The sequence below is a fragment of the Pinus tabuliformis genome, chromosome 6 (assembly GCF_031772625.1).
Source record: "Pinus tabuliformis cultivar Carrire ecotype Pingquan chromosome 6, CPIR1, whole genome shotgun sequence".
Lineage (NCBI taxonomy): Eukaryota > Viridiplantae > Streptophyta > Pinopsida > Pinales > Pinaceae > Pinus > Pinus tabuliformis.
In genome coordinates this window covers 1,052,481,699-1,052,553,787 of record NC_142292.1, presented here as the reverse complement: position 1 = coordinate 1,052,553,787, position 72,089 = coordinate 1,052,481,699, and the positions used below count along the sequence as shown (strand labels likewise).

The window sequence follows — 72,089 nt, the reverse complement described above, 5'->3', positions numbered from 1 at the left end:
AATCTTTTTGTTCTTTTTGTAAAATGGAATTCAATACTCAATCAACAAGCACTTCGAAATTTGCCAAAGAGACAACTCAAAGGTAAGTTGCTCTCACAGGTAGACTTTATGACAGGCCTGACTCTTAGGAAGGCTGACAAAACCAGAGAGATCTAAGGCTTGACAACTTCTACCGCCAAAGTCACTACAGGACCTACTCAAAAATCAAACCCTAGGGCTTGAACTTCTATGAAATCCACTAAAACACTCAATGCTATCGAAACAAGTTCAGGTGAAGATCTTTGACAAGAGACTAATGGATTTGGGCAGTAAAAACTAAGAAAAAGCAAAATCTAAGAGGAAAAATGTAAAAAATATTTTTTTTTTTTAATTTTTAGCAGGGTACGCAGGCAACCTGTTAAGACAGGTGCGGGCCCGCTCTATGCACACAGCAACGGTGCGTACAGGTACGCACTGTGAAATACTCAGAGGGTGCATACTACTGAAAAAACCAAGAGAAACTAAATTCAATCTAACCCTAAGCTAACCCACCCAAATACAAAGTCACAGAGCCAAAAACCAGAAAATAAATGACTTTTCTTAGATCAAAGTTGCATACAAAGGAAAAGACTTTCACATCAATGGATTCCCCAGCGGAGTCGCCATTTTGTCAGGCGGAAAGAGTCGATAGTGCGGACACAACCAACCTCCCTAGGAGCCTAAGACTCTCTAGTGACAAACAAGACAAACAAGAGCAATCCTTCTCTAAACATGCATTTACTATATAAGAAATCAAGTGTTTAGATCCTACCTGTAGTCCAACGTTGTTGTAGCAGTCCAGCCTCGCTAATCCGGATGAGCTCCTCCTTCACTTCGAAACCTGCATTCACTAACAATCAAACGATTAAATAACACTTGATAATCTCATAAAATAAAACATATTTAACACATAGAACAAGGAGTACATGAAACAACTCATAAATAACAAGTTATTGAGAAGAATGGACTCATTTGCATTAATAGGAAACGAAAGGAACAATTACAACCTGAGCCTTGGTGTTGTGTAAGTCCCTCCCAGGGTCCATCAAGAGTTCTCCTTTACTTTGACAAAGCTCACCCACTTCCAAATAGAAAAAGCAAAGATGGTAATCTCTCCTCACAAGCTTCTAAATGGGAGTCCTAATTCCAGCAGCATCTACCCTTAGAAATGTTTAGCTTCCAACCTCCTCTCCTTCTGGCCCAATGCCTGTATTTATAGTGCTCAAGAGGAAGTTAATCAGGTCCACCATCAATGGGATAATCCCCTCTTTGGGTGGGATAGCTCCCTTATTGATGGGATAAGTTCCTCTTTGGTAGGGGTACATGAACCATCTGGAGGCGCTTCATACACGTCAAACATACTTCTAGAAGCCTCTAGAAATGACCACAAGTAACTTTTTTGGAGTGAAACTTGCGCCTTTTGACCTTTACAGGGGTACGCACCTGCCCCTTTACATACAGAGCGTACAAGTACGCAGTTTTTGTGAACATTAGGTGCGTATACGCAGGTAAGGCCGAGAGAATTTGCGTACCCAGAGATAAACACATTTACAAAGAATTTCTCTCTTTTTGGAGTTTGACATGGAGAGCAGAGGCATAAGACTTTCCCAGGAGGATAGCATGACTGTTGATAGAGCCATACTAACTGTAAATAGCCATGGTGACATTTTTTAGTGTAACATAGGTGCATGGTGAAAGTGCGGAATCCATAGTAGGTGGAGTAGTCCGGCCTTCTGCACACCGCGTGGCCATTTCTGCGGCTTTAGCATTGTAACTGACCCCTCCTTGCTATGTTTCATGAGGTTATCAGTTTCTAAATGCGGGAACTTCTTGCTATCGGTGAGGTCTCAGTCTTCGAATTTCATTATGGGCACGTAGCCCAGGGTCGAGCCCTCAAACAAAATTCCATCTGGGAGGAGCGGGGTTTGGAGTGCACTCTTAGCGGCATCCAAATCCTTGGGTACCTTAGCTTTCCCTTTCCATGGAGGAACGTACTCGGGCAATTTTGTTGCAGCGCGCACTGGCTGGATGTCTTCTTCCATTTCTTCATCTACCTCTATCTCATCTATGAGAGCCTGTAGGTCCTCCTCCTCATCATATGTCTCAATGGTGATAGCCTTGCCCTTTTCTTCCATGGAAATTTTACCAAACCATAGATTTCACGGGGACATGCGAATTGGTTCCATTGTCTGTTTATCCTTCTTGGGCCTCGGCATCTGAGGTTATTTTGAAATTTTTGGTGCATCCCCAACCTACATTGTAGGGTTCTGCATGGCTTCCTCGGTGGTACTCTCTGTAAAACCCACACCTCTTCTGGTAGTTGTCATCTTGTTTGAACTGTTTGTGGTTTTTTGCAAAATTGGGGGCTCAAATATAGCTTGGTGCTCAACACTCTATGCTCTTTGTAGTAGCTCAAATCTCAAATGAACAAGTGTTGATTTATGGCTAGCCCTTGGAGTTTTATAGCATCTTTTGAATTTTAATTCAACCATTCCCCCCACTTCTGAGTCATTAATGTATTCTTCGCGGCAGATCATCCCAAATTTAGCTCTTAATTCATGTCTTAATTGCCCGCCACTCACTCCCTTTTGCCTTAAATTGGAAATATCATCATGAACAGTTATGCCAATGGTTACTTCCCAGTCTACCCGCATGACAGCACAACCTCCCATGCACGGGCACTACCCTTGTGTCATGTTGTTTCTGGGCACACCTCCCTCACCACACAGCCCCAAAATAGACACTTTTAGAGTCTCGCGCTCTCTTTCAACTGTCTGGAGCACTAAGACTGTGCTCCCTACAGTTAATCATGTGGTCACACCTCCTGTGTGAGACTTCAAATTGCTTTCCAGCATAGCCCGTGAAGAATCCTCAATTTTTTGTGCATCCGCCAGTGCTGTGCATTCTACCATATGTAGTGCGCTCCCCTGGTTACTGCGTTCGGTGAGGTGCATTTGTAGCCATGGCAACAAAGTCATAAATTCACGGTGACATTCTTCTAACACAGTGGTACGATCACATGTAACTTTCCTTGTCATCCTTGGTTTATTGGTGAGACATGCATGCGTGATCTCGTTTTCCAGCTTCTTGATCTCAGTGTCCATCAAAATGCTTTTCTTCCTCAATTGTACCCAGTCTTCTTCGAGTTCGTGAAGTCTAAGGTTCCCTCATCGAATGGCTTCATGAACCCTTGTATGGTCGTCCTTGCATAGTTGTGTGATTCCTTCATCTTGGTCTTCATGTGCTGTCATAACTATGGGAGCTATTACGTTTGGATTCCTTTTGGTATTCCCTTCAAAAATTTCAGTTCCTACTCTGTTTCTCACCTTTGGAATCATCTCCGTGCTCAGGTTTTTGCACATGGTCCTATAGGCCCATCGAACTGCTAGCACGCGCGGGTCCCAATCAGTTTGTTTTTCCTGGTGAACCCTTTTTAGTACTCCACACACCCTATGGAATGCCTCATCATGGAGAATTGGTAGTGTGCGCTGCCTTTCCTGCTACTCTGGTTTGTTCTGATTCTCTAGGCTAGGGGTGGTGTGTGCTTGTGCAGACTGTACAACAAATTTCTATACCCATCAAGCAAGGTAGGCATGCAAGTTGTTCCACCCTGCTGATTGGCTTTTGTTCAAAGCTGGGGTTTTCCAGAACGTAGGTGCATCATCCTTCTGCATCTGTGCCAGTCCTCAAAAGTTCCTTGATGTGTACCCCACCATCGTGCGGTTGTTGCACATAGTGCCCACTTCAGTGCATCAAACTGCTGTTGCTCTAGTACTGCACATTCAAATTTTCTCAGAAATTCATCCACCCCTGACAATTCATCATATGTCGGCAACTCCCTTGCTTCTGTTGTTATGTAATGCAATGACTTGATCATCATGTTGCAGTTTAGTGTTGTTACTTCATGCATCCGATTCTGCCATTGCTCTATCTCTTCGTCTGAATCCGAAGTGCAGGAGCTTTCGAACTCCCACGAAATCCTTCCATCTACAATTGGATTCACGCAATCCTCTCCTTGTGTAGTTATCTTATAGATACAGTCGGGATCGTCATCACTATCGTCGTCGCGCATCGGTTCAGTGTATCGCGCTCCTTCGGCTGGATCTAGCGGTACTACTATGCGTAGTGATTTTCTCTCAAACTTCATTTTGTGCTTCTTCAGATTTATGAATCCATTCATATTGGTGGCCCAGTCTATTCCTAGTAGCGCGGTATAGGGATTGCTGTCATCGACAATCTCTATCACTTCAAAATCCGCCTGCGCGCTCACACCTTCAATATCGACTGTCACCCCTTGCAATATTCCCATGGGCAAAATCTTCTACTGGTTCACCATTTCTAAATGAATAGGGGACCATTGTAATGTAGGTCTACCCATGCATTCCCATGTTTGCATTGGTAGTACAATCTCATCTGAACCGAGATCTAGGATTACCTAATCCATTTCGTACTCTCCTGTTTGCATAGTCAACCTCATCTCCCTTCCTGTGCGCAATGCATGCTTTCCAAGTTTTCGGACCATGCGTGGTTCTCTTGACCCCGCGCACCTAGTGATAAGTTCCTGTATCCCTTTGACTACCTTGCTGTCGTGCAGAAGTTTCATGGATGTCTCCAGAAAGGTAGTGAGCATGGAAGGATCCATGAAGCTCTTCCTAGCATCCATGAATGTCTCCTTCACACGTTCTAAGTCAAACTTGGGTTCCCTTGTAAGAGCCTTGTGAACCCATGCACTTTCTTCTGGCTGCTTCCCTTTATCACCTCCCTTGGTCATACCACTCCTGAGCATCATGTTTACATTTGGGTCTTCTTTGCATGGTTCAGACCTCATCTTTTGTAAATTCTGGGTTGGAGGGGGCTGGAGTTCCCCCTTTTCACGCATCTTCACTACCAATGAAGGGAAATCTTCTGCCTCATTATCAAACTAATTACAGCACCAACATGATATCCTAGTCAGGTTCGTACAATCGCGGGCATAATGCCCTAGCCCTAGGCAATTGTAACAAATTATATGGCCGCGACCCCTTCCTGGTCCCATTCCACCTCGACCTCGACCACGCCCCTGAAACCCAACACACGCCATCCCTACATTTGGGTTGAGGGCTCACGTTTTAGCCTGCACCCTATAGGAAGGAGTCCAATCCATCATTAGTTCATAGCTTCGATAGGTGTGTTCATCATGGCCTACTGACCTACAAAAATTACAAAACAATTGATGAGACGTCTATGTATATTTCTACAACAAATGACAATTATCTGTGGTGTGCTTTCCTCCTATCTGGCAGATCACACACCATAATGTAGACACTGCACTCGGCCCTACCTATGCCTCCAATCTTAATGGCATTGCCCCCCCCCCTGCCAAGTAGTTCACGAACACTGGACAGTGGTCCTTGTCATGACCTTGGCCTTTTCATTTTATGCACCATACTTCCTCGTGCACCTCTAGCCGCGTTGTCTTGTCCTGTTTCAAAATTTGCATCTCCAGACATAGATTCTGCAGTTGTGCATGGATTTGTTGGACTCCCAACCTAGGGTCTTGTATAGGGGTCTCATGCATTCTCATTGCCATCTCCAATGCTTTGGCCTGGGTGGAAAGTTTTTTTTGTGATAGCGCCATCCTTAAGTGTGGCATAAGTGAGGCCACAAACCATGCGTGATGCTGTGCATCTGTTAATGTCATATTGGCTTCGCGGATCATACTCTTTAGCCTTTGGTCTAGATCCCAGGGGGTCTTGCTCGAGAGAATTGTGATCTCCTTAAACCTGATGATTGATTGTGTCTTTGATTTTGGCCTGCTAGATTCCTTGTTCAACACGGTTTGGATTTATGCAATTCCTACGTTTGGGTGGTCATTAGAATGCTTGATATACCACGTTAAGGCACGATCCTGCAGTGCGTTAATTAGCATAGCCTTTTTGATATTATCATCCATGATGCCCTGTGCTTCACATACTACTCTTACCACGAACTAGAATTGGTCCGGATCTTCATTTCCTACTCCTCTGAACACCGACAGTTTGATCGCACTCGCCATACTGAACTGTGGTGGTGGTGGAGGTGGAGTGGGTGGAGATGGAGGTGAGGGGGGTGAAATGGGTGGCGGTGTGGGTGGGGGTGGTGGACGTGGAATTCTCTATCTTATCAAACTGACCGCGCTTCTCGGAGAAACTTTCACGAGCTCCTCCTCACTTTCCTGCGAGGGTGAAATAAAGGGACTATTTTCCAACTGCTCACTACTTCCACTTCTGTAGATCTTCCCACTTCGTGTAGTCCCAAACATTAATTTACTCGCATAACTCGCTTTTCACACAATAGCATCTTAATCCAAGTGTTCAAAGATTTAATATACTTACCTCATGGTCCCTTGAGAAAACATTGCTCTGCCTCACTATAGCTGACAGTTGTGTCTACTACGAACTCAGTGATGAATCCTCCTATTATTCAGTCGAGCCAGTGGTCCACAGCTCACGCTATCTTATATTTTGATGCTTCTAGCTTGTGCACTAGTTCTGGAGTCCACACTAATGGTTTTTCAAGCCTACACCTTCCCTGACTATCTACTAACTGCGTGATCCACTGATACAGCTCAGATGGAAAATATGAAAAGAAAATTTCGTGGATTTTCATATACAAGTAGCACTCTAGCCACTGTTCCTTAAATACTCACAGATTTCTATTCTCCTGTGCTACGAACTCGTGAATCTTCTTGTCCAACCACTCTTCAATTTCTTTCTTCATTAGATTCCAGTGGCACGACATCAGACATCCTTTATGCAGATCCCAGTCCCAACAACATAACCATTTGTTGGCTAGTATGGGCCTAACCTAGGTTTAGAGGTGATTTAGCCAAGAAAATCCTGGTACTACTGGCCCTTTCGGCAACAGTTTGCGGAGCACAGACTAAGGTCTCACTCGAATTAGTATGGGAGGGTGTTAGAACCAGGTTTTCGCACCATGGGGATGTCTGATGGGCTTCTGGAGGTTTGTGGTCCGACCCATTTCTACACGCACTTGTTAGTCCTTTGCAACCCGTGCTGCTGGTTTCGTGCAGCCCTACTCAGCGCGTGACCAGTAGAATACCCAAGTTCCTTGCTAATTAACCGATTACTTAACTTGTGTGTGTAAGATTTATGGTTATTACAACATATTTAGCAATCATATCATTGTGTGTGTAGTTGAAGGCGCAACCTTCAACTCTACTGAAAGTCAGGGAACAATGTACCACTGAGGTTACAACATTAACGGCCGCGGTTGATAGTGCAGTGGAAGACTGCATGCAACTTTTTGAATAGTCATTCAAATCCCTAACCACACTGCAGGAGGACCCAAATGTAGAGTGCCTGGAGGCAGAGGTATGACAAGTTAAAAGGGACCATGCAGATGGTTGCCATTACATAGAGGCTTACACGGATGCAGGAGACAAAGGTGCTCATGGAATAGGTGGATGCCACTCAGCATAAAGAAGTAGTCTTAAACGCACACCTACATCCATGGATAGAAAAGGCTTATGTGATCACAACCTCCATTGAAGGAAAACTCGCGAAACTACAAGCAGCTCAGCAAAAGATTTAGAGCAGTAGTTCAACAGTAGTCACCAAACAACGAGTGGAAGAAGTCCAGCAAGTAGCCGTTCAGTGTGCTATTGACGTTGCGGTGATCCAAACAAAGCTGGTAGGTCTTCGTGCTAAGATCTTCGCACCTGCTAAGACCATCACCTCCAACTTCACCCATACCACATCCACCTCCACCGAAATTTAGTATGGAAAACACAGTAAATTTGCCTTTTTTCAAAGCTTTGGGAAATGAGGATCCAGATCGAATCTGGTTCATTGTGAGGGCTCTATGGGAAGCTCAAGGTGTTACAGATGATCATATAAATAAGGTGACGCTGGTTAGTTCTCTGCAAGATTGCGTGCTAACTTTGTACATTAAGTACTGTAACGATAACCGGAATGCTAGAGTAGCAGACATCCAAGCAGCACTAAATAGGGAATTTAGCAGGCCTAAGTCTGAGTCACAATCAATTGTCGGATTCAACAAGGTAACGATGTGACCAGGTGAGACACCATGGGAATTGGATCAAAGATTGAAGTATCAAATCCGTGAAGCCAATATGAATTTGACATATTGACATCATCGTGAGTGGTTTGTGGCTTCGCTACTACCCCACTTAAGGAGCGTGTTGTCATAGCAGAAGCTAACAACTCAGGAAGAGGCCTTAGAGATTGCCATGAGACTACATGAGACTCTGATGCAAGATCATAATCTAGGAGTTCAACAGATCCATGCATAGCTGCAAAGTCTGTGCCTTGAGATGCAAAGTCTGAAGTAGGACAGGATGGTTCGACCAGAGGTGCGTGAGGAGGTATGGTGTTTGAAATGCAGGAGTCAGGGTCATGAAAAAGACCATTGCCTAGTCTTTACAAATTACCTTGTAGGAGGAGGACCAATGCCTTTAAGGCCAGAAGCTCAAGTAGGACCTAGCGCGATGCCTTCTTTATGGTGCGCTATCTGTTAGGGAGCCAGAAAACATGCCACAGATAACTACCACTTGTTATAGAAGTATGTGCAAATGCCGCAATAGTTGTTATGCAACTTTTGTAGATCGGTATGACATGATGAGCATACTTGTAGGAGCTATGAATTGATGATGGATATAATCCCACCTATAGGGTTCAAGCCAAAACGTAGCCCCTTGACTAGAATGTAGAGATGGCGTGGACAAGATTTCAGGGGCACAGACAAGGCCAAGGCAGAGGAGGACCTAGTAGAGGTCAAGGAAAGTTGATTTGCTACAACTGTGGAGGGTCAAGACACTATGCCCACGATTGTACTAATCCAACATGCCCATCGTGCAAGTATTGCATGTTGTTTGATCATGAAACAAAAGATTGTCCTACACTGATAGCTAGGATTCCTGACAAAGGGGTGCTACCGCCTCCCCCGACTCAAAACCTATAGATGATGAGGTCTAAGCTGCACGAGGAAGAATCGAATGTAAATATAGTGCTTTGGAGTGGAATTGAAATAGGGGATGACAAGGGGAAATAGCCGAAAGATAGTACATGGGTTCGTAAAGCCCCAACAAAAGAGGCTGAGTTCAATTTGGAGTGCACTCATGAAGCATTCATGGAAGCTAAGAATAGCTTCGCTGAGGCCTCCACTTCATAAAGCAAGGATAAGCCTGAGCTAGAGATGCACCCCTCTATGCTCACAACTTTCCTAGAAACCTGTATGAAGTTACTGCGCAACAGTAAGGTTGTGAAAGGGTTACAGGAACTTATCAATAAATGTGCTAGGACTGCACCAGGTGAACTTCCCATAGTCCACAAGATCAAAAAGCATAAGACAAGGATGGGGCGTGAAATGAGACTCACCGTGTAGATCAGAGAATATGAAATGGATCAAGTCATTCTGGATTTGGGATCAAATGTGAATGTTCTACCGAAATAGATATGGGAATGAATGGGGAGACCTGTGCTGCAATGGTCTCCAATTCAATTGAGGATGGTGAACCAATAGAAAATCATACCCATGGGGTGGCTGCAGGGAGTGACCGTGGATATTGAGAGAGCAAGCGCACTAGCAAATTTCGAAGTAATAGAAATTGTTTATGATATCATTCCCTACCCTGCGCTCTTTGGAATTGACTGGGCTACTGGCATGAGTGGGGTAATCAATCTGAAGAAGCGAAATATGATCTTTCAGAAGAAACCATTGCATGTAATAATACCCTTGGATCTAGCTGAAGGATCGCGCTACATAGAACTAGTCCGCAATTATGAAAGTGATGATGATTTGGACTGCATCTATAAGATAATGTCGTGAGACCAAGACTGGGTGAATCCCAGTGCGGATGGATGGATCACATGGGATCACAAGAGTCCCTGTATTTCGAACTCCGATGAAGAAATAGAACATTGGCAGAATCAGTTACATGAGGTAACTACGTTGAATTGCAACATGATGACCTGGTCGCTGCGCTGTGTATTGTCAGAGGTAAGAAACCTGTATATTTATGATAGTATAAATGAGGTAAATATTGTAGAGCTATAAAAAGGGTCTCTTTCACCTCTAATTACCTCACATTAATATGTCAATCCGGGAGCATTGTGTTATTTCAAAGAGTGTCTCAGTCTGAGGCTATCATTTGTCAGAGTAATGCTAGTAGTACAACGTTCAAAAATACAAGAGTAAACGGATGCTTGTCTATAACTAAGTTACTTCAAAAGAATAAATCACACACTCAGAAAACTAGGCAACTTATCAGTCAAGGGTTCGGCAGCGATAACCCATCCCTTTGGAAACTGATGGAAAGGAAATTAGAGAACAGACCACGGGTCTGGGAGCTAGACAGTAAATGCCGAGGCTCACTACAGCCTTAGATCGTCTCTCACACCAAAACAACAAATGCTAGTAAATGGAATGGCAGATAGAAAAATGGAACAACAAATAAGAAATCGAACAACAAATCTGGAATGGAACAACAATTCTGAAATGGAATAGTAATTATTAAAAGGAACAATAGCTAAACAACTAAATCTCGCGAGCAGTAATCAAACTTAATCTACTAACTCAAATGCATTCATTGTAATCAAACATCAATCTTTCACTCTTAAGGCAGATCAAGCAGCACACACTAATAGAACAGCACTAATTACTGATAAGTTATAGAACAGTGCTTGGAAATCATATACGCACACAACACGCTTGAATAATAATCTGATCTAGCATCAATCTTAATTAAAAGGAATACGACTGTGTTTCAAAATAGAACAACATTCCTTCTGAATCCAACAATCGTAAAGAATCACAATTTTTAGATGGATTCTGTAACATGAATGTACAGCACAAAAGCTCTGTAACAAAATAGTAATTATATTCGGTTAATACTAATAATATTCAATCAACTCTGAAAGGAACAGTGATATAATGCAGAGTCAATACAACAGTTCTGTCTGTAAAAATCTTAATGAATTAATCTTAACAGAGCATGTGATGTAAACTTATAAAGCATATCAGATTACCAAATAACGACGATAAGCAAATCACACAGAAATCAAATCGTAGTAATACAGAAGCAAGTGTCCTCCGGGGCCAGGCCCTTAGCCTCCAAGGGTACACCGTTTTAGGTTAATCCAGATGCAAAGATAAAATAATCACCAAGTTTGTATTAATGCATGAAACAAAAGTACAATGAACCAGTTCTTATCGAGACTCAATGATCAAAGTTTTGATCTTAACAGAAATTACATAAAAGCATAATCCTCCCAAAGCTAACAGTGTTGTCCCTTTATATAAGGTTGACGGCGGAGATGTCTAAGTAACAAGATAGATAAAGCAGCGATCGATCCTGAGGGATTCGCCAAACCGTTAATTCTTAATCATCTCTTTTCTCCTGTGCTGAGCTGGTGTCTTCTCCTCCTTTTTAGGGCCGATTTGCTTTGATCTGCTTAGCCTTGTTTGCACTCAGTCTCCCGTCAAAGGGACAACAGTTACCTTGTCCTTGTCTTTTTCTTTGGAACAACAACTCCTCGTTTTCACCCCTTCCTGCACGAGACAATGACAATTATTAGCGGTTAAGTCTTGCATATTAATCTTCACATGTTTTCTTATAATTCTTTATTGTTTTCCAAGTTCATGATGCAAAAAGGTTTACAAGTTCTACTGAAAAGCCACTGAAATGATCATCAAAAACATACCTTTTTAGTACTCCACACACCCCCCTGCTTACCCTGTTTCATGCCCTCATGAAAACGTTGTAGTTGACATGCAAGGCAGTGAGAGAATAGGTTGGAGAAGGAATCTCATGCGGAGGCCTACAGCCGTGATGAGTAACTAGGTAGTCAAAGAACTGGCCTATTTGACCCTCAGGCATCTCATACAGGGCTTGGTATCCAGGTGTAGGGTGCCAAATAATTGGACTGCGGAACCTATATCCTAACCAGGATGGCCCTGCTCTCAAAATTCTTTCGCCATAGAGGTGCAAATGGTTGGCAGCTAATTTAAAATTCTCATACTTAAACGGTTCCCTGAGCTGGATATTCAGATTAGAGATTTGATACTGAAATTTGGCTACATCAATGGCAAGGTCTTTGATAGAAAGAAAATATTCTAATCCTTGTCGAATGAGTGCCTCATGCATGGGTCCTAATGTTTCAATGACACCCGGAGTCCTCATGAGGTTTCTATGTGCTTTCCACAACTACACTGGGTTCCTAGGCTCAGCCCTTACCCACAAATCTAGGCCATTTTCCTGCCTCTGGAAAGTATTATAGGCTTTGAGCCATTTAATCTGATTAACCCCGAATGAGATGAATGCTTGCAATTGGATGTCTCCAACAAAAGGGCCAGGGTTCAGCTCAATCTCCTGATCTAGTACAAGGTTATGCAAATAGAATTCGCACAGCAATCTCTGGACCTTCACCCCGTAGTGTTTACAACAGTCTATAAAGTCATTGACAGTGTTAATTTGTATGGGGGCACCTGCTTTAACAACTTTTATTTTTAATTGTAAATACCGTTCTAGTAAAAACAAGGCATAATTTTTGGTAGGGGCCCTACATACTAAAACGTCATTGTATAAATAACACAAGGTATCCATCTGCTTGATAACAGTATCTAGCCTACGAGTCACCTTTGCAACTTTCTCTTGTTCCTTCCGCCAACCTTCAAAGGCTTGGCTTTCGGATTGATTGACGTTCCTAAGTTGCTGCTGTAGTTCTTCATACTTCTCGCGAGGGACCGTTTGCTCTCTAAGCTTTTCTGCTTCTTGCTGAGCCTGTTTCAACCCCTTGTGCAAGGTTACTGTTTTTGGATCTCTTCTCCATGCAGCAGTGGAGGTCGGGAGTTTTACCTGAACTTTATTATTGTGTTGCTTTGTGTTCAGAACCCTTATCACCCCTGAGGGTGGTGCCTCCGTCTGAATTTCCTTGTCACAAGTCATCATATCATCCATTTCTATTTTAACATGAATATCAGTTTGTTGTTGCTCCTTTTCAAATGGAACAACAGTCTGTTCTTCAGCATCATTTGGAACAGCAGCTGGATTTTCAACAGGGTTTTGAACAACAGGACGAATTTTGGTCCTCCGCCTTTTTGCCTTGCGGAGTTTTACTGGAGTGGTCACCTTTTTCTTCCCTGCAATCTTTCTTACCCTCTACCTTGCTTTCAGGATCCTGATCTGCTGGTGGAGCTGGGCTATTATGCTCAATAATCTTTGTTGTTCCTTTCACAATTCTTTAATTTCCAAAGTTGCATTAGAAGGAACAGCAGGATGTTTGCTACGGTCTGGGCCATGACTAGTCCCTGGATCTTCCTCCTGGGGTGTTTCTTCATTGTTCTGCTCCAGCTGTTCTGTGGTAGGAACCTTAACTGGTTCTGTCAATTCCTGGGCAACTTCTTTTTCTGCCCCTACTTCCTCTGGAATTTCTTCTGGTGCCTTAGGAATGGATTGTTCCTGTTTAGTATCTCTTATCTCTTCTTCATCATGAACAGGCAGATTTCCTTCTTCTACCTCTTTTGCATGTGGTTTTTCAGATGCATTTTCCTCTTGGGGTTTGTCGTGGAGGTCGATGGACTGGAAGGTTGGCCATATTCACCCATATTGGCCAAACCTGTGGCCAATTCATCTTCTCCCACTGGGTCCTGTGGTGGGCTACCTTCCTGCTGTCCCATTTCCCCCTCCTGCTTGGATCGTTCATCTTCTACCTCAAAATGCTTAGCTTCTGTTTTAGAATGCTCAGCTTCTTCCTCATTTTCTTCTTCGGATTGCTCGGCCTCTTCTTTCTCTTCTCCTTCAGATTGCTCTACTTCTTCTTCTGGCCGTGAGGATTGCTCATCCTCAATTTCTACTGGCTAGCTGGTGCTTTCCTGGAGCTTTTCCAGGCTTCCTCGTATCTGAGCTAACCGAGCCGATTTCCTGCATTTCTCTGGCTGTTCGGGTGTACCAGTGGCATGCTTACGCTTTGTCGATTCCTGGCGTGTTTCTGGACGTTCGGATGTACTAGTGACATGTTTTTGTTTTACTAATTCTCTGTGTTTTTCTGGACGTTCTGGTGTGCTGGTAGTATGCTTATGTTTTGGGGATGGTGCTATCACCCCTCCCTCAATCATTGCAATTAGCTCTTCCCAGCTGCTTTGTTGCTGGGTGAGGCTATGACTAACAATTAATCGAATTAACCCGTGGTGACTGACAACTGACTCTACATGCTGTGCCTTTTTTAAGCTTCGTGCAACGTCATGAAGTAACGAATTCAAAAGTGCAGGCAGATTTACAGAGCATTTCTGCTTTAAAACAGCTAAGAGTTTAAGATGTCATGGTCTTACCACGTCTTTTCTACCCTCGCAGGTGATGTAGCTTTGCACGGTTCTTGCTAATTCTGCCCAGGGCTCTCCTAGCGTTGCTGGCAGAACTCCCTTCCCTTTAATCGTCAAGCTCTGGCCTTCGTCCTGGAAGATTTCTATAATCTTCTGTAGTCTCTCCTTTTTTAGCATCCATACAGGTCCGGTGGCTGGTAGTCCCGAGACTTCTGCGATTATATCATCGGTGACTGCTATCTGTCTCCCCCTTACTATGGAGTAATCCTCCTGCAGATTCTGCAGGAATTCAATCGCCACTGTTTCGTTAGACTCCTGCAAGCGGTTGAGATAAGTCAGCCACCCTGCTCTTTCCAGGATTTCCCGGGCAGCAGCGAAGACTGTCAACACCTGCGGTTCCCTTCGAATCGCTCTTCCTCCCATGGTTTCACTGTAGATTCTCAATGGAACAGCAACTATTTGTGCTGTTTGAAACACAGAGAGGGTAATAGTCACAAGATTTTGAAAAAAACAGAGTATGCAACAGAAATGGCTTATGAACAGCAACTTGTGTAACAAAAATAGAAATATCATGCCGTTAAGTCGTGCCATACCCTAGTACACAACTTTTCCCGAATAGTGAGTTGACACGTAATCCAGGGAATAATGAGGTTAACCTCCCCCCCGCAATGTGATAGGTTGTTCCAGCCGTCAAATAAAGGAGCAGCACTCGATCTGCAATAGAGTCATAAAGGAACAGCGTATGAAAATATGCCATGTTTAGAAAAACAACAAATTACCGAAATCGAGGCGTAAAGTTGGATCGCGTATTACGTAAGAGGCTGCTATGATATGATGCGAGGCTGGGGGGATAGGACGTCTATCATACTTGCCAAATCTCAAGTGGTCATTGTCACTTACTTTGCCATGATTGGTGGTAATAAATTTTCATGCGATATATAAGTCGGGAAATGATATATGATTAGTTCCTAGGATATAAGAAACAAAAGAGTATTAGTATCTTACCTATTGGTGTAACCAATGTGACTTCAATACCATTAACAGTGCTCTGCTGCCGACAGGTGTCCATAACCTTGGCAGAGTTGTTTATTTCACCCCTGGAACCATGATCCTTTATGTGTATATTAAGGAGTGTAATGTCAAAGTGTAGGCCATTATGCAGGCCGGCTCGTGATGAGACCTCCTGTTCCAAGGTTTGTTTATCTGATATACCTTTTGGACCATATCCCTGGTGTGGTGGCCATAGTGGGAATGCCACTTCACTTCCATCCTCATGATCATGGTAGGCTAGCTCTTGATGAGACCCCCTATCCTGCATTTGACAACTTATAATTCATGTTTACTTTTTTTCTTTTTCATAAAGTACTTTTCCTTATTTATACACAAAGGGTGGTTCAACACTCCTTAAGAGTAGGAATGGTGGAAGAAGTCTTATCATCTCAATAGGAAGATATAAACCCTTTGCTGTTATTCCTAAACAATAATCAAAGAGGATTAAAGGGATTGTCATGATAAAGATAACCAATCAAAGCAAAATTAGTAAGACAATGACAACAAAAGATGATGAATAAATGTGTCCTTCCTTTTGTCCTCTTACCAATACAGAGCCTTATAAATATAGTGATTTATGATTTGCGGATTTCAGTATGTTGTGATTTTTTATTCATTGCATAAGTGCATAGCTGTATCTTAAAGACTTGAAAGAGCAGGAGCAAGAAGCATCCTCAATTTAGAGTAGCAAAAGGAATAAGTTGTTTCACAAGGAGAGAAAAAGTATGCTAGTGGTGTTCTTTTTGGAAAGAGGAACAACAAAGGAGCATAGGTATCAAAAGTGCAAATGCCGTTCCTTTGAAAAAGGAATAGCAGAACACACCAATGTCGTTCCTTTGAAAAAGGAACAGCAAAAAAAAAAAATGCTATTCTCTTGGAAAAGGAAAACAAAACAGGTGAAATGCCATTCCTTTTGAAAAAGGAACAGCAGCCATAAAAAATGATGTTCCTTTGAAAAAGGAACAGCAAAAGACACAAAAATATCATTCCTTTGGAAAACGAACAGCAGAAATAAAAAATATGCGGTTCCTTTGGAAAAGGGACAGCAAACGCACAACAGTGTCGTTCCTTTTGAAAAAGGAACAAAAAAAATCGAAATGTTGTTCCTTTAGAAAAGGAACAACAGAACAAGCAAATGTTGTTCCTTTGAAAAAGGAACAACACAAAATCAAGAATGTTGTCCTGTTGAAAAGGAACAGCAGAAAATCAAGAATGTTGTTCCTTTAGAAAAGGAACAGCAGAAAATCAATAATGTTGTTCCTTTAGAAAAGGAACATCAGAAAATCAAGAATGCTGTTCCTTTGGAAAAGGAACAACAGAAACACAAAATGCCATCCTTTTGGAAAAGGAATGGCAAAAATCGAAATGCTGTTCTTTTGAAAAAAATGAACAACAAAAATGTCAGGAAAACATTAGTTCAAACATATGTACAAGAACGACTCAAAGAAAAGAACTTATGTACAAATTGTAAAAAGAAATGAATTCCTTAATGAATTACAGGTGAGGCTATTGGCAGAAATGAATTCCCAAAATCTCCATATCAGTGTCTCGGCGTAGCTATTGGCAGAAGGATTCCCGAGTGAGTGGTTTGCGATAGAGATGAACTCGGTGGCCATTTACTTTGAAGGCATATCCAGAACCGTCAATGGTGATTAGAGTAAGGGTTCCATTGTCATGTACCTTCTGGATTTCGTATGGTCCAAACCAACGAGTCTGGAGTTTCCCAGGGAAGTCCTGAAACCTAGAGTCGTATAACAGAGCCCAGTCTCCCTCATGGAAGACTTTGTTTTTAATGAGTGCATCATGCCATTTAACTCGCTGCTGTTGAATCAATGCTGTATTTTGAAGTGCAGAGAGCCTAATTTTGTCCAACTCATTGATCTGCTGTAGTCGATTAATCTGTGCCTCGCTCAGATCTAAGCCAACTTCCTGTGTTGTTCGTAATGTTTGGATTTCGAATTCTATGGGAAAAGTGGGTTGTTTTCCAAACACTAATTGATAAGGTGAGTAACTAGTGGTGCTTCTCCATGTTGTTTTATAGGCCCAGAGTGCTTCAGGTAGCCTGGCAGCCCAATCATGCCTATGTGATGCAATGGTTTTCGTTAGGATTGATTATATTACCTTATTGCTGCTTTCTACTTGTCCATTCGCCTATGGGTGGTATGGAGTAGTGATTTTATGCTGGACGTGATAATTGTTGAGTGTTGCAGCTAATCTATTCCTAGCAAATTGTGGTCCTCCGTATGTAATTATTTCCCTTGGAAGGCCATAACGTACAAATAGATGGAACATGAACTGTATGATAGAGTCCTCTGTGGCTCTTGGTAATGCTTCTGCTTCAACCCATTCGGTGACATATTCTGTTGCCACCAAGATATATGTTTTCTGATTTGATGATGGGTTGATAGGTCCAACAAAATCAAGAGCCCATCGCTCGAATGGTTCAATGACTAACTGTGGTTTCAGAGGCATCTCGTCAGATTGACCAGGATGTCCTGCTTGTTGGCAACTGTCACAGGCTTGGACAAATTTCTTTGCATCTCTGAAAATCGTGGGCCAATAATATCTTGTTTGCAGTACTTTATGTCCAGTTCTGCGCTCAGTGAAGTGTCCACCACATGGTCCACCATGACAGGCTTTTAGGATGTCAAAGATTTCATCTTCTCGAACACATCTCCTGATATGCATGTCTACCCCTGTGTGAAACAAATAGCCCCCAATCCACGAGAATCAAGCACTCTTCTGAACAATCTGTTTGCGCTCATTAGGGGTTAGGTGTTTTGGTAGTTTACCTACTGCAAGGTAATTGGCAGCATCAGCATACCAGGGTGTTTGAACAGCAACAGCAAACAGATGTTCGTCCAGAAATTGATCTTCAACTGCTGCTGCATCGATTGGCTTTGGCACTCTTGAGAGAAAATTGGCTACAGGGTTTTCTTTGCCAGGCTGATCCTTGATTGTGATATTGAATTCCTGCAATAAAATCCACCATCTAGTTATTCTGGCATTTGTGACGGGCTTATTTGCTAAATATTTTATGGCAGAATGATCTGTATACAAGATAACAGGATATCCTATAATATAATGTCTAAATTTATTGACAGCATGTATTACAGCTAGGAATTCTTTTTCAGTAACAGTGTAATTTAATTCAGCAGGGGATAAATTTTTGCTAATGTAATAGATAGCATATGGTTTTTTATCCTCTTCCTACCCAAGGACTGCGCCAATGGCTGTATCTGAGGCATCAAATGATATCTAGAATGGCAAATCCTAGTTTGGTCCTCGAAGGACTGGGGCTGTGGATACGAGCTTCTTTAAATCCTGGAAAGCACGCTCACATTTTCTATCCAAAGGAAATCAACGTACCAGTTAGTGCATATAAAGGTGCATCAATGTGCGAATAATGATCTATAAATCGTCTATAATAACCAAAAAATCCAAGGAAGCTGCATACCTCTGTTTGAGTAGTAGGAGTGGGAATAAGCAAAAGTATTTGGATTTTGGCCAGGTCTACCTGAATGTCGGCTGCTGAAATATAGTATCCTGGGATAAGTCCTTCAGTCATCATCATGTAACATTTTTCGTGGCTTAAGCAAAGCCTAGTAGCGATCCAGCGTTGTAGGAATTTTTCTAAGGTGTCTAGTGCTAGATCAAAATCATCTCCATATGGTGTAAAGTCATCCATGTATACTTCAATTCCATCATTTATTAAATCTGCAAAAATACTAAGGATATCCCTTTGGAATGTGGCAGGAGCATTACATAAGCCAAAAGGTAGAACTCAATAGGCAAATGTTCCCCAAGGACAAGTAAAAGTAGTTTTGTCCTGGTCTTCAGGGGCAATCTGAATCTGATTGTATCCACTAAAGCCATCCAGGAAAGAAAATAATTTCTTTCCTGCTAAAGTATCTAATACTTGGTCTATGAATGGGAGAGGAAAGTGGTCTTTTTGTGTTGCTTTATTTAGTTCCCTGTAATCCACACAGATTCTCCATTTCCCATTCTTTTTTGGTACCACCACAAGCGGAGAGACCCATTTACTATCGGAGATAGGATAGATAAAATTGACATCTAAAAGTTTCTGAAGTTCAGCTTTTACCACATCTTTTAGATGAGGGTTAAGTCTCCTTTGCAGTCGACGAACAGTCTGGCATCTTTTTCTATGTAAATGTGGTGTGTACATAATTGGGGATCAATTCCTTTCATATCAGGGTAATCCCATGCGAATGCTTCTTGATATTTTCTTAACAAATGGATGAGCTTCATTTCTTGTTTAGGTGTGAGGTTGGCATTAATATTTAAGGTTTTTCCCGGTTCAATTTCCACAATTTTACTATTTGCAACAGAAGTAACAGGTATTGTTTGATCATGTGTATCTTTCAGAGGATCTTCTTCTAATTCATTATCAAATGCTGCTTCTATCATGTGACACTGTGTGCAGGATCCGGATTCAGTTTGACTAATGAAGTTATTAATGGCATCATCTTCTGTTTGGTCTTTAAAATCAAGTGCCTCTTGTATAGTTAATGGAGATCTAATGTTATCAGTAAGGTATGATACATGGTGCTTGTTAGTTTTAATTATTGTGACACTTGGCTGCGCTGGAGGATATAGAACTAAATTCTTGATATTTGGTCCTTTGGTTATGGTCATATTTCCTTACCGACAGCCAATGTAAGCATCGGCAGTGGCAAGCCAAGGTCTACCTAGAATTAGCGGGTGTCCATCAAGTCGGGTTTTTGGATTAATTATCAGGAAATCGGTTGGATATTCCCAGGAATCTACAGAGACCATGACATCATGTAGAGTACCCTCCGGTCTAACCACAGATCGGTCAGCCAATTCTAACAAAGTAGAGGTGGGTTCTACAGATGTAATGCTGAGCTTTTGGCAAGTAGCGGTTGTTAAAATATTAATTGCAGCTCCTAGATCAACTAAGGCATTAGACAGCGTCTGACCATAAATTTGAACAGTTACAATTGGATTTGCTGGGTCTTCATATTTAATGGGTGTTTCTTTCCCTGATAGTAAATCAGATAAGGTGCCGACTACTTGGACTCTTGGATTATTTGTTATATTCCTCCTTGGCTTCTTTATGCATAATTCTTTGATAGTTTTTGCATATATAGGAATGTCTTGAATGGCTTGGAGGAATGGGATTTTTATGTACAGATTTTGTAATTCTCCCAGAATGTCGAAGTCAGGATATTGTAAAGTTCGAGGTATGACTAATTGTTCTGGGAACAGAGGAGAGGATGTGGTTTCTTGATTATGAGTCTACTGGTTATTCACATCCTCTTGTTGCAACAGATGTTCTCTTGGTAACTGATCTTCAATATGAACTGTTTTATCTCCCTTAGTTTCAATAATACGTCCAGATCGTAATTGAAGATCATTACACTCCCTCAGGTCGGGTCCTATTTTTGGTGATTCTATGATTTGGAGAGATTGGACCGGTCTGTTATTTGGATTGGGGTTGGGTTGGGCTGGGAGTTGCGGTCTCAGATTAGACTGGGGATTTTGTTGTAAGGCTGGCAGTGTAGGTTGAGGGAGCAGAATAGTTCCTACTGGTTGATGCATCGGTCTCTGCCAGTTTGTCTGCCAGGCTGAACTTTGTGAAGTAGGGGAGTCCATTGCAGAGGATATGGGCTACTTTGCCAATATGGTGGAGTGTAAGGGAAATTCGGCCAACCAGATTGGCTAGCCTGATTCAGCCACGGGTTTGAAGAAGGAAACGACTGTGGTGACCAGTTTGAAAATGGGGGTTGGGACTAACTTTGCCACATACTATATTATTGAGCATTATACTGTGGAGGCTGAAAAGAAGAAGTTGGGTCTGGAAACATACCAGATTGTCTCGGCTGCCATTGGCGGTGCTGGTTGATCAAGTACACTGATTCTGGTTCTTCTTCCGCTTCCTTATATACCGCTTTCAATCCAGGAAGTGAGGGGCAGCTCTCCGTAAGGTGATATTTTGTACAGATGGCGCATGTTTGGACTGTATCCAGTGGACATTCCTTGTGACTATGCTTTTTCCTGCATCGGGGACAGAAGATCGCCAAATTCTGTTCTGCCTCCATCTGCTTCTATTTAGCCTGCATAATATCAAGTTGTGTAGTTAGTGTCCCCAGAATATCAGTTTTAAAATTTTCCAATAAATTTCCAATTTCCATGCGTGTTACTCCTTCTGTTGATATTTTGTTATCTGTTACAAACCGATCATGTTCTGCCGGCTTTACTCTTGTGCTGCCTCTCGAACTCCTGATACATAAATCAATAATGTCAGCAAAATTCTCTTGATAAATATCCCCTTTTCCCATGATGTTTAATTTTTCAATCCATTTTTCCTTCATGCCCCTTATTAATGCAGTTTTTAACACATTATCAGGTAAAGGTAGTGATGCATAAGGATATCTTTGTAGATTGTACTGAAAACGTTCCACATACTCCTCTAATGTTTCATTCGGTTTGGCTGTCATTTGGAATATTTCGTCCTTTAATTCTCTAGACCTGCAATAATCTTGATATTTTTTTAAGAAAGATTCTTTCATTTGATCCCAATTGTTTATGACCCCACCACTTAATCCCATAAACCATCTTAAATCAACCCCTTTTAATATAGAGGGAAATAATTTCAATTTCTGGGGATCGATGGTGTAATCATATCCCCTACACAACACATCAAATTCGAATAAAAATGCATCCGGATCTTCTGATGTGAGACTGTGAAATGTAGGGATATGTTGAAGAGGGATATCTTTCATGGGTGCATTTGTTGCAGAATCCACTATAGGGTATTGTAATGTAGAGGTTTGAGTGTTTGGCTGATTCTGAGCCATACGATCGAATATATGCCAGTAACCTTCTGGGATATCTAGGAGGGTATTCCTAGGTTGAGAGGGAATGGCTTTGACAAGGATAGTTTTAATAGCACTTCCTCTATTTGGGATAATGAGGATGCCTGATGTCTGAGGAGATTGGGTTCCTTCAACAATGATTTTTGCAACACTCCCCTTATCTGGGCTATTTAATGGCTGATTTGTTCCAATAGGAGATCTTGGTTCCTCGGTTTCCCCTGTTTCTCCTTCTCCTTCACAAAGATTGCTGAAATTCCCTTCCTGCAATAGTTCTGTAGTAGAATTTTCAATTTCTTGAAAGTCCTACTTTTCAGTTTGACTATGCACCTCAGCAAAGGCTACAAATGGTGATCATGTGGCCTGAAGGGAACTAGTAGGCTGTTTAGAAATGACTTTCCTGGGTTCTACTGATGGCTGAGATTCTGTTTTCTTATAGATTTCGTCTATGAAGGTCGTTCGGCCAAGGGTCACCAACCCCTTAGCTTTTTCAGGTTTGGGTGGAGGTTTGATATTTTTTTCTAGTTTTTTATGCTTAGTCATGCACTTAAATGAACTACTAAATTCTATTCAAACAAAACAACAAAAAATTTGTTAGGAAAGGGGACAGTGGAGCAGGGCTTTTACATGCTCCGTATGCAGGTTCTTACCTTCCATTTTTAAGATCCAACTCTTCCCTAGCAGGTTCGTACACTACTCTGAAAAAAAGACAAATATGTCAATATGTCAATCCGGGAGCATTGTGTTATTTCAAAGAGTGTCTCAGTCTGAGGCTATCATTTGTCAGAGTAATGCTAGTAGTACAACATTCAAAAATACAAGAGTAAACGGATGCTTGTCTATAACTAAGTTACTTCAAAAGAATAAATCACACACTCAGAAAACTAGGCAACTTATCAGTCAAGGGTTCGGCAACGATAACCCATCCCTTTGGAAACTGATGGAAAGGAAATTAGAGAACAGACCACGGGTCTGGGAGCTAGACAGTAAATGCCGAGGCTCACTACAGCCTTAGATCGTCTCTCACACCAAAACAACAAATGCTAGTAAATGGAACGGCAGATAGAAAAATGGAACAACAAATAAGAAATCGAACAGCAAATCTGGAATGGAACAACAATTCTGAAATGGAACAGAAATTCTTAAAAGGAACAACAGCTAAACAACTAAGTCTCGCGAGCAGTAATCAAACTTAATCTACTAACTCAAATGCATTCATCGTAATCAAACAGCAATCTTTCACTCTTAAGGCAGATCAAGCAGCACACACTAATAGAACAGCACTAATTACTGATAAGTTATAGAACAATGCTTGGAAATCATATATGCACACAACACGCTTGAATAGTAATCTGATCTAGCATCAATCTTAATTAAAAGGAATACGACTGCGTTTCAAAATAGAACAACATTCCTTTTGAATCCAAAAATCGTAAAGAATCACAATTTTCAGATGAATTCTGTAACATGAATGTACAACACAAAAGCTCTGTAACAAAATAGTAATGATATTCAGTTAAGACTAATAATATTCAATCAACTCTGAAAGGAACAATAATATAATGCAGAGTCAATACAACAATTCTGTCTGTAAAAATCTTAATGAATTAATCTTAACAGAGCATGCGATGTAAAATTATAAAGCATATCAAATTACCAAATAATGACGATAAGCAAATCACGCAGAAATCAAATCGTAGTAATACAGAAGCAAGTGTCCTCCGGGGCCAGGCCCTTAGCCTCCAAGGGTACACCGCTTTAGGTTAATCCAGACACAGAGATAAAATAATCACCAAGTTTGTATTAATGCATGAAACAAAAGTACAATGAACCAGTTCTTATCGAGACTCGATGATCAAAGTTTTGATCTTAACAGAAATTACATAAAAGCATAATCCTCCCAAAGCTAACAGTGATGTCCCTTTATATAAGGGTGATGGTGGAGATGTCTAAGTAACAAGATAGATAAAGCTGCGATCCCTCAGGATCGAAGATCCTGAGGGATTCGCCAAACCGTTAATTCTTAATCATCTCTTTTCTCCTGCGCCGAGTTGGTGTCTTCTCCTCCTTTTCAGGGCCGATTTGCTTTGATCTGCTTAGCCTTTTTTGCACTCGGTCTCTCGTCAAAGGGACAGCAGTTACCTTGTCCTTGTCCTTTTCTTTGGAACAACAACTCCTCGTTTTCACCCCTTCCTGCACGAGACAATGACAATTATTAGCGGTTAAGTCTTGCATATTAATCTTCACTTGTTTTGTTATAATTCTTTATTGTTTTCCAAGTTCATGATGCAAAGAAGTTTACAAGTTCTACTGAAAAGCCACTGAAATGATCATAAAAAACATACCTTTCTAGTACTCCACAAATATCTTTTTGGATTCATTTGAAAAGGAGGTGCCAAAAAAGCAACTCTTCCAAGCCTTGGATTGGGCACTGCACACTACGCCCGCAAGATGGTGGGGTACGCACAAGGGAAGTTTCGATGATTGGCGTGAATGTGGGAAAATCATGCGAACACAATTTGGGAAGCCTAGGATGCAGCTGACAGACAAGTATGATGGGTAGAATGATCCGTGCATGCTTCTGGCCAAATGGACGCAGGCCTATGGAGAAAATCCCCAACTTGAGTAGGTGCACCTATACTCCATGCTAAAGTACCTAGTCAATAAGCCTTTGATGGGGGGCCGAATTTGCAGATGGCTCTTGTTGTTCCAAGATTACAATTTTGAAGTTGTTGTGAATCCTGGATGATTGAACATGGGACTTGACCACCTGTCGCGCATTGAGACAGGGGAGGAACCCACTAATTTGGAGGAAGGATTACCTGACACGTAGCTTCTTGTTGTGCACGTTGCGGATGGACATTTTGAGGATATAATACAGTTCCTAACAACATGAACCATGTCGAAAGGATATTCTATCCAGCAAAAGAAGGAATTAGTGGTGTGCGCAGAAGATTTCTCTGTTATTGTTGGGCATCTATACAAGATGGGGATTGATGAGATATTGCGAAGGTATGTACCTGAGTTTGAATGAAGCAGCATCCTTGTGGACTTGCATGGGGGCACTGCGGGAGGAGATTATGCAAGGAGAGCAACCACGCAGAAGATTCTAAGTGCCAGGTTTTGGTGGTCAACCCTTCATTAGGATTCAAAATCATATTGCAAGGCGTGTGATGTATGTCAAAGAATAGGCAGGCCATCCTGGAGGATGAAATGCCTTTGAATCCGTAAATGATGTTGCAACCCTTCGAAAAAGGGGGCAATAGATATTTTATGACCTCTTCAGCCCCAAGGAAAGACAGTCGCGAGGTATAGTATCCCTGCGACTGAGTATTTGACTCGTTGGGCAGAACCATAGCCAGTGAAGGATTGCACAGGCACAAAGGCTACAAAGTTTCTATTTGAACATGTACTGACACGATTTGGATGTCCAAATATCTTGATGAGTGATCGTGGTACACATTTCCTGAATGAGATGATCATCGCACTAATGGAGGAATTTCAGGTATCACCAAAAGAGCACACCTTATCACCCACAGGCTAACAGGATAGTGGAGGCATTCAACAAATTACTAGAGACCGCATTCACCAAGGTATGCAATGCTCAGCAAAGTGATTGGGACCTACGCAGACCTGCATAATTATGGGCTTATCAGACAACGTGCAAGAAGTTAACGGGACAGACACCCTTTAGGCTGGTATACGGAGTTGAAGTGGTGATGCCTATGGAATACACTGTGCCTAGTCTGCGCATAGTAGTGCTCATAGGTATGAAGAATCGCGGAGCCTTGGAAGAGAGGCTCGCACAGTTGGATGAGTTGGAAGAAGAGAGACTTTTGGTTGGATCTCACCAGCAAGTCTGAAAGCAGCATGAAAAAGCATGGCATGATCGACATATTAAGTTGCACACATTTAAGGTGAATGACTTGGTGTTGTTGTATGACAGTAAGTTTGATAAATTTCCAGGGAAATTCAGAATACATTCATTGGGGCCCTATGTTATTAAGGAAATTACCAACGGTGGTGGAGTCTAGTTGGTTAAACTGAATGGAGATCCCTTCCCAGGAAAGTTGAATGGCAGTCGATTGAAGCCATAGACAAGTGGCCCGACCATCTGACTAGTCGATAGAAGCATAGTCTTAGCACTCCATGTAGCTAAAAGGAGGTGTAGGACTATAAACTGCATTGCCCGATTTGGAAAGTCGTGTGATTTTAGGACTGCATGAAGTGTCACAGGGTCTACAACAACGCAAAGTTAGTTGCGCTAGCATGCAAGTCCACCGGAAAGTGACCGTTAATGTCACTATTCACGATTTGATGGTCGGTTTGAGGCCAAATGGAGTGGGCGACGAGCATTTAAGGTGAACGTTATGTTCTAGATTCTTGGAAATCTGCTACCAATCTAGCATTAATGGGTCGAATGTGGGGACAATAGTCAAATTTGAATTCAAAAGGCCCTATAAATTACAAGTGGTTGTCCAGCAGCAAACACTTAGCAATTTGAGAACTGAGTTGTTGCGCGCTCAAGTATACATGAACTGAGACCTATTCAAGACTTTGAAAGTGAATTCATTGTTTGAACAACTACCAGAGGCACTGCAAGAATTATGGAATAGCACTATATCAGCACCTACAAAAGCCATGGACACAGGAGTAGTGACAGCCGAAGAAGCCACAAAGGAAATTGCAGTAATAGAAGCCCCAAAGAGCACCGAAATAATAGTTGATGTCCCTAAATCACCCAGAAAACTGAGATCTAAGAAGGATAAGCAAGCTATGATCCTAGTGTGCATCTCACCATGAAACCCACAGAGGACCAAGCTCACTTTGCAGGAAAAGGGGAAGGTCATTACTCTGGAGGCTGACGAGGAGGAAACTAAAGAAATCCTGGTGGATGAGAAGGACGAGGAAATGGAAGTTGAAACCCAGGGTGCAGACCCTATTACCCATTTACCAGAATATGTTCCTCCATTCAAGGGAAAAGCCAAAGCATTGAAGGAAATAGATGAGAGCAAGAGCTTTCTGCAAACCCCATTTCTCCCAGATGATATTGTTTTTGAGGGACCGCACTTAGGACGAGTTCCTGTACTGATGTTTGAATATTGGGATCTTGCGGATCATGATAAATTCCCAAATTTAGCAACTGAATAGCTAATGCACTAGCAGATTGACACAACAGTTGGAATGATTGAATTGGAGCCATGCAAATGGCTCAGGCGTGTAGAGAAAGCTAGGTTTCTAAACCTACTCTGGGTGCCACATTATCACCGCGCCCTAGTGACCGTCTTTGACATCAAGCAGCTAACCTGCTTGGTGCATGATGGGTGCTTGTGGCTAGAGGAGCCCATTCCCATCACAGACCACTTGATTCATCGAATCACACGGCTGCCTTACTCAGGGGAGGATCCAACCAACATATCAGAGGGAAAATGTGGCGAGTTGGCCCTCGCAGAAGCAATGAAGAAGAAGTTCAAGTTGGAGAAGAAGAAGTGAGGATATGCCATCTCCAACATTAACAACCCCGCAGTCAAGGTCGCGACACAAATACTAGTAGGGAAATTGATGCGGAAGTACCGCGCGGATGAGGTGCTCACACTTGTGATTGCACTAGTGGCCTAATGCACGGAAGGATTCTAGTTCAACTGGGAAAATTATCTCTGCGGTGAGTTCCTTGTGAACTGTTGCAAGGCACAGGAGTACAGAAAAACATTTCACTATGCGTGGCTCCTATTGTCGATTGTACTGGTTGCATGGGAGCTACCCGAAGATAGCCAATTCCCTTCAGTGGCGCCAGACCTTCTAGAGGTAGCGAAGTATGATTCATTCTAGGCGACCAAGGGTGCGCAACGAATAAAAGAAATCAAGATCTTTTGGGTATTAAAGGAGATGAATATCCAGATGGGGATAAATCACAAACCGTAGTTGTCACCCATAGTATACACCATTTTACAGAGCTTTGCAGATTTCAAGGCAGATTTCCACCATGTTTTTATCAGGGCGCAGAAGGACCCTACAAAGACATGGCATAACCTACCGTACCTAGTGACTGAAGATGTAATTTTCGTAGTTCTTGAGTCTTGGCTGCCAGAATGGTGCACTCCAACAGGCTCCACAGTGGAAATGGACAAGTCCACCGCGTAGTGTAAAAAGGAAGAAACCAAGCTTTGAATGGTGCAGGTGGGGGAGAAGTGCAGAAAGGAGGAAGTAGAGGCTAAGGCCTAGGTAGTGCACGACACTGAAAAATTGGCCGAACAACAGAGGACAGGAGGAGAAAGGTGCAAAGGACAGAAGTTACCTTCACCTAAGATTGAGGCAGAAATAGAGACAAAAAAAGGTGGCGCGGACCCACAGACGACGTCCACCCAACTCAAGCGTCCCCAACCGTGAGAGCAGGCAATGCCACGAAAGAAAACCACGACATCAAAGACATCCTTCGATCCAATCACCCTTACTGAGGGGGATTTTCATGATATCGGAGAAACGGTGAGGGATGTCACTGCAGAGGCCCTCCAACAGTGCGAAGAGTAGCAGCAGTTGGTATTGGGGGCTCTCCGAACAGAGCTGAAGGAGTTGCAAGTACGCACTCCACAGGCTGGCACAATGTCCACCAGCCTTGCGTTCGGATCTTCAGATTCTGAGGAGATGTTGCACAATGGTGACTAACATGATAGTGCTACCAGATGGGGCACTTACTATAGAGAAGAAGGCCGATAGGCCCATGGTTAGCAGTTTGAAAGGGGTTGGATTGAACATGGCCACACTCCCTCGGGAGAAACTCTGCCTCTTGCAGGATGGAGTCACCGCGGAAATCAGGGCCCGGGAGAGTCACGCTCTACAGGTGATGAGCGAGTAGTGCATCAACATTGAGTAGTTGGGCCTACAGTGCAATGAGGTAGTGGAGCAGAACAAGAAAATAATGCAGGTAGTGGAGGAATCCTACCAGATGGTCCCGGAGTTAGAAATTTAGGCAGAAGAACCAGTGGAGGCGTGCATCTACAAGTTAGCCACAGGGGTGCACGACGCTCGAGCAGAGATGGCCAGGGTATAGCTGGAGCTGAACTTGCAAATCACAGAACTGCAGTTGAAGGCGCAACCTTCAACTCCATCAGAAGTCAGGGAACAACGTACCACCGCTGTTACAACAGTAATGGCGGCGGTTGACAGTGCAGTGGTAGACTGCATGCAGCTTTTTGAACAGTCATTCGAGGTCCTTACCACCCTGCAGGAGGACTCAAATGTAGAGTGCCTAGAGACAGAGGCACATGAGCTACAACAAAGGCATGACGAGGTAAAAGGAATCATGCGGACAGTTTCCCTTACACAAAGGCTCACACAGATGCAGGAGGCAAAGGCGCTCAAGGAACAGGTGGATGTTGCTTGGCAAAAAGAAGCAATATTAAAAGTGCGCCTACAACCATGGATAGACGAGGCTTATGCGATCACATCCTCCATTGAAGGAAATCTCGTGAAACTACAGGTAGCTCAGTAGAAGATTCAAAGCAACAATTCAGCAGTAGTCACCAAACAGTGAGTGGAAGAAGTCTAGCAAGTGGTTGCTCAGTGCACTGCCGACGTTGCAATGATCCAAGCATAGCAGCTTAGCAGAAGATTCAGAGCAGCAGTTCAACAATAGTCAACGAATAGCGAGTGGAAGAAGTATAGCAGGCGGTCACTCAGTGCGCAGCCGACGTTGCAGTGATCTAGATAGAGCTGGGAGGTCTTCATGCTAAGATCTCTGCACCTACAGAGTGACTTGAGGGTGAGTCACGATGTTTGTGTTGGGGACCTGTTGGGCTCAGGATCCCCCAAGGAAAGTTTTGGGGCTAAAAGCCCATATTTTGGTCAAATTTTGTAATCCAATGTAAAGACTCCACATTTTGTGGGCATGGAGCGCGTAGTTGTTAAAGAGTCATAGGGTTGTCCACCCTTATTTTGAAAATATAATGTTGGCTGTAGAATATCTACCCATGGTCCACGGACCATGGGATTGTATAAATAGAGCCAAGCTCTAAGTAGTTAGAGGCAATAATTGAATAATGGAATCAAGCAATATATGATGTATGAGAGATAGCTCTTAGTAGAAGTCTAAGTTTTGGGTCGTAGCATAGGTAGAGGCTCTGCAGCTGAGTTCGCAGAGGCCTAGAAGTCCACAACTAAGTACGCGGACCCCTGCAGCTGATTGTGTAGGGCAAGTCGAGTCTGTAATTGTTTGGAATTATCATAAATAGAAGTTTTCTACAATTTTTGTGTCTTTATTTCCTGGTTATGCATATGTTATATTGGGTATAAATTTAACTTATAATGCTTATATGATGCACGAATGTATGTAATTGTGTTGGATAAGTGACCGCAAGTAGGAACATTTGTTTACGCAAAGCTAACTAAGATCTGATAATAAATACACTTAGCCTTGTTTGGGAAATATCACAGCTCGCTGCCCTAGCAGCGCAAAAGTATATCAGCCCCTGGTTAGGGCTATGCAAAAGCCAATTGTATCCTTGTGCGAAGGTACTAAGGGTGGAATAGAGGGCTAAGCAACATGCACACATGTAGGTATAGCCGAGATAAATTGAAATCACAACCATATCAAGGGTGCAGAAAAGTGGTTCCAGCATCCCCCCATACTACTTCAGGTCAGACTCCAGTCTGCGCTCCGTGGGCTGATGTTGAAAGGGCCAGTAGTGTAGGGATTTGTTTGGCTAACTAACGCTGAACCTGGGTCAGGTTCCCACAAGCCAGTAATGATACTCTGACATGAATATGAGACAGTAAGGGTTGCAAAGTATATTATGTAGTTATAGCGAAAGAATGACTCAGTGATTCTAGATCTATACACTCGTTTTCCTTTGCAAGATCGCATACATGCGTGGATGTTCTTCTGACTAGTCGCATATATATTCTATAGCATGGACTGATTTTTACATTGCTGTCAAGTATGAAAAGTGCGTACATACCCATAAGTTATTAATAAGAGTCATGTACATATGCTAGGGTTTTTCAGTATGAGTTGATGATAACTATTGATCTATTCTATTATGTTTACTGTTGTCTGTCAATGAAGTCTCTATTATAATAATTTGTGTTTGAGAGTACTATTTGGGCTGAATTGATTATGAATTAGAAGTTGACTAAGTGATGATAATATTATGTGATAATCTGTATTTGGTTAAGTGATTTATGTTGGCTTCAATATATGTTTGAGTGATTGATTAAGTGGCACAGTGATTCAAATTCAATTATCAATATTTTGAGATATGTATGTAGGTATTCTTCAGGAGAAGCACTTACATATGCAGGTATGATTAAGAAAAATTTCATATACAATCCGATGCATGCTTAATCATGGTTTGTAGTGTTAGCAGTTGGTTTCTGTGATGGGTACAAGTGTTTGAATTGGCATATTGTTGAGAAGCTATGCATTGGTATGATTTGTTCTAATCTAGTTGCACTAGTTACATTAGTAGATTTGATGATTTAGTATTTCAGTAGTTGATTTCAGAATTGTTGGGAGTGGATCTAGCTTAAAACATTCTGATAAGTGATCCACAAAGAGCTAAGGATATCAGTATTCAGAAAAGTGGGTTGTAGTTCCCTTCTAGTAGCAGCCAGAAAATGAGAGAAGTTTGTAGCCTTCTACAGGTAGGAGCCTGCATACTAGTTAAAGTTTTCGCCAGTACAAGATTGTAAGAAGATTATTTTTAATAAAAGAAGAAGACAGAGACGAAAACAATTGTGGTTTTCTCCCACATTGGGTTTCCACCTAAAAATCCTAGTGTTCACATGGTTTTGTGTGTTAATGTTCTATATACTTCTTAACTTCTCATACTTATTGTTTAATTGATGAATAATGGAATTATAATTAACTGATTAATGTTGCACAAATGATTATATAATTTATCTATATATACATGGGCTTTTATCGTAATAGTCACGTACATAAGCTAGTTTAATTTACAACAGTTGCGTATAATATTTAAAATAAGAATTTGAAATTGAAGTGAGTAATCACCCCCCCACCTTATCAGTATTTTTCTAGCAATTGGTTTAAGAGCATGTCCTTTAGAAGAAGCTTGATCACTTGAAGGAAGATTAATCAAGATGAACAATCAAGAGGGAGTAGCATCTATTAGGTCACCATCATTTAATGGAATCAAGTTGGTTTTCTGGAAAATGAGAATTATGTAGAGTCACTTGGAGCTAATGTTTGGGAAATTGCTGAAGGAGGATTTCAATATCCATCATTCATTCCCATAGATGAAGCATACAAGAAAAAATATGAGATCGATGCAAAGGTTGTCAATGCACTGTTGGGAATCTTAGAAGAATCAGAGTTTGTGAAGGTTATGCAACTGAATACATAAAAGGCCATATGGGACAAGATCATCCAAATTTATGAAGGTGAAACTAAGGTAAAGAGTGCCAAACTTCAAACATTTAGAATTCAATATGAAACTCTTAAAATGCATAGTGATGAAAGTATTGCAAGTTTCTTTCTTAGATTAGACGAGATGGCTAATTCAATGATAAATCTTGGTGATGAAGTAAATGATTCAATGTTTTTTGAGAAAATCCTAAGATCTCCAACCCCAAAATTTGATTTGAAAGTATCTACCATTGAATAAATCAGTATTTGAAGAACCTCACTGTTGAATTACTTCATGGGATATTAACAACTTATGAAATGAGAAAAGGGGGCCCCTCAGATATCATAGAAGCAACATTCAAAGCTACTTCTAAAGGAAAAGAAAAGGAGTAGATTAAGGAATTAAGTTACGTATCAGATGAAGAAGAGGAGAATTTCATAAAGAAACTCCAAGTAGGAACTGGCAGATTTAGAGGTAAGCTTCCTTTCAAATGTTTTTCTTGTGGAAGATTTGGTCATTATGTTGCTAAATTCCCTTATAAATAAAACCACGAAAAAGGGAATAATTATGCAAAAGTAAATATTAGAGGAAGGTTTGAAAACAAGAAAAGTTTGTACACACACAAAAATAATTATGGTCTTTCAAATGGTGAAGAATGTGAGTTTGATCAAGAATATCAATTACTTATGGCATTTGAAGATAAATGTATTGATGAGTCTAATGATGTTTTTATGGATTCCCTAGAAGAAAAGGATAATCTCATTGAAGAAATAACTCATCTTAAAATTCGTCTAGAAGAATCTAAATTAGCAAGAGAGGCACTAAAGAAAAAAAATATGGAAAGAGAGAGGCATAATGAAAAATTAGAACTAGAAATAGTAAGTCTAAGAAAGGAACTTGAGAAAAAAAAAGGTCTAAACCTTAGATTTTCTAAAGGATCTGAGACCCTAGAAGAAATCATCAAATTACAATGCTCTCCTCTAATAAAAACAGGTCTTGGATACAATGGATAATCATTAAAGTCTGTAAAATATTTTGAAATAGGTACAAGAAGCTATCTCAATGCAATAAACGGAAGAAGTCAACAAAATTCCAGCTCTCAGCAAAGGAATGAGGGATCAAATGTTTGTCAGGTAAAAAATCCTTACCACACTAAAAATAGAAACTACATAAAATGATACTATATTCCTAGTAACTTCTACTTCAATGGTCAATGTTTCACTTGTCATAATTTTGGTCATATGTCTGCTCAATGTGTCACTTATAAAACTATCATGACTAGAGAAGAAATAAAACAAAAGAATGGGATTGGATTTGTTGTCACTAACTGCTTCACAGGTCATAAGTTGCTTCAAAATCCAAATAGCAGTGATGTTTGATGCCAAATTCTGAGCCACAGAGGCTATCAGAGCTAGATGTGACCCTCTCCAGTTCGTAGTGCTCGAAAATATCTTTCTGATGGTATATAGAAGTCTAAAAAAGGGTTCCTGGATAAGAAGTTTGAACATGCTGAAGAATCCCTTTAGAAAACTAAGAAAACCCAAAAAATGGTGAAGTGTTGAAGAAAAATCACAATTGTGACTTGGGATAGTTCATCGCAATCACATATCAATATCAGTGGGGTCCAGGTGGTAAAGAGAACTGGAGGAAGGAGGAAAAGCGATTTGTCGATTGCAGATATCACATATCGGTAGTTGACAGGTCTAGGGGCATCATATATCACATATCGGCCATCAATAAGATCCTTGGGGAACAAAACTATAGTTGTCGGTGGTTCTTGGCATCGAAGGCCAATATCAGTGATCAATGGATATGCGGGGTTTCGAAACTTAAAAGACCTGTAAATCGTCGATCTTGTGATACAGTGGTGCATCGTCGGGGAGGCCAAAAACTGATTTTCAAAGGAAATTTCTACGAAAATAGGGTCAGGCATGCCTTTTTCTCTCTCCTCTAGGAGCCACGTGGTGACCCTTGATTGGTCCTCAGAGTAGACATGGTAGTTGACGTCATTAGTGACGTTGTAGTATGGAGGGTGACGTGGCTGTATGGGGGATACGTGTCACCCAGTTTCAACATTTTTAGGGGTGAGATGGGGCCATTTTTGGGTGTCACGTGTCACCACTTACATGGTGACATGTGGCAATGATGATGTCACCCCACATATTAGTGATCAGAACAATTAAGGGGAAAAGCTAAAGATGATGGAGCCAACGATTGCGATATGTAGGACTCCTCCTCGACTGCAATTGTGATAAGGAAGAAGCCCCTGAATGTGATAAATTATTATGGCAAGGTCTATAAATATCTTGCATCTGGACTGTGAGCCCGCACCAAAACAAAAGGTAAAGAGTTTCCCCCGCTTCGTGGATGTGATTGTGATATATTTTGGTAGGCCCAACCCTGCAGATTGACGCTTGCAAGAATAAAGGGAAGCGCCACAAGAAAAAAACAATAACACGTTGAAGTACAGGATTTCATAATAACAAAGGAAAGAAGCCCCTGAAAAGGATCCTGAAGGCCTTAGCACCCGAGGGCTAAGCCCCTGGTCATATGATAAGAAAATCACAAATGGGCTAAAAGCATAAGGGGCTAAAGAGGAAATTAAAAGTGCTCGCCTATTCATTTGTTTTAAACATTAAGGACCCACAACTGTAGTGCTTTGATAGTGTTCTAGAGTAGTTTCAAAGGACGTATGGGTCGACAACTCCTGTATTGAATGAAGTAGGGGGGCAGTGCATAAATGACAATATGGGAGGCCTCTACAGAGACTTAATGCCTCAGCATGGAGTCTCACTCCTCTGCACAGTGCATCACTGCCCAGAAACACTCCATCACTTCTCCATGGAACAACTAACTCAAGTAGTTAAGGCAAAATTGATAGAAGGTGACCGATGCAGCAACAAACCACCTCAACAATAGAGAGTAGAATGACAACTGTAGGGACATGGCTCCATCCAGGGCCTCCATTGATGCAGCAAGGGGACACCTCCTTCTTCTCTCAACTTTCTTTCTCTGAACATTTATTTATGTATTTTTCCAAGAAAGGGATTCAATCCCTCTTGTAATATTAGGTACGCGATAGCAGAGCCCGATAGATCTAAGACAACTAGTCTAGCATGATAGCTGGGGCTCAAGCTCAAATATTTTGATTGTAACTCAAATCTCTCCCCCTCTTCTTATAAATAGGCGGCTAAAACATGATATAAAGGTTTCAGATTCTCAGACCCACGAGGGCTGAACTCTATTTTTCCATTTTGGTTCAATATGCTTTTATGGGACTTCACTGATATCATGGCTAAGTGTACGGATTGGTTATTGGGCCCTTTGGGATAAATGGTGTTTCCCTGTTGATTCCAAATATGATTAATGTGCAGCAAGTTCCTCTTGCTAATCTCCTTTCAAATATGTTTTTCTTTCTTTGAAATAGTGTAATGAACGTAGTTGGTTCCTCTTCAATCTGTGGATTTATATTAGCCGATTTGGTAGAGAATGATACCCATGTTATGTTTGATATGAAACCTTCTTTTTCTCATCTATTTCTATCATCTCATTGAAAAACCATGGTTTAGGATTTTTTCTTTCTTACAGCCCTATCTATTGAATTCCTCTTTTTGTTGGAACATTGTTGCTTAGGATTTTGTTTGTTACAACCCTATGCATCTATTTCTCTCCCTCCTTTCCTCCTCTCCACCATCAATAAAACTTCAGTTTAAGCTATCTCATTTTCGTGTGTTAGCCACTAGAAAGAGAAGTCATTTCTCTTTGAGATTTTCTCAAATAACCCCTACCATTTGAATCCATGGGTTGGTCTGAATCCTCCTCTTTGAAATCTTATTGAACCAATCCCTCCTATTTCCTTTTTTGTTTTATGTGACAACTGGAGTGTTGTAACCCCCTTACAATATAACCTCATGAGCACTTCTCTATTTAAGATTTCCTAGGCATTGGTCTATAATCAACCTAGAGGCCATCTCTAGGGAGCTTTCTGTCTCCTGCTACACTTGTGTTGCAGGTGCAAGATTTAGCTACAACATCTTTCTAGTGTCATTTCCAAGGAATGAATTAGAATATTTTTCCCTGAGTACGACAAAACATTTCATTTCCTATTTTAGGTGAGCATAGGAGGTGTGGGTTGAAGAGTTCTCACCTTGGCAACTCCACTCTCAATTTTATGGTAAGCATCTTAGCGACTCCACTATCCATATCTCTATTTCGATCATCCTGGATTTTAAGTAGCCCCATACTCACTTTGATGCTACAACATTTGAAAACTCTCCCTGCTTTCGAAGATGAAATCAATCACATAGGAAGGTTTTCAAGATGGCCCTTCCTTCATTCCTAGCCAACCAATTTGCCCCACTAGATTTCTCTTCCATTGTTGGTTATCCTAACCATGTTCCTTCATTTCATGAGTGGGATAGCTATTTTCCTAAATTTAGCGGGATCTTAGAGAGAAGGCCTAACCAACACCTCAAAGACTTACATGATTTCATGGAGAAACAAGGTAGTCTTTTTGAACATGTACTAATGAAGTTGTTCAAATTTTCTTTAGAGGGGGATGCTAGGGTTTGGTTTAAAAGACTACCTCAGGGCAAAATATCTTCCTTGAAATGTTTCAATACAACATTCCATAAATATCACAAGACATTTTATTTACCGAATGCGATGTTTGAAGATTGCTTCAAATTTTGTAATGATGAAAACAATCTCGAGGTTGGTGAATTTGTTGAAGATGTTTGTGGAGCTCTGTTCCAAGAAAATGTCCACTCAAATCAAGAGCCATCATCCATTGAGCAAGAAAGAGAGGAAGGAAACATCTTCCCCCTTCAAATAAACCCTCAGTGGTCTGATTTGGCCAAGCTTAATGTTTCCCCTTCCTTTGATGACTATGACTGTGATAGAGAGTCAAGTGATGTAGAGCCTCCATAATCCCTGTTATGGGGAGATACACAAGAAGAGGAGGCCAGTAAAGAGGCTCCCACCCATGATACACATATTTCACATGGAGAGAAAGATCAAGAACCTCCTCCCATTTATGATGCATACTATTCAGAGGAGGAGGAAATGGTCATGAAAGTGCAAAAGGAGTTGTTTACCCGTTAGTGAGGAGAAAGATCCCAACAACAAGTTTTTCAAGAAGAGCCCAAAGATGAATTGCTGTAGAAATATTTCTACTAAGAATTCTCAAAAAACCCTCCAATTTATGACTCTTATATTTCTGATAGTGAAGAGTCTATTACAGATTTCCAAGGCAACAGTCCCATTGAAAAATGTGTAGTTAAAGAGCAACAGTCAGTTTTTCTTGGAAAGACTGAAGTTGAGGGGCTGAAGGGTGTTTGCAGCTGCCATAACAAAAAAGACATCACCAAGAAGCCTATATGTGAAGAAGATGTTTCCACAAACATTCCTTTTCTATTTCATGACCCTATGGTTGAATACATGAACCTATTCATAAGCGAGAAACATAGGTCATTTCAAGACCATGTATCGGGTTCCATATTTTTAGATTTTTCATGTTGCATGCCTGTTTTAATTTTTCTTTTTCAGTAGTATGAAGGCATGTGGTCCAATACTCTTATGTTGGCCTGGTTCTATTGGAAAAATGAACATACTTAGCTGAATTAAGTACTGTTCATAAGTAGGATTGTACATAAATAAGCTCACCAGCTGAGCATTTAATTTTCAATTGTTAGAATTTTTATTTCTACATTCTAGATTGAGGAGGAAAGTCCCATGGAATTTTTTCTAATTACAAAGATGAATTTATTACTAAATCCATGCCCAATGGTAAAGGAGTCTGGTCTACACGTTCTCAACACCTTGAAAACAAGGCATTGTCCCCAATAGGAGCCAATGTTGTCACTGACTGCTTCACAGGTCATTAGTTGCTTCAAAATCAAAATAACAATGATGTTTGATGCCAAATTCTAAGCCACAGAGGTTTTTAGAGCTATATGGGACCCTACCCAGTGTGTAGTGCTCAGAAAGAGCTTTCCAGTGGTATATAGAAGTCCAAAAAAGGGTTCCTAGATCATAAGTTTGAACATGTTGAAGAATCCCTTTAGAAAGCTCAGAAAACACATAAAATGGCTAAGTGTTGAAGAAATAACAATCGAGACTTGGGACAATTCATCACAATCACATATTAGTATCGGCGAGGTCCATGAGGTAAATAGCACCGACGGAAGGAGGAATAATGATCCACCGATCACTGATATCACATATCGGATGTTGGTGGGTTTGGGCGCATTATATATCGCATATCTCCATCATTAGGATCCTTGGGGCACAAAACTACGGTTATCAGTGGTTCTCAGCATCGAAGGCTAATATCACAGTCCCACGATATTAATGATCAGTGGATCGGTTGGGTTCCAAAACTTAAAAGACGTGTAAACTGCCGATCTTGTGATACAGTGGTGCATCTCCGGGGAGGCCAAAAAATCATTTGCAAAGGAAATGTCTATGAAAATAGTGCTGGGTAGGCATTTATCTCTCTCCTCGAGGGGGCCATGTGGCAACCCCTGATTGGTCCTTAGAGCATACATGGCAGCTGATGTCATCAGTGATGTGGTAGTACAGAGGGTGACGTGGTCGTACGGGGGACGCGTGTCACCCAGTTTTAGCATTTTCAAGGGTGAGATGGGGCCATATCTAGTTGCCATGTGTCACCACTCACATGGTGACATGTGGAAATGATGACATCACCCCACAGATTGGCGATCGCGATAGTTAAGGGGAAAAACAAAAAATGATGGAGCCAGCGATTGCAATATGCAGGACTCCTCCTCAATTGTGATTGTGATAAGGAAGAATCTCGTGGATGTGATAAATTATTACGACAAGGTCTATAAAGATCTTTCATCTGGACTGTCGGCCTGTCCCAAAAGAAAAGGTAAAGAGTCCCCCCCTCTCTATGGTTGCAATTGAAATATCTTTTGGTGGGCCCGACCCCATAGATCGGTGATTGCAAGGATAAAGGGAAGTGCCACATGCAAAACACAATAACACGCCGAAGTGTGGGATTTCATAATAAAAAAGGAAAGAAGCCCCTAGACAGGATCCTGAAGGCCTTAGAGCTTGAGGGATAAGCCCCTGGTCGTAGCCCCCAGTCGTATGATAAGAAAAGCACAAAGGAGCTGAAATCATAGGGGGCTAAAGGGAAAATTAAAAGTGCCCGCCTATTCATTTGTTTTAAACATTAAGGACCCACAGCCATGGTGCTCTGATAGTGTTCTCTGATAGTGTTCTACAATAGTTTCGAAGGATGTGTGGGTCCATAGCTTTGGTATTGAATGAAGCGTGGGGGAAGTGCATAAATGACAGTATGGGAGGCCTCTACGAAGACTTAATGCCTCGACATGGAGTCCGACTCCTCTGCACAGCGCAACACTGCTCAGAAACACTCCATCACTTTCCCACAGAACAACTCACTCAGGTAGTTAAGGCAGAATTGACAGAAGCCGGCCGATGCAACAAGAAACCACCTCAACAACAGAGAGAATCATGACAACAGCATGAATGTGGCTCCATCCAGGGCCTCCAATGAAGTAGCAAGGGGACACCTCCTCCTCCTTCTGTCTACTTTCTTTCTCTGAGCATTTATTTCTATATTTTTCCAAGAAAGGGATTCGATCCCTATTGTAATCTTAGGTAGGTGATAACAGAGCCTGATAGAGATGAGACATCTAGTCTAGTATGACAATTGGGGCTCAGGCTTAGATATTTTGATTTTAATTCAAATCTCTCCCCCTCTTCTTATAAATAGGGGGATGAAACATGATAGAAAGGTTATGGATTCTCAAACCCACGAGGGCTGAACTCTATGTTGCCATTTTGGTTCATTATGTTTTTATGGGACTTCACTAATATCATGGCTGAGTGAATGGACTGGTTATTGGGCCCTTTGGGATAAATGGTGTTTCCCTGTTGATTCCAAGCATGATTAATGCGCATCAAGTTCCTCTTGGTAATATCCTTTCATTTGTGTTTTTCTCTCTTTGAAATAGTGTAATGAACACAGTTTTCTCCTCCTCAATCTATGGATTTATCTTATATTCTTTGGTAGAGAATGATACCTATGTTATGTTTGATCTGAAACCTTCTTTTGCTCCTCTATTTCTATCATATCATTGGAAAACCATGGTTTATGATTCTGTCTTTCTTACAACCCTATCCATTGAATTCCTCTTTTTGCTAGAACATTACTACCTAGGATTCTATTTGTTACAACCCTATGCATCTATTTCTCTCCCTCCTTTCCTCCTCTCCACCATCAATACAACTTTAGTTTAAGCTGTCTCATTTTCATGTGTCAGCCACCAGAAGGAGAAGTCATTTCTCTTCGAGATTTCCCATATACCCCCCAGCATTTGGATCCATGAGTTTACATGAATCCTCCTCTTTGAAAGCTTATTAAACCAATCCCCTCCTATTTCATTTTTTGTTTTACATGAAAATTGGAGTGTTGTAACCCCTTTACAATATAACCTCACAAGCACTCCTCTATTTAAGATGTCCTAGGCACCGGTCTATAATCAACCCAGAGACTATCTTTAGGGTACTTTCTTTATCTCCTACTATACTTGTGTTGCGGTTACAATATTTAGCTACAACATCTTTCTGGTGTCGTTGTTGGGGAAAAATTAGAATATTTTTCCCTGGGTACAAAAAAACATTTCATTTCCTCTGTTAGGTGAGCATAGGAAGTCCGGGTTGAAGAGCTCTCACCTTGGTGACTCCACTGTCAATTTTATGGTAAGCATCTTGGCGACTCCACTGTCCATATCTATATTTTGATCATCCTGGATTTTAAGCAGCCCCATACTCACTCTGATTCTACAACAGTTGAAAACTCTCCCTTCTTTCAAAGATGAAATCAATCACATAGGGAGGTTTTCAAGATGGCCCTTCCTGCATTCCTGGCCAACCAATTTGCCCCACTGGATTTCTCTTCCATTGTTGGTTACGTAACCATGTTCCTTGATTTCATGAGTGGGATAACTATTTTCCTAAATCCAATGGGAAATCAGAGAGAAGACCTGACTAGCACCTCAAAGACTTTCATGAATGCATGGAGAAACAAGGTATTCTTCTTGAAGATGTACTAATGAAGTTGTTTAAATTGTCTTTAGAGGCGGATGCTAGGGTTTGGTTTAAAACAATACCTCAAGGTAGCATATCTTCCTTGAAATGTTTCCATATAGCATTACATCAATATCACAAGACATTTTATTTACCGAATGTTATGTTTGAATATTGCTACAAATTTTTTAACGATGAAAACAATCCCAAGGTTGGTGAATCTGCTGAAGATGTTCGTGGAGCTTTGTTCCAAGAAAACATCCACTCACATCAAGAGGCATCACCCATTGAGATAGAAGGAGAGGAAGGAAACATATTCTCCCTTCAAATTAACCCTCAGGGGTCTGATTTGGCCAAGCTTAATGTTTCCCCTTCCTTTGATGAATATGACTCAAATAGAGAGTCAAGTGATGTAGAGCCTCCACAATCCCTGTTATGGGGAGTTGCACAAGAAGAGGAGGCCAGTAAAGAGGCTCCCACCCACGATACACATCTTTCACTTGGAGAGCAAGAACAAGAACCTCCTCCCATTTATGATGCATATTATTCAGAGGAGGAGGAAATTTTCATGAAAGTGCAGAAGGAGTTGTTTACCAGTTAGTGAGGAGAAAGCTCCCAACAACAAGTTTTTCAAGAAGAGCCCAAAGATGAATTGCTACAGAAATATTTCTACCAAGACTTCTCAACAGACCCTCCAATTTATGACTCTTATAGTTCTGATAGTGAAGAGTCTGTTACATATTTCCAAGACAACAATCCCATTGAAAAATGTGTAGTTAAAGAGAAGCAGTCTAATTTTTTTGGAAAGATTGAAGTTGAGGGGATGAAGGGTGTTTGTAGCTACCATAACCAAAAATAAATCTGCTAGCAGCCTGCATGTGAAGAAGAGGTTGTTGCAAACATTCCTTTTCTATTTCATGACTTTGTGGCTGAATACATGAACCTATTCATAAGCCAGCAATAGAGGCCATTTCAAGAGCATGTATCAGGTTCCATATTTGCAAATTTTTCATGTTTCATGCCTGTTTTAATTTTTCTTTTTTAGTAGTATGAAGGCATGTGGTCTAGTACTCTTATGATGGCCTGGTTCTATTGAAAAATTGAACATACTTAGCTGAATTAAGTACTGTGCATAAGTAGGATTGTACATAAATAAGCTCACCAGCTGAGCATTTACTTTTCAGTTGTTAGAATTTTTATTTTTGCATTCGCGATTGAGGAAGAAAGTCCCATGGAGATTTTTAATGACAAAGATGAATTTATTACTAGCTCCATGCCCAATGGTGAAGGAGGTTGGTCTGCAAGTTCTCAACACCTTGCAATCAAGGCACTATCCCTAGTAGGAGCCAATGTTGTCACTCACTTCTTCACAAGCAATCACTTACTTCAAAAGCCAAATAGCAGTGATGTTCTATGCCAAATTTTGAGACAAAGAGGCTGTCAGAGCTAGATGGGACACTCTCCAGTGTGTAGTGCTTGGAAAGAGATTTCTTGTGGTATATAGAAGTCCAAAAAAGGGTTTCTGGATTAGAACTTCAAACCTGCTGAAGAATCCCTTTAGAAAGCTTAGAAAACCCAAAAAATGGCTAAGTGTTGAAGAAAAATCACAATCGAGACTTGGGACAGTTCATCGCAATCGCATATCAGTATCAGCAGGGTCCAGGAGGTAAAGAGCACCGATGGAAGGAGGAATAGCGATCCACCGATATCGCATATCGGTAGTCGGCGGGTCTGGGCGCATCATATATCGCATATCGGCCATCGATAGGATCCTTGGGGCACAAAACTACAATTGTCGGAGGTTCTCAGCACTGAAGGCCGATATCATAGTCCTGCAATCCCATGATATTGGTGATCGGCGGGGTTTTGAAACTTAAAAGACCTGTAAATTGCTGATCTTGCAATATAGTGGTGCCTCGTCGGGGAGGCCAAAAAATCATTTGCAAAGGAAATGTCTATGAAAAAGGATTGGAAGGCCTTTTTCTCTCTCCTTAAGGGGACCACGTGGTGGCCCCTGAATGGTCCTCAGAGTAGACATGGCAACTGATGTCATCACTTACAATAATGTAAATTCACTTGTCCAACTCCATTTCTCATTGCATTATCTTCATCACTTACAATAATGCAAATAAGTTTCAGTGCTTCTGCCATTCTACTTAGAATAAAAATCGCTACAGTCCCTTATACTAAAAGACTGAGGGGGACAATTGCTGGCATAGTAATGTAGGTTCTTAAAATCTTTAATTAATGTGACAGTGATCCTTTATAGGCTTAGAGACTGATTCGATCAAGACAAAAAATGATAGCATTCAGAAGCTTGAAAAATTACTACTTCTAATGAAGATTTTGTTGTTGTTGGCTTATATGGCTACATCTCAAGTTTGAAGCTCATCATCTTTAAATCAGAAAAAAAAAATACTGAAGTCTGAGACAATTCACAGTAAGGTTCCAAGAGTGCAATGGAGATCCATTGATGAAAGTTCATGGTGTCAATAATAATGGCTCCTTTAGTACTACCAATAGTAGACCTCCTCCTCTCCTCTTCCATGCTCCCCAACGTAGGACTCTCTATCCGTCTTCTTGTTGCAATTATGATTCCCTGTTGATCCATCTTGACTAATTAAATTTCAGCTCTATTAATTAGATTTATCAATTCTTTATCACTCTTAAGGTTTGAATAACAAGTTTTTATGTTATAGATGGATTTTTTGATAACAAAAGCATTGGAATTGTCACTGATCTTGTACTCCCTTCTTTGCCTTCTAATAAGTTAACCATCTATTTACTCTATATATAGTTAGAAGATGCATTGTTGTTGGGAATTGATCTTTTGTACTTTCTTTTTATGTTTAGGTAATTGAAAAATTGCATCTATTAAGGTGGGGTTCTATGGATGGTATTTGTGCTTTTGTTATCTCCCCAACAAGAGAGTTGTCGGTACAAACTTTTTGATGTGCCACAGAAATCGGGAATACACCATTACTTTAGTGGAGGCCTTCTAATAAGTGGGAGGGAATATGTTGAGGTATAAAAGGATTATGTGAATGCACTCAATATCTTGGTGTGCACTCTAAGGAGATTACTTCAACATATGGATGAGACTCCCCTCTTTGACTGCTCATAAATTTAGGTCAATGGAATTTATTTTTATCTTTTAATCCTCGTGACATAATGCGTAAATGATAGAGGATCAATACAAAACTTCCATTTCTCAAGCCTTAGAAAATGTGGAATACTTGGAGAACTTTCAAAGTGTCAAAGTATGCTTATTTCTATATAATGGATATAAAGAACTTGGTCAAAGCTACATACCATCGTAGAATAGGTCGAAATTCATTTTCATGCATTTGTTGTATAACATCCATATAATTACAATGGATTGTTGAAAGTTTCCATGTGTTTGTTGCTCTATGAATATGGAAAAGTTCTTTTAATTTTTAAACTGCATATTGATTTTTTATATATTTGATTGAGTGTGGTTAATAATAGGTCTTGGTACTTTATTTGGAAGATCACATCCTAGATATGGTATTCTCAAAATTATTGAATGAAATTGTATCATAACTTCCCCGTAAATGTCAAATGTTTCTTTTTTCTGTAAGTCAAACACAATTAGTGTAGGACTTGGCAAGGTTTAGTTTAAAAGATCCAAAGTGTCTACTTGTGCATGCAGAGTCTGTTGTAGAAATTCCAACACACTTGCAACAAACTACTATTATTTTCCCTCATGAACAAAAGCTTGATATGCTATGGAGTTTCATAAAAACTCATCCCAATGCAAATATTATTGCATTTCTTTCAAGATGTAAGCAAGTTTGAGTGGGCAATTTCTTTTGTATGCAATAGTTGTACCTTTTTGTCATTTTGTTTCCTTTTGCGTTTTCTTCTTTAAAATAGTGTCCAAGGGTGTAATGCTACCATCTATAAATGGTACAAATAAATTATTGATTTAATATTGAAACTCATACAAAATTTAAGATATCTTGGCACTCCATTTAGGTCAAGTTTATTCACGAATCATTTAAGAAGTTACATCCCGGTATACATGTGAGATGTTTTTATGGTTGCATGAAACATACTCAAAGAATGTTTGTACTTTTCAAGTATACTAAGGAAAAACATTCCCTTCTCTTTGCAACTTATATAGCTTCAAGGGGCTTGGATTTTCCATCTATTGATTCAATTCTTTAGGTGAATTGCAATTGAAATGAAATTATATTTATTCATTGAACTATTCTGAAATGAAAGGATTGCTTGATATTTTAGACCTAATTTTTTGACAAAATAATCGTTCTTATGTGTTGTAACAGGCGGAATTAAAGTTATTATTTTTTTTTGGAACTTCAATATGGGTTTCCTAGAAGATGTACCATCTTACATTCATCATGTCGGTCGCAAAACAACTTTTAATGTTAGAGGAAATTTTGTTGCATTTTGTATGCCTTAAAAAGTGAAAATGTTGATGCAACAGAAAGAGGTTAAGATTTCATTTAAAATGAGTAAGGTGTGTTGTTTATTGTAATAGTGGTAGACTCTCTTTCATAACACTCATGTTCCTTTGTTATATTTTAAGTTGTAATACTTTATTTCAAGTGTCATTTATAATACATCATATTGAACATGATGCATTTTTTATGTCTTGGGTGACTAGCAAAATGCAGTCAAGCTCTAGTCTATCACGGCTTTGATAGCAACACTTTTTTCAAAAGATCCATATTTGAAATACATTAATGTCTGGATAAATAAATCTTTTATGTATCAAAGTTACCAATAGAAGACTGATTTATCTCTTTAGGTCTCCCTACATCTCCTTAGATACATTTCTTGAAAAAGAGTGGAGGAAAACCAAAAGATATGGAAATTGTATGTGCTGAAAATAGACATATGCTTGAAGACAAAGAAAGAATTTAGAATGAAGATGACAGTGCAGATGGTGTACGTAAGGACTTCTTATGAAATGTTATCAATGGAGAGTCAAAAAAAGCAAAACAATGCTCCAAATTAGATGATCACTCTAACAATAAGGATATCAGTGTTATGTCTCAAGAATATAAGAAAATGTGATCCATGAATGAGGATGAAGGGGATGATTCATTTGACGGTTTATTTGGTTTCCATATATTGCTACTAGGAGAGAGGGATTCCTTTCCAATGTCATTCATTATTTTTTTATATATCATAACTTCTTCTTGTAAAGAATCACACACATTATTCCAAACATATATTTTAACCTAGATGGATTTCATTCTCCTCTCTTATTTGGATTGTATGTTTTTATAGTTATCGAACATGTTTGTTCATAACATCTCTTATAGTGTTAGTTTACTGAGCAAGTTAATTTGAAGTCCATTATAGAGAAAAGCCATGTTTGGGTCTCTGCAAGTGAAATTTTATGGAAAACGTTTTGTGGCTCATATCATGATGAATTTGATTGATTAGAAACAACTTGAACCAAACCCAAAGGTCCATTATTTTTTATTTTGCAGGATATTCAACTTCATTTTGACGAATCCCTAGCACAGGTCCTCAAAACCAACAATGGTTGAGGGATAAGTATTATTATGTTTAAAATCAGGGTTTTATGTGTATTTTTTTGTACAATTTGGAGCTTCCTTTGGTAGGAGCAAGAGTCTTTCTTATGAATTTTTCTACATTCAAGAATGCAAGAGATAAATGAAATTTTGGTGAAGAATTTTTCTACATTCAATAATGCAAGAGATAAATGAAAATTTGGTTAAGAGGGGGCCTAATGGCCATTCTAGGGCCTCCAACTTGAATACTCATAATTTAATTGAAGATGTGGTGTAAATCACTTTTGTTGATTTTCCCTATGTGACTATATTTAGGGATGCCAAGTGGCATGCTTCTGCATTCCATTTGTTTTGAGATTAATACATGCAAATTTTTATTATAAAATATCCCTTTGAGAACTCGAGGAAATCCTTTGTATATATTCTTGAAATATTCATTCCCTTATGCCAACTATGATATTGAATTCTTTGCCTTACATGTGATGCTAAGGATTTGTAGAGGAAACTCGATCATTTTAATAACACCTTAATAAAGTTTCCTCACTCTAATCTTGAGTGGCAGTGTCTGGAGTCCTTGTGGTTTGGGAATATTTTTGTCTCAGCATGTGCCCTTCATTCCCTAGGGTTGTTGTGGGCCTAAATACTTGCATATGTGGTTTTTAGGGAAAATCTCTATCTTACTATCTTATCTTGTGTTCTTATCACATACTGTGCTCCTGAAAATGGAACATAGAGCACTCTTATGATTTAGGCATTTGTGCCTTTGTTGGTCTCTTGGATTCATGTCATTTTGTCACTTCTTCACTTGAAATGAGGTATTCATATGTAGCTAATTTTTTAGAACACTCTATTGCAAATGAAGGCACAAGAATTTTTTAAGGCCCTGAATCCTCATACTGTGGCACTTTAGCTAGATCAAGAATTTTTTGGAAATCATGTTTTAGTATTGTGTATGGAATAGGCTCCAAAACAAAGGTCAACACTAACATAACGTCATAGAAACATTGTTTTATTATAAGTTGAGGGCACTTTAAGAGGCATTTCTAGTGGTGGAAAATTCTCCAAATGTTAGTGGCTATTGCATAAGTGATTTTTCTATTTTTCTCACAACCTCTTACCTAGGAGTGGTAGAAGTAGTGTATTTGATTAGGAGCTCAAAGTTTTCCAAAAATTAAAAATTTTCAGAATGACGTGGAACATGAACAACCACGTAGATCTCGTTGTATTTATTTCAACGCAACTCATTTTGCGGAAAACCGATATCATATGCTCAATATATCACGTTCTGATCATTTTGCCAAAGAGACGAATTTTAAAAAAAAAAGACAACCTAGTTAGCAGTCCATATTGCTGACGTGGCACTGAATGGGCAGGTGAGATGCAATGTTGACTTGGTAAAATTATTCTCCAGCGAATTGGGTGGTGCCAAGTGGCACCTTGTTAGTGGTCCAAGTGGCAATTTTTGTGTGGTCCATGTGTTTTTGTGTTGGCCAATCTCAAGTCACCATGTGGTAGCCTGAGGACCACCAAAATGGAGCAAGGGTCTAGCTGGAGGCAACGAGGATCAAACTTGTGGTCTCCCAAACACTAAATCAAAGGATTCACCATTACACAATATGAGAATGACTTAACCATAAACATTTTTCATTTATATTTAAATGTTAATGTTGCAGAGTTTGGGAGGTGGGCACGGACTTAACCGCCCATGTGAATGCTCCAACCTTAACCACCAGCATTTACAATAACTGTCAGAAGAACTTGACCACTAGAGTAACCGCCAACATTTACTGTAACCATCAGGGGAACCTAACCGCTGGGGTAACTGCCAACATGTGAATGCTCCAACCTTAATTGCCAACATTATATGTGACCACTTGGAAGACCTCCACCGTTAACCGCCAGACCCTAACAACATCATGTGACCAGTAGGGGTGACATTTTTTATAACCACTGGTGGGTTATGGGAAGAATTAACTTTCCTACAATTTCGCTCGCCGGTGGGTGAAATTTTCACCCAATTAGAGCTTTTTGGGGTGAAATTGTAGGATAAGCGCTGGTTTTTTTAGCAATTTGTGGAGAAAATAGTGGCCTAACTAAGAGAGGTCATAAATTCTCCATTTTTTGACCAAATTGGGTGCAAAAAGAGGCTATATAGCCATTGTTTCACATAGGAGCACTTCTAGATAGGTTTTTTGCAAATTTAAGCCTATGGGTGCCATGGTCAACCAGAGTGTTGATTCAGTTTATAGAGGAATTGAAGATGGATATGACCTTGCAAGGGTTTTCCAGCCTCCATGTGCTTTCTGCAACATCCATTACATCAATGTTGTAGATTTTATTGCTCTTTTCTCTATATATGTTTTGGAGAAGAGACTTGTTTATGTACTTCAAGTGGATTGTGGTTTTGTTTATGCTCTTTGAAGTTGGAGTATGGAGTCTTGGTGTAAGATGCCTATGTTTTCTGAAGGTTTACATGTTTGACTATAGGTTAACATGTGTATGGAGTGAGAACTCTTGCAGAAGTTGTTTCTTTGAAGGATAAATTAGCCATTCCATTTCAACAGTTTTTGTACTCTTCTTTTTCTAGACATTGAGAATAATGAGAAGGGGTCATGCATTTAGAGCTAATCCAAGGAGATTTAACCCAGGAGGGGTGAACTACTTTAACAATGGATGGTGTGTTATTGATTGATGCATTTTTCCATTTAGTTTTTTGATTTCATGTTTAAAGCTTTTCATGAAACTAACTTAAGAAGACATACATAAAAACTCATGTTTTTACTTGCTATTTTGGAGTACAAAAATCAAGCACATTTTTGTATTCTGATGAGGGTAATGTTGGCATTATGGCTAAAGTGTTGTCCTTGATGGCAACTCATTTAGGTGGTAGTTCACTATTCTTCAAGTCAGCAGCAGAAGTTGATGATCAGCTCTCATTTTATTGAAAAATTATGAAGGACGCAGGAAGCCAGTTCAGAAGGTGCGTACCCGCAGGTACACCATGCAGAAACTGCGTCCAGGGACGCAGGCCAGCCGTTCAGGGAGTGCGTCCACCCAGTGCACACATTTCAAGGCAGAGAAAAGCACGTGGGGGTTTCTTGTGTGGTATCTAGCCGACGGTTTTGTGTTTCTATGGTGTCGGCTCGTGGTATTGTTCCATGTTTTGAGGAGGAGCTTGCCTATATAAAGCAAAGGAGATCATTTGGATTTGGCAAGTCTTGGGTTGAATATCTTATGAGGGCTAGATCTGGTCTAGCTCTAAACAAGGTGAATCTACTGATGGACCGAGATCTCTTCGGCGCATGTTCAGATCTGTGGATCTGATTGTCTGGGTTACTTCTGAAGTCTTGAAATCATCTATGCCCGGAGGGACGCAGGCGCAGTAAGGGTTCAGGTGCGTCCGGGACGCAGGAGCGAAGAGTTTCAGGTGTGCCGGACGCAGGCGCAGAAGGGTTCAGGTGCGCCGTGACGCAGGCAATTCAGTAGACTTAGTGCGAGGGACGCAGGCTAGCAGTTGAGCAGAGTGCGTCCGGGACGCAGGCCAGCAGTTGAGCAGGGTGCGTCTAGGGACTCAGGCCAGCAGTTGAGCAGGGTGAGTCCGGGACTCAGGCTAGCAGTTGAGCAGGGTGAGTCCGGACTCAGGCTAGCAGTTGAGCAGGGTGCTTCCTTCTCTTAAAATCTTTGTTTATCATTGTTGTGTTCTGGGTTTGGTCCTATTATTGTTGATCTGGTTACTTCAGTTGATTGGGTGTTTCAGAAGGTTGTTTGAGCTTCAATGTTGTTGTTGGGTCCAGTATGAAAATTGGATGAAATGTGGCCTTTCAGTTTATGGGTTGTGCTTCAGTGTATCCAGTATGAAAATTGATGAAACGTGGTACTTGAAGGAGAGAAGATTGTAGGCCGACGCCTACGTACTAGTATCTAAGCTAGTACAAGAGCTAAAGGAAATCTTTGGAGCATTGTAGCAGGTAGTAGCCTGCGTACTAGTAAATGGATCGGCTAGTACAAGAGCAAAGGGGGTTGTAGCTCCCGTACTGGTATAAGGCTGCACCAGTACAAATATTGTAAAAGAATTTTCTTATTAAGAAGAAGATTGAGATGACTTGTAGCAGGTGGTTTTTCTCCCGCATTGGGTTTCCACCTTACATCATTATGTTCATGTGTGTGCCTTATGTGTGATGATCTACTTTATGTTACTGCATCTGTTAACTGATAATATGGTTGATAATGTTCTAATGCACTCATTGAAGATCGATTAACTTAATCATAAGAATTTGTGGAAGTAGCATATATGAATCTGATTATGGAAATGAAAAAGTTTTATTAATATGATAATACTGATTCACCCCCCCCCCCCCTCTCAGTATTATTTCCAAAAATTGGTATCAGAGCAGGTCCTTTGATAGAAGCTTGATCGCTTGAAGGAGATCCGTGGAACAATGGGAAAGAAGCTTAAGAAGAAAGCTAATAAGAAAAAGAAGTCATCTCAGAAGAACTATGACAGTGGAAGAATCGATTGGGGATTAGGCATAAGAAGCTCTTTAGATTCAGAATCAGATTCAGAATCATTATCAGGTATGAATGTGTTATCCTCTGATGTTCCAGCTATATTTCCTTGTGAAAGAGATGAAAGTGATAGCGAAACTACTGAATTTGCTCTTATGGGTGAACAAGAAAGATATCAAATAGAGGCAGAATTTAAAAGGCTGACAGACAAAATTAGAGATCAACAAGATCTATTGAACAAAAGGGAATGTGATTTCAAAGAAGAAGCAACCAAACTAAGGGCCCAACTAGAAGAAGGAAACAAGGTAAGAAAGCTACTCAAGGACAAGGAAGACCAATGTCAAAAATTGCAGCATGAAGTGACATCATTAAGAAAAGAAGTCAACGAAAGAAGCACAACCATCAAGAAACTCAAAGATAGATCCAGCTACTATGAAAATCTTGAAGCTACAATCCTCTCACTAAAAGGAGATCTTGAAGAGTCAAAGAAGCAGAATACAGATCTACTCCAAGCTATTGCAAAACAAGAAAACGAAGTCACCAGCTTAAAATCTCAACTAGAATGTGCCTTCCGAGTTCGTCAAATGCAGCAGGATCTGTATGAAGAACAAGAAAAAGAAATTCTCAAACTAAGGGAACAAATGGAAGAAGGAAGGAAAGCTGAAGAAGTTTTGAAAAAGAAATCTCTTGAAAAGGAAGAACAGCTTCAGGTTGAGGTAGATATCTTGAAAGGTAAACTAGAGGAAAAGGATAAGCTTTTACGATTTCAAGATAGCTCTAAAGTATTGGATGATATTCTTAATAGTCAAAGGTCCCCTGCTATAAAGACTGGTCTTGGTTTCCATGAATCTGTTGAAGGTGAATCTAGTTCACAAGGTGAGGCAAGAAACTCTAAAAGGAAATCTAAAGTGATCAACGAAGAAGTGAAAGATCAATCTCATCATCAACCAAGGAAAGAGATTCCTCAAAGAAAATCCTTTACTCCTCCTATGAATAATGTTGAATGTTATGTATGTCATAATCTTGGACATGTTGCAGCTAGATGTAGAAGAAGAAGAGTTCAAGACCATTATGCAGAAAGGTCATCTCAATCAAGGTACTTTTATGGATATTGCTTTGCTTGCAATATGTTTGGTCACAAAGCTACTGATTGTTACAGGAGGAATATGAAACATGTAAGATGTTATGCATGTAACAAGCTTGGACATATAGCCAAGGAATGCAGGAACAAAGTTTGGGCACCATATCAAAAGGAGAAAATGTCATCATCACGCTTGAAGATATGGAGGAAAAAGGAAGTACAGTTAGAAAAGGATGGCACAGAACAATGTACAGACATACCAGAATCAGAGGAAGCTGAAAGTACAGGACGCAGTGCAGTAACAGGAGACCTGCGTGCGGACGCAGGCCAGACCAAGTCCAGGTGCGTCCAGGACGCAGTTCAGTAACTGAAGATCTGCGTGGGGACGCAGAGCGACTGAGGATCAGGTGCGTCCCTGAAGCAAAAGGACGCGGCGCGATAGTAATTTTGGGTGCGTCCCTGAGTAAAAGTACGCGGCGCGATAGTGTTTTTGGGTGCGTCCCTGCAGCAACAGGACGCAGCGCAGCAGAAGATGAAGTGCGTACCTGTCTCAAAGCATTTATTGGCTGATTCTTCTTGATATGCATGATCAGATTTAACAGATGGCACTGGTTCAGGGGGAGCATATGTCCTAAATGCATTGTTGGCATTATGGTCCTTGGTGACAATGCTTATGATTCATCTTGCTATTATGAGTTGGTCACATGATCAGATGTATGGTTGATTCTCTAATGATGCTTGCATGAAGTCTTTATTGTCCTTGGCACATATATGGATGAGGTTGGCTGATTTCGTGGATGATTATTCAAAGTCGCATTGTTGGAGACATGATGATGATGAGTTACTCATATGCATTTCATGATGATGTTGACATGAGCATGATGCATGATTTCTTTCTTGGCACAAATGGATGAGGATTGTTGGCTGGATACAGGGATGATTATTCAGACATATGTTGATTGATGCTGATGCTTTCATTTGATGGCTCTTGATTCATGTAGATCTGGATGGTTATGAGTTGATGTTGACAGATACTATGGAGCAGATTATACAGTGCTGTTGTTTGTCATGATCTTTAGATGTTTGGAAGGTCGTAGCAAGACTCATGTTGTAATGGTCTATCTATTATAGTCATCTCTTCAGGTCATGTAACGGCCTATGTCCCCCCACTATGCATGGGATGAAGATGTAATGTATTTGGTTCTCATATTTCTGATGTATTCCCACTTGGTTGGATGGATGATCCTTATTGTGATGAGTGATGGATGTATGTATTGAGTCTTTTGGTGATAGGAAGGTCATTTATGATATATATAGAGTCATGTTCTTCTTGTAGAACATCTTTTTGCAGACCTTGCTTACAGTCAGGGGGAGCTTGACCATGAACAAGCACTATACAGCAGAGCAGACATCTCAGCTTGTTCTCAGAAAGACCATTATCAGATTGGAGCACCATGACATATACAAAGGGGGAGCTCATTCAGAGACTTCAGCAGATCTGGTTCATAGTCAAAGGGAGCATGTTCTTAGGGGGAGCATACCCCTTTGCCCTTGATGTCAAAGGGGGAGAGTGATTTGGTGTTGTTGCCATCAAGTCCAAAGGGGGAGATTGTTGGCATTATGATGCATGTGTTGTACTTGATGGCAACCCCCCTCATAGAAGACCATCTCACTTATATTCATTCAGAAGAGATATCAAATGTAACGTAATACATAGATGCAGGACAACTCAAAGGAATCAAATGGCAAGTTCTTAGTAAGCGTTGCCATCAAGTCCAAAGGGGGAGATTGTTGGCATTATGGCTAAAGTGTTGTCCTTGATGGAAACTCATTCAGGTGGTAGTTCACTATTCTTCAAGTCAGCAGCAGAAGTTGATGATCAGCTCTCATTTTATTGAAAAATTATGAAGGACGCAGGAAGCCAGTTCAGAAGGTGCGTACCCGCAGGTACACCATGCAGAAACTGCGTCCAGGGACGCAGGCCAGCCGTTCAGGGGGTGCGTCCACCCAGTGCACACATTTCAAGGCAGAGAAAATCACGTGGGGGTTTCTTGTGTGGTATCTAGCCGATGGTTTTGTGTTTCTATGGTGTCGGCTCATGGTATTGTTCCATGTTTTGAGGAGGAGCTTGCCTATATAAAGCAAAGGAGATCATTTGGATTTGGCAAGTCTTGGGTTGAATATCTTATGAGGGCTAGATCTGGTCTAGATCTAAACAAGGCGAATCTACTGATGGACCGAGATCTCTTCGGCGCATGTTCAGATCTGTGGATCTGATTGTCTGGGTTACTTCTGAAGTCTTGAAATCATATATGCCCGGAGGGACGCAGGCGCAGTAAGGGTTCAGGTGCATCCGGGACGCAGGAGCGAAGAGTTTCAGGTGCGCTGGACGCAGGCGCAGAAGGGTTCAGGTGCGCCGTGACGCAGGCAGTTCAGTAGACTCAGTGCGAGGGACGCAGGCTAGCAGTTGAGCAGAGTGCGTCCGGGACGCAGGCCAGCAGTTGAGCAGGGTGCGTCCAGGGACTCAGGCTAGCAGTTGAGCAGGGTGAGTCCGGGACTCAGGCTAGCAGTTGAGCAGGGTGAGTCCGTACTCAGGCTAGCAGTTGAGCAGGGTGCTTCCTTCTCTTAAAATCTTTGTTTATCATTGTTGTGTTCTGGGTTTGGTCCTATTATTGTTGATCTGGTTACTTCAGTTGATTGGGTGTTTCAGAAGGTTGTTTGAGCTTCAATGTTGTTGTTGGGTCCAGTATGAAAATTGGATGAAATGTGGCCTTTCAGTTTATGGGTTGTGCTTCAGTGTATCCAGTATGAAAATTGATGAAACGTGGTACTTGAAGGAGAGAAGATTGTAGGCCGGCGCCTACGTACTAGTATCTAAGCTAGTACAAGAGCTAAAGGAAATCTTTGGAGCATTGTAGCAGGTAGTAGCCTGCGTACTAGTAAATGGACCGGCTAGTACAAGAGCAAAGGGGGTTGTAGCTCCCGTACTGGTATAAGGCTGCACCAGTACAAATATTGTAAAAGAATTTTCTTATTAAGAAGAAGATTGAGATGACTTGCAGCAGGTGGTTTTTCTCCCGCATTGGGTTTCCACCTTACATCATTATGTTCATGTGTGTGCCTTATGTGTGATGATATACTTTATGTTACTGCATCTGTTAACTGATAATATGGTTGATAATGTTCTAATGCACTCATTGAAGATCGATTAACTTAATCATAAGAAGTTGTGGAAGTAGCATATATGAATCTGATTATGGAAATGAAAAAGTTTTATTAATATGATAATACTGATTCACCCCCCCCTCTCAGTATTATTTCCAACAGGTAATAGCATATAAATATAGTATTCCAAATTCAGATCAAGTTCATATCAGAGCCAGGTTTGCTTTGTGCAAGGAGGAATTAACCATTGTTTGCAAGTGAATGTGTTTTGAAGCTCAAGTGAGGAGAAGGTTTTGGAAATGAGAGAAATATTCTTACGATCTCCACCAACTCTCTACCAACATTTCTACCTCAATTTGTAGAAGAAGCTTCAAGAAAAGCATGTCCCAAGGATGAGAGCCTACAAGAATGTCAAAGGATGTTAAGGCTTTTATAAAGGCTTTCTTAGACATGGAAGAAATGGTGAAAATCCTCTATGAAGAGAGGAATACCAAATTTCAAGATGAAAGCTCTAGACCTCCAAGAGGAGAATGTTCTCCAAGGGAAGGAGGTAATAAGAATGGTGATAAACCACAATATTCTCCACAATCTTCATGTTTTTCTACAACTCTTATGCAAGATTCTAGTGTAGAAATTCCCTTAGAGAAGGAATATGGAAAATTTTGTACCTTTTGTCCACATGATGTGGAGGATGACATTCTATCAGCAACCAAATCTAAGGAGCTGAAAGAAGAGAGTCAAAGAGTCCAATAGGACACATCTAGAATCAAAAGGGAGTTTGAAAACATCTTTGTATGTCAATCAAAAGATGAGGCAAATGGTAATAATTTAAATGCTTCTTCTTTACATGAAAGTGTTGATGTAAATTCATTTGAAACCTTTCAAAAACATAGCAAAGGCATTGGATCCAAGCTCTTGACCAAGATGGGTTACAAGGGAGGAGGCCTTGGAGTGAACCATAAAGGCATTAAAAATCCAATTGAGGCAAAGGAGAGGCCTAAATATGAAGGCTTAGTCTATGTTGCAAAATAAGAATGGTCTTCTAGCGATAGCTCATGGGTATCGTGTTCCTTTTTCCATAAAAGAGGACATGAGGAGGCAAGATGTTGGGATTTGCATCCAGAATTGGTACCTGCTTGGTTCCTCAAGAATAAGGAGGACTTGAAGTGCAAAACATCTCCAAAGAGAGATGAACAAGTTGAAGAAGAAACAAAGCTAAGTTCTTCTTGCCATGCAAGTTCCTCATGCAAGAAGCGTAAACCAAAGGACAACAAAAAGAGGTATAATCATCTTGTTAATTCAAATGCTTTTCATAATGGAAAACAACATGATGACTTGAATAACATGTTGAGGAATGTGTTTCCATGCACCTTTTACCTTTTATCTAACCATTGTGTAGATAAGTGCGATAAAAGGAAAGCAATCATCAAGAAGATGTTCATGTCTATTGGAATTGAGTTTGAAAAGAGAAAATCTCATCTAAGGTTAAAGACATGTGAGCCAAGGGAAGCTCAGAAGAACTTTTTCACTCACTGCAATATCAGTGGGCATTGGGCCAAGAAGTGTTGGAAATTGTTTGCACAACTTCATCCTGGTAAGGGCACACAACTTATGCAAGCACCAGAAGAGGAAGCGACAAAAGAAAAAGTGGTGCAAGATGCGACCATCCCTGAAGTAGCTTTAGAAGAAGAAAAAGTTCAAATAGAGGGTTCATTTACCTAGTTGGGTAAGAAATGGGTGGACCATTTGTCCAGTTGAATCTTGTAAATCTTTTCTTTCCACTAGTTCCATATCCCCATAGTTGGGTAATTTGTAAAAGTGATCTTCATAAATAAATCACTTATATGCAACAATGTTTTCTTTGGGCATTATTATGATAGTTTGTCTTGTTGATAGTCAATTTGTATGGAAAATTTGGGAGTCAAGTTATTCCATCTTGTAAAAATGCATTTCTATTTGTAGTTTAAGAAAGCATTTTAAAACTGTTCTATGAATAGTTGCAGCACATTCAGTATGTTACAAATGTGTTAAGCACACAAGTTATAAAAGTATTCACTATGTGAAACTTGTTTAGGTTAATTTGTCAATGTATTTTTTGACCTTATCCTCGATAAATATTTTGTAGAAGAGTGCCTTGGAATTCTTCTTGGGAAGGATGTTGCTGTGGATGGACATAGTGACTTGGACAAGCCGAGAAGAACATCGAACTTGAATTCTTTGGTCAAGTTATATTTCAATTTCATCTTGGGAAAGATCCAAGGCAAGTACAAGTCAGGTCACTTCAAAAATTGATTCAATCAAGTTTGGAAAAATGAAGGAACTGTACCTTCAAATGTTGAACAATTGAAGGTGAACTTTTGGAGACCAAAAGTTTTTCAGTGGGGAAGAGTGATCAAGAGCTCAAAATTTGTCAAAAATTAAAATTTGTCAAAATGATGTGGAACCTAAATGAACACGTAGATCTTTTCATCCTAATTTTTGCATAACTCGTTTCGCAAAAAACCAATATCATATGCTCAAGATATCGCGTTCTGATCATTTTGCCAAATAGGAAAATTTAGAAAAAAAAAAAAAGATAGGCTAGTCAGCAGTCCATACTGCTGACGTGACACTGACTGGGCAGGTGAGATGGTAGGTTAAATTGGTCAAAGTATTCTCCAGCAAATTGGGTGGTGCCAAGTGGTAGCTTGTTATTGGTCCAAGTGGTAGCTTTTGTGTTGTCCATGTGCTTTTGTGGTGGCCAATCTCAGGACGCCACGTGGTAGCCTAAGAGCCACAAAATGGAGCAACGGTCCGGATAGAGGCAGTGGAGATCGAACATGTGACCTCCAAAATACTAAAGCAAAGGCTTCACCATTACACCATATGAGCATGACTTAACCATAAACATTTTCATTTATATTTAAATGTTAATGCCGTAGAGTTTGGGAGGTGGGCGCGGACTTAACTGCCCATGTGAATGCTCCAACCTTAACTGCAGGCATTTACCGTAACTGTTAAGGGAGCCTAACCATTGTAGTAGCCAAAAACATGTGAAAACTCCAACTTTAACTGCCATAATTTACCATAGCCTTCAGGGGAGCCTAACCGTGAACGCTCCAATCTTAATCACCAACAATATCCTCTCGAAAGATTACCACCGTTAACTTCCAGACCCTAACCGCATCATGTGACCAATAGGAATGAAATTTTTTATAACCACTGATGGGGTTATGGGTGGAATTAATCGTCCTATAATTTCGCTCAGCGATGGGTGAAAGTTTTGACCAGTTAGCACTTTTTGAGAAATTTGTGGAGAGAATAGCGGCCTAACTAGGAGAGGTCATAACTTCTCCAGTTTTCAACCAAATTGGGTGTAAAAAGAGGCTATGTAGCCATTTTTTCATATTCTAGACTCATTGGAGCAAGTTTCAGGATCAAAGGAGAACTTCTAGATAGTTTTTTTTGCAAATTGAAGCCTATGGGTGCCATGGTCAACCAAAGTGTTGATTCAGTTTATGGAGGAGTTTGAAGATGGAGATGACCTTGCAAGGGTTTTCCAACCTCCATGTGATTTCTACAACAACCATTACATCAGTTCTGTAGCTTTTATTCCACTTTTCTCTATATAAGTTTTGGATAAGAGACTTGTTTATATATTTTAAGTGGATTGTGGTATTGTTTATGCTCTTTAAAGTTGGAGTATGGGGTCTTGGTGTAAGATGGATATGTTTGCTGAAGGTTTACATGTTTGATTGTAGGTTAACATGTGTATGGAGTGAGAACTCTTGCAGAAGTTGTTTCTTTGAAGGAGAAACTAGCCATTCCATTTCAACACTTTATGTACTCTTCTTTTTCTAGACATTGAGCATAATGAGAAGGGGTCATGCCTTTAGAGCTGATCCAAGGAGATGTAGCCCAGGAGGGGTGAACTCCTTTAACAATGGTTGGTGTATCACTGATTGATGCATGCTTCCATTCAGTGCTTTGATTTCATGTTTAAAGTCTTTCATGAAACTAAATTAAGAAAACAAACATAAAAACTCATGTTTTTAATTGCTATTTTGGAGTACAAACCTCAAGAACATTTTTGTATTATGATGAGGATCTTAGCATAGAAATCTAGTATTCCAAATTCATATCAGTATTTGTCAGCAATGATGTCATTTTTTAGTAATAACTTAGTCAATGAAATATCCACCCTTGTGAAATCGAAATAAGGATTTGTTATTTATCAGAGCATGGTAAGCATATTTTGCACTAATTCTAAAAACCTTAGTTAACTTTAAAGTTGAAAACCTATCAAAATCCTAATATCTATGAATTGAATTTCACTAAATGTTGAATCGAAACAAAATTTTGAAACAATTGTAAACTGAATTTAACTGAAGTTGGATAAGCTTTAAATAAATTAAAATTGACACTTACATATGTATGGAATGCATGTATCCTCAAGTCTCGCTACATAACTGCACCTCCCTCACACTTTGTTGTGCACATGAACCATGAATATTAACAAACTATTTCGTATTGCCACTATACAGACCTACAATAAATGCACCTTTATTGCTACTATAACCACTTACACTTGGTACCTGTTGGCTGAGTGCACCTCAGTACTGTTGATAAGAGTGTTGGAGCTAAACCAGGTAAAAATCTAACATGATTGCACCTTCAAATTAACAAGATTGAACTTTTAGTTTAGAAACTAATTGTTCAAAGTGTTTGCAATACTTTTCCTACTGGAAAGTCTCCTTTCTTAGAATATTTTGATATTTGAATTTTGAACAAGAAGTTGTCCTGAAAAATCAACGATGTTTTCCTGAACGTCAATCTTCAAGGTTGGGTGCCTTCCAAGTTTGAATTCACAAATTTCCTCTCTTCTCAGCGTTTGGAAAGCACCTCTACTTTCTTTCCATGTTTTTTCAGATTATGAATGCATGAGAAGATTGGATGATTTTGAAAATTTTCCATTAGATTTTATTCATTTTATATTTTCATAGAAATATATATTTAAATTTTACAATACAAAATTTGTTGCAAAATCAGATAGTTGAGGATAAGAATTATCCTCTGACCAAAATAGGGAAACCCAAAACCTAAATAATAGGACACATCAATGAGGGGCCTTGTGTTTGTATCGTGTACTTCAGACATGTGACATACTAGCACATGTCCTAAAACATGACACATGCCAAACATTTTCCCCACATGTGCCTTAGATGTATCATACACCAAGGCACAAAAAGGATGTGTTTCCTCATATGACTTGGACAACATTGCTGAGTTGATATTACCTAATTTGTATCTTAATGAAATAATGCTAAAATTGTCTCTTTTGATGAAGTTGATAGTCTTAATGGGTCATCCTCCAAAGCACCAGATTCAGATCTTATATTGGATAAAGAGGATGAAGGAGAAGAGAGTTGTGCTAGTGGTCATGATTTTGATGATTATGGCAGAGACAAACTATGAGTTTCTTCCATATATAGTTCTAATGTCTATCCTATTCTGTATTTTCCATTAGCATTTGGACCTGTAGTATCAATGGCTCAATAATAAATATCTATGAATAATTTTGATTTTGATGAGATCAAATGACCTAATGGGAAAGCTTCCTGTTATGGTTCTAACTTCCAAACTTCTATTTTATGACATATGTGCATTGAATATTCTAATTTCTTGTTTTTTTTATCATCATTAATGTAGTAAGTAGTTGTATCAATAGTTTGTAAATGTTAATTTTTTTTTAAATTGGATATTTATGCTCATATATATATATATATATATATATATATATATATATATATATATATATATATATATATATATATATTTGTATATGTAATTTATAATTTTTGTAGAAATACACACACACACACATCTATAACATGTCCCTTATGTCCTATTTCTGGGGTCAATGTGTCCTGTGTTGGATATTGTTTCCATGTCCTATGGTACTTACATGTGATAAATAAAAGTGTTTTGTCCCTAAAATTGTCACTCACTTTTATATTTAACTCTACTTTTAATTTTAGCAAAGTGCCCAATTAAGAAATAATTTTCAACACTAGTCCCAAACTCAATGCTAATGTTGATATCCATTCAACATTTTTTGTTGTCCAATGTAATATGGAAAGGAATTGTTGGGAGCTTGAACACCAGAAGATTTTCTAAAGGTAATCTTAATTATGTAGATGTTGATTGTGATTTACATAAATTTGTGCTTAATTCTTAGGGATAGGGATTGCTAGAACCTAATGTGTTATATGAAAAGAAACAAGTATCACAACTCATTCCTTAGCATGTATATATCACTCAATCTTGAGGGAATATTCCCACTATAAGGTTTTGAGCTACTACCTAGCAAATTCACTTCTTTTTTTTCTGTCAGTATTCTATGAATTTATATCAATGGTATTCTTTTTGTTTATTCCTTGTAGTTTGAAGTGGCTTATGTTTCTTTATGAATACTAAGCCAATGTTCTTGCTATGGGAAAAAGTTTTAATTATTGTTGACCATTTATTTTCAATGATGTTGGGCTCGCATGGGTATCTGTAACAAACCACTTCACAAAAATTGTTTGGTTATATTTAAGGTATTCCTATCACTTTTTTACTAGTAGTTAAATAATAAAAATGCATCCTTTAAAATTTGAAAACATCATATGAATACCTTTATCCTTCCTGAACCCAAATTATTCTTATGTTGGCTATAGGAGAAAGGTGAGATTGATAACCAAGAAGAAGGGTGAGGATCAATACCTTGAGTAAAGAGAAGGTTAAAGTTGACAACTTGATGAAAAGAAATCTTGGGGTGTGCCAAAATCTCTTTTCATATAAAAATTCTGATCCTTGACCTGTGGGTTACGGCCCACAAGTCTCTGTGGGTTATGGCCCACAAGTATCTTCGGAAGCATTCTAATATACTTTTTAAGTTACAGCCGTGGATCTTCATTAAAATCGAACATCCATGCATAGGAGATAAGCAATATGGAAACAATATATGTGTGAAGTCTTAATACCCCACGACATGCATAATTAACAAACACACGGAAGCATATAATTCAGCTCCAATTCATTTGATACGATCTCAAAATATATACAGCCACCTCTGTGAATGTCGCCGTCTGCATCATCACCCAACGCCAAATGATGCAAGTCTTCACTGCTCCCATTTGATACAATTTCGATTCAATACGTTCTCCTCTGATCTGTTCTAATCGGAACCGAAGACCAGCCAGAATGCCGATCTGATGCGATGATATTCAGGATCAGACAGGCTTTTAAGACACGGCCTCTTCATTTGACGCTCAGTCCTTCCTCTATGGCAATTACATAAAACTCAGGCTTTATTCAAAAGTCAAATACCAATAATAACATTCCTACAGACGTTTGCAACAGCGCTTTCAACAGAATACTCATACAGAACAATTAAACGTTATTTTGGATCTCCATCGATCCTATGACTGATCGATGTCGATTGATAAACTCTCACGCAGAATTAACTCATAGATTTAAACTACAAATCCATCGCTCCACACGCAGGAAACCAACAGAATATATTATTTAATTATATACAAAAATAGCTTACATCTAAGGCATTGCAGCCTTAGCCAAATAATCCACACCGATTACATTGTATTTTCCTCCCCCTCTCGTCTCACGCATACATACTTGCTTATAAAGTATTTACAAGGCATGAATCAGTTAAGATCCACAAAATCGCTCCTGAAAACACTCAACAACTTACTTAAATCTCTCATTTTAAATCAATTTAAGAGAAGATCTTCCCTTTGTTCAGTTTCGCTGTCCACGTCCTCCTCGCTGAGCTTCGGATTCCTCTTCAATTTACGAGGAGTTAGATGCTCCTGCATCAGACTCCCGAGGTAAAAAAAAATTATGACTTCCAGGTCATATACTTCTCCTGGTCCTTAGCAATTCTACCCACTATATTTCTTTAGTGGAACTGCCTTCATGATCTTCTGTGAGCTGCAACCAACCTCTGCAGTAACAGTCTCCTCTGTTACACCATACCTCACCAAGCCCTCCGCACTCGGTCTTTTGGCATCCTTCTGGTTCTCTTCTCTGGAACCAATTGAGCACACCTTGCTCTAGGTTGCTGCAAATCTTCTCACCTTCCACTCGTGCCGCCATCTGCATGATGGTAAGACCACAAACTCGCTAGTTTTAGCACAACTGTACCTCCTCATTCTTCTCTCTCTGGAATCCAATTCCTCGCAGGAAACTTTCCCTGCTCTGATACCACTTGATGAAAAGAAATCTTGGGGTGTGCTAAAATCTCTTTTCATATAAAAATTCTGATCCTTGACCTGTGGGTTATGGCCCACAAGTCTCTTCGGAAGCATTCTAATATACTTTTTAAGTTACAGCCGTGGATCTTCATTAAAATCGAACATCCATGCATAGGAGATAAGCAATATGGAAACAATATATGTGTGAAGTCTTAATACCCCACGGCATGCATAATTAACAAACACACGGAAGCATATAATTCCGCTCCAATTCATTTGATACGGTCTCAAAATATATACAGCCACCTCTGTGAATGTCGCCGTCTGCATCATCACCCAACGTCAAGCGATGCAAGTCTTCACTGCTCCCATTCGATACAATTTCGATTCAATACGTTCTCCTCCGATCTGTTCTAATCGGAACCGAAGACCAGCCAGAACGCCGATCTGATGTGATGATATTTAGGATCAGACAGGCTTTTAAGACACGGCCTCTTCATTTGACGCTCAGTCCTTCCTCTATGGCAATTACATAAAACTCAGGTTTTATTCAAAATTCAAATACCAATAATAACATTCCTACAGACGTTTGCAACAGTGCTTTCAACAGAATACTCATACAAAACAATTAAACGTTATTTTGGATCTCCATCGATCCTATGACTGATCTATGTCGATTGATAAACTCTCACGCAGAATTAACTCATAGATTTAAACTACAAATCCATCGCTCCACATGCAGAAAACCAACAGAATATATTATTTAATTATATACAAAAATAGCTTACATCTAAGGCATTGCAGCCTTAGCCAAATAATCCACACCGATTACATTGTATTTTCCTCCCCCCTCTCATCTCACGCATACATACTTGCTTATAAATTATTTACAAGGCATGAATCAGTTAAGATCCACAAAATCGCTCCTGAAAACACTCAACAACTTACTTAAATCTCTCATTTTAAATCAATTTAAGAGCAGATCTTCCCTTTGTTCAGTTTCGCTGTCCACGTCCTCCTCGCTGAGCTTCGGATTCCTCTTCAATTTACGAGGAGTTAGATGCTCCTGCATCACAACTCAGCTAATGTAGCAATTAATTCCTCCAATACTTGTTGTGGTTGTTCATGGAAAATAAAGTGTGGAATATGAGAATGAAACATATACTCTTACTAAAATATCCTTGCGATATGCATCCAAGTTAGCTTCCACCTCCAATAAATATACGGGAAAGAAAGTTGAAAATGAAACTTGTATGTATCCTTTTTCACGTAGAAAAAAGTCGTAATTTATATTCATATTGAAATAAATTACATTTTGTAGATGCTTAGAGCATATGTAGATAGCTGTCCGTGAATAGGACAAGTACACTCGTAAAAAGAATAAAAAAAGTTACAATTACATCAAAGCCTATACTTTTCTGCCCTTCTTCTTCTCCACCCTACGCCAACCCTGCGAGTCGGAAGGGGGAACAATGATGGCCTGTGAGTATTCCTGCGTGTTCACTGGTGGTTCTTTGTCGGATTTTGATCCTTCTGATCCATGGGTTCTTTTGTTGCCACTAGCTTCCGGCCGTGGCGTTTCCTGCTGCTGAACATGGTCCTCCATTTGTGGGTCTGGTGCTTTTTCTTCATGTGTGCCATTCTGTTCCATGTTTATATCCGGTTCCTCTTGATTCACTTTATGCTCTGGCTGATTGTCCTCTTCTTCCAGCGGTTCTGTATTCTGCCACCCATTTGGCTTTTTTGGCTGTTTCTTGTTTCCTTTTGTATTCTTTCTGGCCAGTGGGCAAGAATTTTGAAGGTGTCCTGTTTGCCGGCAGCTGCGGCATCTGAATGCTGTGTTTTCATAGTCTAGGGGCTGTATCCTCTCAGTGTTATTATAGATTAATGATATTTTATCAGGCAGCCCCTGACTCAAATCCACTTCAACGCAAATTCTGGCAAATGTGTATATCCCTCTGTCATATCTGTCTTCATCAACTTTTAGGAGTTTCCCCAAGGAATTCCCAATGGCATATAATACTATGGGGTGCCAGAGATGTAATGGGAGGTTGTGAAGCCTCACCCAAACAGGTGTTGTTGTGATTTTCATAGTATTTGGGTCGAAGTCAGCAAACCAAGGGGTAACAAAGAGGCCTGCACTACCCCAAAACCAAGGCCCCTTATTGATGATGCTGTCCCTTTCTTCCTCTGTGTGGAAGTGAACAATGAAAAAACCTTTTGATACTAGGTATATATTACATTCTGGTGTCCAGCGGGAATGTATCCATTGATGTAAAGCATCTGATTTTGGCCAGAAACCATTAAATCTACATATTACAGCATGTTTTGTGAAGTCAGAGTGTATTGTAGTTACCTCTGGTATAGTAACTTGGAGCATTGCATGTTCCAGTTTTTGTTCTACTATATGTGGCCCAGGTTGTTCTGGTGGTAACATTGGTTTGTCCTGCATTTTTCCTTTCCCCTTTACTGCATCACGAAAGGTGCCTGAGGTCTTTGAGCCGGATCCGTTGCAGCCTCCACGCAGTCTTAGGTTAAGGTATATGGTTGTATCCTGACAGATCCCATATTCCTGTAGAGTAAGATGGTCCTGTAAGCTACGCCCTGCACATATCAGGTTCTGGTGTCTTGTGGGTATTCCAAGTTGGTTTTGTATTTTGTTTTTTAGCTCTTGTATGTTTGAATTCTTGCTGAGTCGCATGCAACAGTGGCTGCCCCCTGTTTGTTTGATGAAGATCTGGATCCAATCTTTACCCTGGCAGTCCCCTGTTTTTTTTTTTATGTCCATCCCATAGGGTTTCCAGATCTGGCTGTCCCTTGACAATGGCTCCCAGGCAGAGCCCCATGGTATGTAGGTACTCAGATCTATATCATATATTAACAGAACTATAAAATGGGTTTTTCCTTCATACCTTAAAAACAAGCTGCGTTTTTCCATACTGAAGGCTCCGTTTTTACTGAAGAACGCTCCCTCGCTCAAAACGCTTGTGCCGATCTGAGGGTAATCGACAATCCTCGACTTCTGGGTGTAACCCATACTTGTCAGATCCTGGCAAACAAGGGGATCGATCAGATCTGGGTTTTTTATGTGCTGGTTTTTCTCGAGCTGTAAAAACCCTTCTGTGATCTGAGGGATCAGGTCCTTGAAAAAAGCCTGTGGGGATCCCTTTCTCGCTACCGTGACAGGGTTTTTGAAGGCCCAGTGAAAAGTTTGTGCGTCCCCATTCGGCTGGCCTCTCGCTGTCCAAAGTTCCAGGACATTTGGGGTTTTACTTTCCCTTTGTTTTTTGTCCAGATCTGGTAGATCCCGTCCAGATCTGAAGATTTTATCTCTGATCACGGCAGGCTGGATCAGATCCCCTTCATGCCGTCGATCTCTGTAATTTTCTGCTCTTGTTCCGCTTGATAGACCCCTCCTGGGTTCGTATTTCTGAGCATGCTCCCATCTACCATAAGTCAGGCCAGACCTGGACGGATTTTCACCTTCAAAACGGGTTCTGAACGCAGAGACAGATATTTCCTGCGGATCCCCGATCTCGCATCTCACCGCGGCCTTCGCCTTCAGATCGTCCTGTGATGCCGATGGTCTGAGCAATACCCAGCCTTTACTGGTTCCGCAGAGGTGAACGGAGGCGGCAGACAAGGGGTCTGCGGCCAGAGAAGATTGAAACAGATTGTATATGGCCATGGATGAGCAGGTGCCGCAGGTTCGATCCCGGGTTCGTCCAGTTGCTTAGCTCTTTTGTTATTACCAATTCAAGGAATGGAAACTTGTATGTATCTAGTTGGCTTCACTTAGAATAATCAATTGACTATATTACAATTAGGATTTTGTTAGTTCTGCTTGTAGCTTTATATCTAGTCTATTGTTTTGTAATATTGACTATCTTTATTAAGCTACTTTTTCTATCCGAAATATGAAAATTTTCCTTTTAACATGAAGTCTTCTAAGAAATATTGTACACAAATTTTTACTTGCTTGAATTGGCTATCACATGGTCAAACTATATTTTTTCAATACCAGAAGCATTTTATGAAAATTAATGAAATTCATTGTTTCATTTGGAAAGGCCTTTGGGCAGCTTTAGAAATCTAAAAGATCGAATGTGAATTATGTTTCGAGGATAGAAAGAAGCTTCATGGATGGAGCAAAGCATTTGGAAGATGAGTTCTCCCAGTAGTATTTATCTTTGAACAAGACCACTAGTTGTAGTGGATTGTGAATATTTATATTTGTTTATCAAGATTCAACAAAAATCTTATCCTTTTTTGATTGATTATTAATTGATGGATTTGTTATTTCTACTTGTTCTCTTTCTTGAAGTTTTTTTGCCAACTAGTTTGAAGTAATTGAGGATCAAACATTGGTGGTATTGTTGTAATATGTTAAATTCTTGTTTGTATTGAATCAAGTATTTGATGTAAAAGATCAATTGACGTGTTATACCTTGAAAATTACAAGTATGGTAAATATGGGAAAACTATTAGTTCTTTGCATGTAAATATGCAAATCCGATCTACTCTTATTTTATATTTTCATTATACTATCATTGATGTTTTGAGTTTGAGTGATTGAGGATGGCCACAGTTGTTACCTCAAATTGGAAGTTTGGTGTTGGAATTCAATGTGGGTTTTCCACTCAAGAATAATATAGCAACTGGAATATGAAAGATACATTCCAAAATAATCCTATTTGTGGGATTACTAGTGGTGATTGATAGATATTTTTGATGTTGGAAAATTTCTCCAAATCACAAGTGATATATTGTACCATAGATCAGGAACACAATGGAAAGGGAATAGTATTTGCAATTTATCTAATTATATTGTAGTGATCCATAAATATAAGCAAAACATTAATAATTTGATAAAGACTAGTTGGCTTATTCATGTGATAACGAACTCAAATATTAGTTCTAATTATTTGAAGAAATGATCATCAGATTCGGGCATTCCTTACATCATCGACCTCCATCCCTAGAATTATTCACTTATCCTTCTACATTATCCATTTATATACATGTATATGAGGCTATCCTATTATTGTATCCTTTTTACTTCATTTCATTTTGTTGGGTTGTGTTATATTCTTTCCACAACTAACCTACATAGTGAATCAGGGGGTTAGAGGGGGGCGGAGCCCCCCTTTCGTTGCACTGATTACATAGTGGGGGGGTCACGGGGGGGTGGTAGATCCCCCTGTCCAGGGGGTTTGAGGGGGGTGAGTAGCCCCCCTCTATGGGGTCCAGGGAAGCACCTCGAGAAAAAAATTTTGGACCCTATATTAGGTTGGGCGAACCTACCTATGGTTTTCGTTCCCTGGTTTTGGATGCGATGTTTTTCGGTCCATGGTATTGGATGCTTCAGCATGTATAAATATGTATTGTAACATTGAAAGGAATATAATGAAAAATCAAGTTGGTAGTCCTGGTTTTGGGATCCAGGGGAAAATCTCTGTGTATATGTGTTTTATGTGTTATGCTCTCGCATTATTTATTTTCTGTGTTTTAGAATTCATATGCAAGTAATTTTTGTATGGGGTTAAAACCTACATTTGGTATCAAAGCTATTTTGGTTTCAAGGGGACACCTCTATTGCTAAGGGGTTTCGCTCAGGCCTGTGGTAGACCCTATTCAGTGGGAGATCTGCGAGATCGATTTTGGTGGTGAAAGAAGATGGCGAGCAGTGGAAAGACAGAGATCGAGAAATTTAATGGTCATAGTTTTGAGTTGTGGAAACTCAAGATGGAGGATCTGTTGGTGGATAAAGATCAGTGGATCATGGTAAATCCGAGTACTAAACCAATGGGAGTGTCTGATGAAGAATGGAAGAAGTTGGATCGGAAGGAAAAGAGCACAATACGATTATGTGTCTCAGATTTAGTATTGTTGAATGTATTAGGGGAAGCTACGATGAAGGCTTTGTGGGACAAGTTAGGGACTTTGTACCAATCTAAGTCTCTAGTGAATAAACTGTTCCTACGAAAAAAGCTATATAACCTGAGGATGAAAGATGGAGACTCGGTGACAGAGCATCTGAATGCATTTAATACTGTGGTAAGTCGGTTATTGTCTGTTGATATCAAAATTTCAAATGAAGATAAGTGCATTAGTTTGTTGTGTTCTTTAACTGATTCGTGGGATAGTCTGGTTATTGTAATAGGTTGCAATGCAACTCCCTTTCAGTTTGATGAAATAGTCTCTTCCTTGCTGACAAAGGAGATGAGATGGAAAAATATGGAGAGCCAGAATGGTGATGCCCTGTCTGTACGAGGACGGTCCTAGAACAGAAACAAAAATAAGTCATCGACTGGGAGATCTAAATCTAGAGGGAGATATAAATCTCTAGGAAAACCTAGAAAGGTGGTGTGCTGGAAATGCAGAAAGGAAGGGCACTACAAAAGGGACTGTAAATCTAAAGCTCCTAATAAAGGAAAGGGATTTAATGATGCTCCATCTACAGAGACGAAAACCACCTTAGATGAAGGTGGGGATATGTACTTGGATTCTTCAAGTACACATGTAGATCATGAGGCATGGTTGATTGACTCATGTGCATCCTTTCACTTCACTCCCCATAGAGAGTGGTTCTGTGAGTATGAGAAATATGATGGTGGTGATGTCTTCTTTGGGGATGATAGGAAGGCTAGAATTGTTGGTCGCGGAAAAGCAAAGTTGAAGTTGCAAGGTGGAAGGGTTAGAACATTTCCGAGTGTTCTGCATATTCCTGCATTGGCCAGAAATCTGATTTCTGTAAGAAAGTTGTATGATGCAAGTGTAAAAACAGTGTTCGAGAAGGATACCTGCAAGATGGTTCAGGGAGTATTGGTATTGATGTAGGGAGTTCGGACTGGAACTCTGTACAAGCTTCAAGGTAGCACTATTGTTGATGGGTGCAATAGTTCTGTGGTTCCTAAAAGTGGAACATAAAATCTAGTGGTCTTTGGAGAGAAGACCATGCTGTGGCATCAAAGGTTTCGACATATTGGAGAGAAGGGCCTTCGAATACTTCATGGTAAAGGTATGAGTAATAACTCTCTGGATTTTGATTTCTGTGAAAATTGTGTATATGGGAAGCAGAATCGAGTGAGTTTCCCCTCTGGTGGTAAGAAGGCGAAACAAATATTAGAGCTTGTGCATAGTGATGTGTTTGGACCTGTGAAGGTTCCAACACTGGGTAATTCTGTGTACTATGTATCATTTATAGATGACTTTTCAAGGAATACATGGATATATTTCCTTAAGAAGAAATCTGTAGTCTTTGACAGATTTAAAGAATTTAAGGCTTTGGTGGAAAACCAGACTGAGAAGATAGAGTTTGAGCTAAAGGAGGAAGAATCAGACTCTACAGCAGAGGAGGAATCAAAAGATGAAGAGCCACAAAATCCAGGTGTAAGAAGATTAGTTTGAGAAAGAAGGCAGCCAGAAAGGTATAGTCCATCTGCCTTCTATTCAAATTTTTCTTTATCTATTACTAATGATGGTCCCAGAACTATGAAGGAAGTAGTAGATTCAGAGGATGCAAAACTCTAGAAAGAGGCCATGGTTGATGAAATGGCATCTTTGCACAAAAATGAGGCTTGGGATCTAGTGGAGTTGCCGTTTGGAAGGAAACCCATTGGCAGCAAATGGGTGTTCAAGAAGAAGGCAAATGCGGAAGGAAAGGTGGAGAAATACAAAACTCGGTTGGTAGCAAAAGGTTATTCCCAGGTGCCGGGAATTGATTTTGGTCATTTTTTTCTCCTGTTGCCAAGGTAGCTTCTATTAGATTACTTTATCTGTTGTTGTTGCTTTTGATTTTGAGGTAGAACAGATGGATGTGAAGACAACGTTTCTTCATGGGGATCTGGAAGAGGAGATCTACATGAAGCAAACTGAAG

General features: G+C 40.1%; 1 pseudogene; it reads left to right on the top strand.

Moving 5' to 3' along the window:
• The first annotated feature begins 28,896 nt into the window (after positions 1 to 28,896).
• Positions 28,897 to 61,429, top strand: LOC149262582 (DEAD-box ATP-dependent RNA helicase 32-like; annotated as a pseudogene).
• Positions 61,430 to 72,089: the final 10,660 nt, after the last annotated feature.